The 72,089-nt window shown below is 34.3% G+C and overlaps 4 protein-coding genes across 4 annotated transcripts in view; 1 reads left to right on the top strand and 3 right to left on the bottom strand.

The window, feature by feature from the left end:
- Positions 1-2,755, bottom strand: part of LOC143619751 (ras-related protein RABE1c-like) — a 3,819-nt gene extending 1,064 nt beyond the window's left edge. The window contains exons 1-4 of the mRNA XM_077091608.1: positions 2,652-2,755; positions 354-426; positions 170-270; positions 16-81 (exon numbers count right to left, since the gene is read on the bottom strand). Of these exons, the coding sequence (XP_076947723.1) occupies positions 16-81; positions 170-270; positions 354-426; positions 2,652-2,724 (313 nt within the window). The 5' untranslated portion in view covers positions 2,725-2,755. The remainder of the gene's footprint in view (positions 1-15; positions 82-169; positions 271-353; positions 427-2,651) is intronic.
- Positions 2,756-39,725: 36,970 nt separating this feature from the next.
- LOC143619803 (putative protein kinase At2g41970) lies at positions 39,726-41,604 on the top strand. The gene is made up of 7 exons (XM_077091649.1): positions 39,726-39,831; positions 39,910-40,160; positions 40,246-40,372; positions 40,460-40,718; positions 40,823-40,955; positions 41,058-41,144; positions 41,220-41,604. The coding sequence occupies exons 1-7, from the start codon at positions 39,726-39,728 to the stop codon at positions 41,343-41,345; spliced, it is 1,089 nt and encodes a 362-aa protein (XP_076947764.1). The 3' UTR covers positions 41,346-41,604.
- Positions 41,605-41,709: 105 nt separating this feature from the next.
- LOC143619826 (carbon catabolite repressor protein 4 homolog 1-like) lies at positions 41,710-44,709 on the bottom strand. The gene is made up of 9 exons (XM_077091666.1): positions 44,513-44,709; positions 43,611-44,346; positions 43,285-43,542; positions 43,105-43,191; positions 42,949-43,002; positions 42,759-42,850; positions 42,558-42,672; positions 42,338-42,473; positions 41,710-42,256 (listed from the first exon to the last, which is right to left on the bottom strand). Exons 1-9 carry the CDS (start codon positions 44,668-44,670, stop codon positions 42,111-42,113), a joined length of 1,782 nt encoding a protein of 593 aa, XP_076947781.1. The 5' UTR covers positions 44,671-44,709; the 3' UTR covers positions 41,710-42,110.
- Positions 44,710-63,277: 18,568 nt separating this feature from the next.
- LOC143619825 (putative UDP-N-acetylglucosamine--peptide N-acetylglucosaminyltransferase SPINDLY) lies at positions 63,278-68,763 on the bottom strand. Its single transcript, XM_077091664.1, has 17 exons — positions 68,245-68,763; positions 68,012-68,173; positions 67,769-67,944; positions 67,602-67,677; positions 67,370-67,498; positions 67,094-67,213; positions 66,935-67,003; positions 66,774-66,855; positions 66,370-66,464; positions 65,562-65,626; positions 65,265-65,463; positions 64,980-65,174; positions 64,806-64,900; positions 64,584-64,719; positions 64,287-64,504; positions 64,063-64,190; positions 63,278-63,997 (listed from the first exon to the last, which is right to left on the bottom strand). Exons 1-17 carry the CDS (start codon positions 68,653-68,655, stop codon positions 63,606-63,608), a joined length of 2,748 nt encoding a protein of 915 aa, XP_076947779.1. The 5' UTR covers positions 68,656-68,763; the 3' UTR covers positions 63,278-63,605.
- Positions 68,764-72,089: the final 3,326 nt, after the last annotated feature.

Raw genomic sequence — 72,089 nt, 5'->3', positions numbered from 1 at the left:
GGGAGGAAAACTTACTGTTGAAAGATGATTCATCTGTCACATCATACACCAGCAAAATGCCCATAGCTCCCCTGTAGTAAGCTGGAGTTTGGAGGGTAAAAGTGTAAATTACATGGCATTATGATAAGAAACAAAAAAAAACAACTAAAAAGAACATTTAGAACTTTACCGGTTGTGATTGTTCGGAACCGTTCCTGACCAGCTGTATCCCAGATTTGGAGTTTGATCCGTTTGCCATCAAGTTCAATGGTTCTTATCTTAAAATCAATACTGTATCACAAGCTTAGTATATAAAATGTTACAAAAAATACATCAACTGTTCGTGTAGTGTAGTAGTTATGAAGTTAACTCACCCAATGGTAGTGATAAAACTAGTAGTGAAAGAACCATCAGAAAAACGCAAAAGAAGGCAACTCTTCCCGACACCTGCCAATGAAGGAAAGAAATGGAAATATTCGCATGTGATTAATGATATCTAAGCTCAGGTGTTTGTGTTATCATGCAGACTCACATCAAAGCTACAAAAATTTGTTCCAAAATATGAAGAATAACTGAGTAAGAACCCAATATTTTCAGAAATCAGATGGTAGAATTCAGTCCAAATGAAGCATGTTATAGAATTTATGTATAAAATAGGCATGGAAAAGATATCAGGGAATTATGGCAATATTAAAGAAACTCTAGTACAAATTGCTATAATAAAATATGGACTCCATTTATTAGAGGTTGAAATTATTCTTGCATTCCATATGTAGTTAGGATTGTTTGTAATTTTGTATCAAGTACATGGGATGGTTGGTAACTTGGTATTATAGTTATGAAATAAATGGTGTGGTCCACATACTTTATGGATAATGTTGGGGTGTGTAAAAGAAAAAAAGACAGAAGTTTGTCAACAAACACAATCTTTATTATAGTGGGGTCTTTGATCTACATTTTATAAGAAAATAATGAAAAAAATATAAAGAAAATAAATCCTTCATCAGGATACATAATTGCAAGAAAAGGAAAGGATAAGTGAGATAAAGACAGATTAAAAAATTATAAGAAAATAATGTTTAGAAATTATGAAATTTACCAATTAGAGATCTCAACTATTATTCACCATCAACAATCATCAACAGTTGAATGTTACCACCTTGATGAACAGAATGTCAACATCTCAACTGTTATTGTTTGAATGTTTGTTGATGGTAAACAATTTTAACAAAATTGGAAGAAAAAAATAGTGCTACTAATATGATTATCTGTAATTATGTATGACTAATAAATCAATTTTCCAAGTGTGTCACTTAAAGATACGTTGCCATTTTATTTACTTGCTTCCTATGATATGCCAAGCAGTATCAGAGCCAAAAGAATCTTCGGGCATCGTACTTACATTAATTTACAGCTCCATAAAGACCATAACCTACCGGCTTTCATGACAAACCATAACAACCTTACCCCCTTTATGCATTATTTCTTCATAACAGTTATTTCAGCTAAGGTATTCTAGCCAGTTCTATAAAAAGAGAAGAAAAACCTTTTTAATATGCAAACCCAAGAAATATTTAAAATATCCCTTGCGGTAAGTTATGAGTAAAGAAACTAGCTTTTTCCATTGTAGTTATGGAGACAACCAAAATACTAAATATACAATTTGAAAAGCATGTATTATGCTTTCGGGTAAACTGTATTTGTTTGTTTTGTAGAACTAACATGGACAATTCAAGTAACTATCATCAATGCAGCAATTATTTGGTTGTTATTAGCTTCATTGCTTAGGTGCATTAGTTAGAATAACGTTACTGTTTTCTTAATCTAATATATCCAAGATTCCGCAATTTATAAAGTCATACTATATAAGTATATATTAATGTTATCAATCAAATCTATCGTCATAATTAGAGAACTTTATGACTATTTAGTTTGAGTTTCATGGCCAATAGTGTAATGTCTCGTCCTCTATTGTAGTTCTCTCCTCAACCCCTCTATTACATCTCTCGAACACATTACACATCCGTGGGCTTTAAACTGTTAGTTCACACAACATCATATTAGACGTGTTCCAACCAATTTAAAAGTTCAATGAGAGTATCAATAGACTTAATCTGAACTTTAATTTCACATAAAGTGCATTTTTAACATGGAAACTATCACCCATATCCTTGCATAAATACTATTGTACATGTTCAAGACAACTGCGTCGAGCCAAACCAACAATGTTGTATTTATTATAACACATCCTACGGCCTGTGTCTCTACATCTCTCGAAGAAAGCAGCACCATTAGCAAGAAACTGTCTGAAATGCATTCTCTCACACGCACACATCAAACCTGACTTTTATTTGTCAAACTCAGCGTCTTCTTTCTAGATGGAAAACTAAGTTTATGACAGACAGATTGCCAGCCACAAACACGACATCAAACAACTGCTTTTGACCCAACAACTCAACAAGCTGAGTGTACAGGTAATGAAAACGCTAGAGAACACTACATTAGCATATTGCACAAACAACAATTCAATGATCAAGACATTAAACAATCCAGAGACAAACACCATGTTATAAAATAAAAATTGCACCAATTTAACCTAGATCTATACAAAAACCACCAGAGTCATAAGCTAATAGCATGCAAATTGCAGGGGTTAATTAAGAGAAACTTACCGCTATCACCGATCAAAAGAAGCTTAATAAGGTAATCATAATCTGCACGTGCCCTGACAGGTGGAGCGGCCATCGTATAATAATCAAATTAAAGTCAAACAAAAGTGCAAACACTTATATCTGTTGACCAATCAAATCAAATTCAGAAATTAGAAACGAAATATGAATTAAATTAAAAGCAGAATACGCACCGAATCAGAAATCGATCAGCGATCCGCCTAAAGTTTGAGGTAGGGAGTGATATGAGTGAGGCAGTATGATATTTACAGGTGGCTCCGGTCAATGAAGGAAAAATATAATAAAATAAAATGGGGGGATGATGAATGGAGAAGGTGTTTGTTTCCTTCCGGGGTTGACGTGGGACACCTGTCGGTTTTTTTATTTAACGGAAACAAACCAGGTGACTGACTGTAATGTCACCCAACACCATATAAAAGTAAATTCTGTATTATAAAAATTTAAGTTATTCTACTACTAATTTCCACATATTTACATAGCATGTTTGGGGCTGAGTTTAAAAAATGTTTATTGGCTTATTAATGTTTTTAAAATACTAATAAACTAAAACCTGTTTGACAATCACAAAAAAGTTTCCCATTTTAGCTTTTTGAAAGGGTTAAAAAACAGTTTTTCAAAAGCCCAAAATCCTGACTTTTCAAAATGAAACTTCAAAAAAGCCAATAAGCTAATAAGCATTTTTTAAACTCAAACCCAAGCATGCCCTCAAACACAAAAACACACATAGTGTGTTATGATTAAACAATTTAACCCGACACGAGTAACACGCCTGGTGTTTTATCGGTTATAGTCAATGTTTTGAAACACCAAACTCGTCATTCATCCATTTATTTTAGGTTTACTGGTAAGGCTGGTTAGATCATTTCAAACCATATTGTGTAATAATCGATTAGATTTATAAAAAGTGAACGTAAAATATAAAAACAAAAGTTTCATTTAATTTCTATTCTTAATTTATGGACTGATGTCAATAAAAGAGTTTAAAAATATAAAGATTTTTTTTTTCTGAAATGTTGCATGCCTATAAAAGCACAGGGATAGATTAAAATAAAAAGTTACTTGATTTGTGAAAACTCTATAAACCAATTCTCAACCACATGTTTTTAATTAGAGTTTGAATTATGTGGTTCACAATTAAAGTTAATAAAAAATTATAAATATAAATATAACATTTTCTCTCTCTTGAAAACATATAAAAAAATTAGTAAAAAAATGTTAAAAAATAGCAAAACAAATTTTTTTTATGTTCTGATGTTTTGTATTAAATGTTACAACATATATTACGTATGCAAAAAAAAACAAAACAAAACGATGTTACATAGGGTTTTCACGGGTTTTCATAACTCAAATGGGTTTTCATTCTATACTTCCCCTATAGGTTAAGGTTAAAATGAAAACTCACTTAAGTTGTGAAAACTCTAGAAACTCATTCTCAACCACATGTTTTTAATTAAAGTTTAAATCTTGTGGTCCTCAATTAAAGTGAATAAAAATTGTAAATACAAATATAATTTTCTCTCTCCTGAAAACATATATAAAAATTAGTAAAAAAATGTTAAAAAATAGCAAAACAATTTTTTTTTATGTTCCGATGTTTTGTATTAAATGTTACAACATATATTACGTGTGCAAAAAAAATGTTAACAAATAGCAAAACAATTTTTTTTTATGTTCCGATGTTTTGTATTAAATGTTACAACATATATTACGTGTACAAAAAAAACAACACAATGTTACATAGGGTTTTCACAACTCAAATGTGTTTTCATTCTATACTTCCCCTATATATATATATACACACACACACATATAGGAAAAAGTTAACATACAAATAAAATTAACGTGCTAAACGTGAGAATCAAACAGAGCAATTATATATACAAATAGAGTAATTATGTAATTACATCATAGAGTAATTATGTAATTACTCTATGATGTAATTACATAATTACTCTATTTGTATATATAATTACTCTACTTGATTCTCATGTTTAGTACGTTAATTTCATTTGTATTTGATCCAAACCCTATATATATATATATATATATATATATATATATATATATATATATATAGGCAAAGTATAAAATGAAAACCCATTTGAGCTGTGAAAACCCTATGTAACATCGTTTTTTTTTGTTACATGTAATATATGTTGTAACATTTAATACAAAACATCGAAACGTTAAAAAAATGTTTTGCTATTTTTTAACATTTTTTTACTAATTTTTATATATGTTTTCAGGAGAGAGAAAAAGTTATATTTATATTTACATTTTTTATTCACTTTAATTGTGGACCACAAGATTTAAACTTTAATTAAAAACATGTGGTTGAGAATGAGTTTCTAAAGTTTTCACAACTCAAGTGGGTTTTCATTTTAACCTTACCATATATATATATATATATATGTATATATATATATGTATATATATATAGGATCAAGATCATGTGAGAACTTTTTGGGAATTGAGAACTATGAGAATCATTTTGGACCACAAAAAAACCCAAAAATAAAAAATTATTAAAAAAATAAAAAAAGTAAAAAAATCAAAGTTCTTATTTATCATCCCGATTTCTAAAAAAAAATTCTCGGTTTAGCTAAATTATACATATACATATATGTACACACATGTTTTTTTCCTATACACATATGTATAATTTAAGGTAAATGATAATGTACATATGTGTATATTACATAACTAGAGATTAAATGAAAGTATACATATGTGTATAGGTATAATACCAATTAAAAAGAAAAAAATCGGTTTTTTTTTATTATACATATGTATAATATGTACACACATGTTTTTTCCTGTACACATATGTATAATTTAAGGTAAATGATAATGTACATATGTGTATAATACGTAACTAGAGATTAAATGAAAGTATACATATGTGTATAGGTATAATACGAATTAAAAAGAAAAAAATTCGGTTTTTTTTTAATGAAACCGGAATGAAATATAAGAATTTTTGTTTTTTTACTTTTTTAAAAATATCAGTTTTGTTTGTTTTATAATTTTTTTAATATTTTTTTAGAGGGTTTTTTTAGTGGTCCAAAATGGTTCTCAAAGTTCTCAATTTACCAATGATTCTCTTAGGATCCTTACCCTGTATAAATATATATACATGGCAACCTTCGATTACCTCACATAAGGTACTGTAGCTAACATGTACAATCTGTAAAGCTGGTTGTACAAACTATTTTATCTGTAAGTTTGGTAGGCCATGGTTTTTCATCCACGTGTTCTCATGATCTTTTAACTGCTTCAGTCATGATTTTTTTGCAGACGAACGACGTATTTTTGTTTTGTTTATATTGTTTTAGTTTGATTGTGCTTTCTGATTTGAATCTTTATATTGTGTTTATTTCATTTTCAAGTGTATCCTTCTTTTTCTAAGAAGTTAGTTATTTCTTTGATTTTGTCTTTTAATTTGTGCTTTTTGTTTTATATTTTGATTTTTGAAGCGCGTGTCAGGTGCTTGATGAAATGCTTAACTGAATTAACATTCTTAATTGTTTCCAACTCATGTCGAATGTTTCATTAAATAGTTGGGTGAATCTTTCACTGCATTCTTAATCGTTTCAACTTTTGACCTCATATATCTTTTGTTTGTGGTAGCCTTTCATGAGGAATTATGCTAATGCTTTACCACCTTCATGCTTTAAAGCCCTATCAAAAGTAGCGTGATAAGAAAGACAGTATTTTGCCTAAAAATGGCACATGAATTGTTGATTTGGGTTTCTTTATAGTATAAGTGGCTATATTGCAACCATCACAACATTTGAAGATTGAACGAAAGAGTTCAGTAATGAGAATTTTAATTTGTTACAACTTACATATGCATTAAGAACTATGAATTGCTAAACTGCTAATACTTCGTGATATATGAATTTTATTCATTTACTAAGTGTTTCAACTTACAGGGTGTACAAATTTAAACCAACGTACTTTAGTGCATTATTACGTTTTGACCTCTTTCATATTTGTTTACTAAATAGTCATGCCATTGCAGTGAACCCTTCCATTTGTTCCACAAATTTATTTGCTTTGCTGTTTAATTTTCTTACTTATTGGGTCAATAGGCGTTGCTTACTTAATTCATTTGGGAATGTATTTAGCCTATATATTGACTACCACAAGTCATAATTACTACCTCCACGTGTAAGTTGTTCTTTCTTCGATCTAGGCTCTTACATATTTCCTTACCATAAGGTGTACAATCATGGAGCTCTCCTACGTGATGCGAAACTATTCCTACAAGGGTTCGTTGGTTTTTTTTCTTTACTTTAACTGGCATAATGTCAAAACACTTTCATATAAATGTAATCTTAACCTTCTTTTTGCTATTTAAAGGGTTAGTTTGTGGTCAACTAAACGAATACTAATTTTGATAAAAGGGCGGATGCATGCATGCATGCTTATGAAAGAGATATCCTACTCAAACTGAATATCCCAACCAGGCTGTTATGTGATCACTTTTATTTTTTTCCTTTTTATGAGAGCAGAAGTATTGGTTGTACTTTTTTTTTCTTATTTGGTTTTTGCTAGGGATGTGATCCTCCTACACCATCCCCATATGCCTATACGGCTCGTATAGGCCTATACGATCGTATAGGCTACGCATTACTGACAAGGGGACAGAAAAAACAGCTTTTTTCAAGCTATACGACCGTATAGCCCTATACGAGCCGTATAGATGTTAAATGACTCGTATTGCTATCTGACACACCATAAAACCTATACGGTCGTATAGGGCTATACGACCGTATAGAAAACTTTTGCAGAAAAAGTCAGCCTGCCTTTGGCCCCTGTTAACCGCTGCTGGAAAATGCCTATACGAGCCGTATAGTGCTATACGACCTGTATTCTCAAAGCTTAAAACATGAAATAATTTTAAACGAATGTTCACGGGGTACAACTACAAATTATTTAGCCGAGTATATTATGTAAATGCTAATAGACAATTTATTCTATTCTAAAATATCATATTTAACCAAGTATGTTATGTACTTAATACATTAAAATGTAAAATATTAACGTATTAACATTTAAAATTGTGTCAAAAAAATTGTCTGTACGGCCGTATAACCCTATACGACCGTATAGCCCTATACGGGCCGTATTGGTCTATACGATCGTATAGGGCTATACGAGGCACTACAGACAATGAACGACAAGCTCCGACACAAACTGATATGATTCAGGTGCTATACGACCGTATAGTCCTATACGAGCCGTATAGAAAAAATAATAGTGTGTGAGGATCCAATGTGGTGTGGGAGGATCCTAAGCCTTTTGCTATATGGAATTTACTTTAATAAAAGAAAAGGGGGGAAATTGACCCGTTTATTAGGTTTGAACAGGTTTTTTGAAAACCGGGCGACATAATTTAATCTAGTCAAACCGCATGGACAGGCCGGCCCAATTCGATTTTAAAGGCATTGGTTATAGTCCTTAGAGTTAAGTGTCAATTTAGTATCCACAGTTTATCAATTTAAGCAACTTTAGTATCATTTTTGAATTTATTCCAAATAGGCTACTTCACATTTCTAAAACTTGTAATTTTAGTACTTTTTTCAAATCCTATCTATTTTTTCTCTGTTAAGTCAGGGACACTTTGATAACTTTGTTATTTTCTTTATTTTCTTATAATCAAATTCCTCCTTTTATAGAAAATATGCATCATCTTCATCCACCCATTTTCCAATTGTAATTCACATGTCCACCCCTGATCTCCTTTCACCAATTTTAACAAAAAAACCTAGCCTACCATCATCCACCACTGCCACCGGCAGCCGACCATCGCACACCCTCTCTCTCTCTACTATATGATACTAGATGAACTAGGGGCGAGCAGGAAATCGAATTAACCGAATTAAACGAAAAAACCTAATCGAAGCATTAAACGACGGTTAATTTTTTGTTTTTATGAAAACCGAATTTTTGGTTTCGGTTCGGTTTTCCATTTTTAAAAAACCGAACCGAACTGATGTGTGTTTTTACTTAAATATTAATACAACTATATGTGATTTTTTTAGATGTTATGACCGGAAACAAAACACCAAAAGGATCTACCATTGATGGTGACGAAGATTATAAAAATGATGAAGATTGGGAGTAAACTTTGAAGATGATAAGATGAAGAATGAAAATTGAAACTAAACTTTTAGTGTTTTTTAATTAATAACTTTGTTAAATTTTGAACTCTAGTACTCTTGCAATTTTGTATTCGTTTGGTTCCACGTAACAAATGCCTATTTTTATTTTTTGAATCTAATATGCATTTTCATTTTTTTGGAATTTTTTTTGCAATGTCTACACACACCCAAAAAAACTGATTATAACCAAACTGAAACCAAAAACCGATCGGTTTGTGTATTTGAAAAACTGACTTGTCAGTTTCGGTTTCACCTAAACACCTAACTGAACCGAATCGTGCTCAGCCTTAGGATGAACGGAGGGGTGGCGCTCGGCAGTGTGAATTTGTAGCATCCTAATTTTTCATGATATTTGAAAATATACATATAAGAATATTATCACCAAAGTGAAATACTTTTAACAAGTCACTATAGTATAACGTTTACAAGATGGTTTGAGAAACGAGAAATGTATTTGATAATTGCTTATATAACTTTAAATTTCAAAGGTGTTTATAAACAGTTTAGAATCTAGAGGATTGATTTTGTTGAATTGTTGAAAATGCTAAACTAAAGGGTGATTTTGGAAAGTTAGCAAATAAAAAGAATGGAGATTCATCTGGAAAGGTTGACGACACCTCTTATGTTCAAGGGAAGAAAGAGTGCGGCCATGAGGGCCGAATCTCACTGCTAAAATATCGAAATGGAAGATTAAAACATCGTTTCTGCTATGCTTGCTTAATCCCCAAGGCTTTGGTAAGTATCTCTTATGTTTTGGTCATGAAATTCGTGAGTTAGGATTGCATATGAGTATTGGATTGAAACCTGCAATTTTGGGTTTATGATGCCTGATTTTCATATCATTAACCCTAAACTATAATCTAGAATGATCAATTGTAGTTATTGAGTTTTAGATTAAGTTGCATATTGAGGTTTGATTACGAGAATGACATATTAATATGGCGGGGATGAAAATAATGTGTGGTTGCTGAGTAAATCTGAGTAGAACTTGTGAATCTAAAATAAATGTGAATTATACTTTTATGCCCGCAAGATGTTTGATAAACCTAGCGAGAATCGATGATGATATGTGTGTCATTTGAGCCAAAACAAGGTACACCTCAGTACATATTTACCAATTAAGCAAATAAACGCCTTTTGCGTAACAAACGAACGATTAATCGAACGGGTCGGGTTATGACCCAGATATCTCGAGGGGCTATCTATAAGTGATATACGATCTATACAAGCTAAAATATTAGAAATATGGTCTTAGTTTGATAGCAAACAAGTTAAACGAAAACATGCTCGTTTAACTACCCGCTATAGACTTAAACGCGAAAGATAATTACAAACCAAGCATTGTACCATCCGTTAAGCCGAAAAAGACTTACCAAACACTTATTTGAAATGTTTTAAGCGATCCGTGAAAATATTTTTGATTTTTACAAACATATACTATGTTTTTATAATTTTACACAAAACTAGCCGAAAAACACTCGTTTTCGCGCTGTTTAACGCACCCGATAAGTTTTTCGCGCCAAAAACCGAACCCGAACTAAATTTGGATTGGGCTTTTCGTATTTGGGCTTGAGAAACCAGATCATTGGACCAAAACAGCCCAACATGGGCCCATAAGGAATCCCGGCCGCAGCCGCCACCCCACCCCCAATTTTTATAAAACTTATTCCACAAGCTTGATTATTCATTTTAGTTGATAAGAAGTTTAGGTCCAAGCAGCTCTAAACCTTATTTTCTAGAAATCCTTCAAACCCTAAGGTAAGAAGCTTAAATAAGTAGCTTTTGTACTTGTTTAACCTTGATTAATACCATAAAAACATGTCTTGATTACTAAAAATCATTCCTAATCATGTAAATATCCCAAAAATGGTCTATAAACATTTTTTGATCATACACATGGTAAGGAACCTGTTTTGATAGTTTTTTTGGCCATAAACACGGATTAAAGGGTTGAAACGACGTTTTTACGGTTCAAAAGTTCGTTTTTGTGCACTAGCCGAAACCCTAAGTTAAGGGCTGTTATGTTGATGAAAAATTGCTTGGTTTGTGATATAGGACTTGTATCTAGCTTTCATAGAAGCACAAGAACCTGAAAACTTGATTAGAAAGTCGGAAATGAGCCAAACCCGCTAAGGTAATGCCGAAACACTCGCTTACGGGCTATTTAGGTTAAGGTTGTGATGTGCATATTATTAGCCCTTGAAATTTTGAAGGGACATCAGGGACCATGTAAATGAGTCCCTTTTCAAATTTGGTAATTTTTCGACCATCCGAGAATATTTGGCGAATTTATTACCAAATTGGGACGTTTATTTGGGAAAAATAGCTAAAATACTTCAAAAATTATGAAAGTTTTCTGGGAACTCAGATTTGATGTATTTTGATCACATATGAATTTTGGGATCATTTGGAGAAGTCTAAAGGTGTTTTGTGTATATGCGTTCGTGTGAATTTTTATAGTCGAATTTGGGTCGAAAAGAATATCGCATAAGCTTTTTACATTCTAGAATTGATACAGGTTGATTTGGGACATGATTTGAGCATTCAGGAATTTTTGTGAAATTTTTGGAAATTGTTTGGGGTAAACGGACGATTTTCAGGCGAAATATAGCTGATAAAATGAATTTTTATAAATTAATAAATCAGTAAATAAATTCCAAAAATATTTTTATAAAAATCTACATATTTTAATTGATAAGTGGTTAAATTTTCATAATTTAATGATTAACGGTTAATTAATTATGCTAATTTGAATATTAAACAAATTCAGTTTTTATAAAAACCGGCAAGTTTGCGACTAGCGAATCTGCGGGAATATCAAAACACCAAGAGTGATCAAAAATCAAATTTTTGGACTAATTAAGTGAAAACGAACTTTTCTATGAGAAACCTGGACAATCCGGGTGGATTGTGCACGTTTCTTCTCAAATCAAACCGAATAAACGGAAACGGGCCCCGTGGCTAATCCGGGACCCCAATATGTGATCCTTCTTTATAACTTAATCATGTTATTAACCAATACATTTACCCAAGCTTATTTTCCCATAACTGTTTTCTGAACGCGTAAACGAACAACTTGGCCTAGTTGGAAAAACGGGAATCTGAGCCAAGTTCAGTTTTAAGTATTAGACATTGAACAACATCACAACCTAAGCCTATTGCCACTTTCTGGGCGTTCCAGCTACACCCAGATTAGTTATACAGCCCAGTTTAGTATTGAGATTATATTAATACTAAAATATTAATATTATTATAATATTGATTATAGGAACTACTATAATATTAATCTAGACCGAACAAACCACGAGCTGATACAGTACTGATTCTCTACTAAACCGTGAGTTTAATGACCCCACTCTTTAAACAGTTTTACGAACTTTTGGGGTGAAAAGCATGTTTGATTTCATATACATACCTGAAACATGTATTGATGTGAATTATCTAAGTGCTAACACACGAAAGTCCCCACTAACACAGTGATTAACTTCGAGCCGGTGACTTGTGAATAATACTATTGGTTTGACAAACCTAAACGGAGCCGGCATGTATTGCTGAGACTTTACCCCGTTTGCACATGACCATAATTATACAACACGCTATGTAGTGTTAGACACAGCTGCTTGGGGCATGTTGTGGGCGGAAAGGGGCCACAGTGGTTGATTGAGCGTGGGAAATGGATGCACGCAGCACATACAGTCAAGGCTTCACTGTAGCTTAGCATAATTACATCATTTACATACATACATACTTATTTCATGATTACAAGTGTTGACTTGTGAATACTCGTTACTGATTTCTTGAAACTCGTGAAACTCACCAACTCTAGTAGTTGACCCGTTTAAAACTACTTTTCAGGTTTACCTAAATCGGAATGATTTGGTGATCTGTTACTTGCCTGAGGTGTGTGGCTGATGCTATGTGAATAGAAGCAAGGGCGATAGTAGTAAGAATGTATAGTTAACGAACTAGTTTTGTTTGTATCACCTAGACGATAAAACAATGATAGAACAAAGAAATGTAATATATTGTAAATTAGTTTGTAATGTTTCTTTATAAACAATGTGTTGATACCAGAGGTGTCTGTTACATTCCCGTTTTACGCTTCCGCATTGTGCTAATCGGGGTGTGACAATATGTGATCTAATTAAATGAAAAATTAACTTGTTGTCAAGATAGGCATAGGCATGGCACAACTTGGAAGGCAATGAGTTACACGATCAACAAGACCAACAAAACAAAGTCAACGACGTACAAATAAGTCATCTATGCCTTGGATATAGGAGTTAACCAATTAATATTGCTTTGATCCAATTTAGTGCCTCCACTCTTATATTTTGTAAGATTTGTTGTGGTGAGTTTGGTTAAATTTACATTGCTGTTAGCGGTACACAGTTACGGGTCGATGATTGTTTCGGGTGCTAAAAAGTATCGCTTTTATATGAAATTTAGTTTCTACATTTCCCACACATATATGTAGGTCCTACAAAGGGTTTTAAGTCAAATGGGTTTAATCAGAGGTCAAAATAAGTTTGTAAAACCGCTTTATAATTGTTGTCCAAACCAGGTCAGCCTATCTGTGGGCGACATTTCGGGGCTTTAATCATTTTATTTTTGCGAATTTTTGGACAGAAGTTACACCACATCATAAATGATTTTGTGTAATTTTTATAGATTTTTCTGAGATCCTTTGACGAGGTTTTGCGAATTAGTTCTGTAAAATAGCAACTTTCAGCAACCAGGTCAGTCCATTGCAGATGTCTTTTGAAGCCTTTAAACATTTTATTTTGACATGATTTTTGGTAAGAAGTTACTTAACATCATAATTGATTTTCTGTAATTTTCGTAGATTTTTATGAAATCGTTTGATGAGGTTTTCTGAATTATTTGTGAATAAAATAGTGATTTTCAGCGAGATGCGTAATAGTCTCATAACGAGTCAAAACTGTACACATGACTTACCAAATGACAGCGGGTTAAAGGGGGTGAATATACAATCTTTTTAGTATTAGTTAGCATGTTATATTGAATATTATGTTGATCAATTTGCTAATCATGACTCGTTAGTTTGATGTTTTTTAATAGAATAATTATTTTGGATTCTTGGCCCGTTAGTTGATGTTTATATAAATGGTATAGGAAACGATGATGATCTTAAATCATTTTGTGTTCGATCAAAGGATTGAACTTTCAAGCGTATGAATTTGTAGACATGAACCTTGTGAAGGTAAACATTTTACAACACATGAAATATGACTCAAAACCAAGGTATGGGTCAGTGTATTATTCATCATGAGCCAAAGCATGAGTCGACGTATAAGTTTGGGTATAGCCGATATGGGCGTATACTATGCTGACCCGCGTAGCTTACGCCAGTGAACTTTTATGTTATGCCAGCTTGTACGCTGGTCATGGTTTGAGCTCAGACTTTTAGGAAACTACCAGCTCAAATTTAGTAAGTTTGTAGGTTTATGGGTTATATGTTATTAAATATTAATTTAACTGGTATGTTGCAATGCCTCAAGTGAAGCTCATAAACGAAGTCGGGAAGTTGATCAGGTGCTCGGAATTGGATATCAATACACATCTAAAGTTTAAATTCTATTTTGAGTTAAGTGCCATTTTAGTACCTATAGTTTGGCCAACTATGCAACTTTAGTACCAATGTTTTGTTTTATGCAAATGACTACCTCAGTTTCAAAAAACTTGCATTTTTAGTACCTTCGTTAACACCATCAATTTTCATCCGTTAAGTCCGGGGTATATATGTAATTTCAATATTATTTGTTTTCTTCTTTTATTTTTTCTCTCCTTGTTTTATATTCCTTACCAAAATATAATTATCAAATCTTCAAGCATTAGCCCTAATTCTCAAATCTTCTGATCGCGATTGATAAGGTGCTTCTACTGATCATCGATTCCCCAACATATGGCTGAATTGTGGGTTGTGAGACAGGAGTTTTCAAACTTCGAACCCGATGTTGAATATGGTGAGTTAAATCAAATTCTTGTTCAAGCATCTTGTTAAATCAATTTGTTGTTGTAACATGTTTTCTACTTTAAACTTTCAACAAACAACCCATACCAGTTTACACTAGAAATTCACCATGGTGGCAGGTTTAACAATGGTCCAGGAGGCAGAAGATACAATCTGGGTCATGTGACTTTATTGATAAGGTGCATTCTGAGTATTTTTCAGTGATTATTCTAAAAAATATGATAGAAAAACTAGGTTATTTAGAAGAAGATGTTGTAGGATACCATTACAGGGTCCATGGAGTAGACTTAGATGTTGGTTTAAGAACATTAGGTAGTGATAAGGATGCGATTGAAATGACTGAACATATTCAGCATACTAGAGTTATTGAGGGGTATGTTGAACATTTCAAAACACGTCCTAGGAAAAACTGAATGTTGAGAAAGCTGTTGAAGATTTGAATGTTGAGGAGGGTATTGTTGAGGAGAGTTATCAGTTTAGTAGTGATGTGGGTGTTGTTGAGGAAGCTGTTGAGGGGTCACATGATGGGGGTGATAAAGGGATGATGATTGGAGCGGTGAGGGGTCAGATGATGGTAGTGAGAAGTCTGCTGGGGGGTCAGATGATGGGGGTGATGAGAGTGAAGATTCTGATTACATAATAGATGATTACTTAGATGATGATATAGATGTAAATGATAAAGATGAATTTAGGGCTGCTGTGGACTTTGACATAAGTGATGAAGGTGAAAAAGATGATGGAGATGGAGATGAAGCTTTAGGTTTGATTGATATAGAGGAGTTTGATAGTGCTAGTGGTGATGAGACACCGTTGGAACAAGCTCTTAGGCTTAGTAGGAAGAAGAATAAAGGTATAGAAAATGTGAATTCTCCCTTTTACATTGACCAAACTTTTGATGATAAAGATTCCATAAAGTGGGTGGTCAAACAATATGCAATTAACTCAAGAAGGCAATTACATATTAAGCTAAATGATAACCGCAGATATAGGGTGATATGTTTAGTTGTGAACCAAAGCCATGTTAGGTATGAAAGTAACAAGGATGGGACAAAAATAGTTGGGACTTCCAAGGATAGATCTCTAGCATCTTCTAGTGGGACATCAAAGGGTATTTCTGTAAAATCCAAACCTAAAAAGAAGGACCAGGTTCCACTTGCCCTTGGACTTTACACATATCCAATATTATAAATAAGGGTAGTTGGACTGTTAAAACATACTTTAAGGAACACACCTGTTTGCAAACAAGAGATGTGAGCTTGTGCACAATAAATTGGTTGGCCAAGGAAATTGAACCAACCATTTGAAGTAGCAATTCCACCACTAAGCCAAGAGATCTAGCAGGAAACTTGGCAAAGAAATATCAGGTGCAGATTACCCCATATAAGATGAGCAGGGCTAAGACCATGGCTGAACGGAAGGTACTTGGAGATTTTAAGGCTCAATATGGTTATCTAAGGGATTACACTGAAGAGCTTATTAGATGTAATCCAGGTACAACAGTGAAACTAGATATTTAACTTTGTTGCAACCCTAGCAGTCCCACAAGGCAGTTGAGGAGAATATATATCTGCTTTGGTGCACTAAAGGAAGGGCTTAAGCTTGGTGGTAGAGATATACTAGGTCTTGATGGGTGCTTTATGAAAGGGCCCTTTTCGAGGCATATTTTGACAGCTGTTGGAATTGATGCAAATAATGGAATTTATTCAGTAGCATTCTCATTGATGGAGGCCGAGACAACTGCTAGTAGGACCTGGTTTTTGGAGTGTTTGGGTGAAGATCTGAATCTATACTCCAATAGTAACTTCACATTCATAAGTGACAGGCAGAAGGTTTGTTTACACACATTTAATTGTTTGCTTATTTTACATACATATGATTGTTTTCTTAATTTACATATATTTAATTGTTGTGTTTAGGGTGAGTTTAGGGGTCTTTATATAGGAAAAATCAAGCCCAAACCCTAATTTCTGTATAGAAGCTTCTAAAAGGTAGCCCACCGCGCCGCGTGGTGGGCTTTGGCCTCCCCACCGCGCGGCGCTCTGGATGAAGGGGGCCGGCCAAAACCGGACCGGTCCGGTTCGTTTCCTGATGATCCGGTTCTCTGCTTCAGCTCTTTTTCGCCCTCTTTTCACCAAAATTAAAACCCAGAACCTAAAATATAAGAAGATGTTAGTAGTATACAAATCTTAAACAAAACCGAACAAAGCTAATAAAATGTTAAATAAAATGTACAAAGGATTAATGTATATTAAACGTTATATCAAGATCTTTCATTCTTGGTTGCCATTGATTAACATCAATTTTATGTTTAATTTCTGCAAGTTTAGGGTTGAAAGTGTGGTTGAAATTTGGGGTTTGTTTTGTTGAGATCTATGGTGGTGAAAATTGTGTGGTAGAATGTGGTGGTTCATACAGTTAAGTTTCAGCCTTTCATTTAATATTGAGAGAAAGAGGGGTAATAGTTTAGGATTTTATGAAGATGATGAAAGAGGTTGATGTTGATATTTTGATTTTACATATTCAGTTTTTACATTGATGGCTAGAGGTGGGGAGATCTTTTGCGTGTGAATTTTTTGGTTAGGAAAGTATAAAGGGGGGAGAATTTGATTAAATAACAAAGTGACTAGAGTACTTTGACTTAACGGACAAAAATAGTCGGGGTTAGAAAAAAGTACAAAGATTGCAGGTTTTAGGAAGTAACCATTTGCAATAAATTCAAAAGCGGTACTAAAGTTGCGTAATTGAACAAACCACATGTACTAAAATGATACTTAACTCTAGTTCTTAGGATAATTTTATATGAATCATGCAAACCCTTGCATATACTTTATTAAAGTATATTAATGGGTTATTTGCAATCTTAATCAGATGATTTAGAAAATAAGGTGAGTATCAGAGCATGCATTTTCTTTAAGTGACTAACCCAAACAAAGAAAGTTTTTCTATGTGTCGATCCATTACATCGTTTTTAAGGAACGACGTAGCCCTTTACGAAACAATGTTTACATTTGGATAGTAGCACGACTAGCACAAACCAATACTTGGGACACTGACCAAATAAACAATTTTTGGCTGATATAGGGATCAAATGGTATAATTTACACAAAAAAAACAAAGACCATTTTATTGGAGAAAATATTTGTCTCCGGTAGATTGAAAAAGGAAAGTATTAAGGTCACAACACTTGTAACTATTTCATGCCCCATGATCAAACGACATGGACGCATTACTTTTATCTATCAACAATTGTACCTTGTCCATGCATTTTCAAGTTGTCATCGTTGTTTTCGCATGATCCAATGCGAAAGAAGATGGTTTTCCACTTAGCCATCCATCCAGGAGTGTACCCACCCCAAGAGAAAGGTGGGCAACCGCCTTCCATATTAAAAAGGAAAATTGGTTTTTATTGATCCTTACTATCCCATTTTGGTCGGTGTTAGTCCCAACTTTCATTTTAACTGGTAACGGTCCCAACTTTCATTTTGACTGGTAACGGTCCCAACTTTCACATTCGTTTCTCCCATCAGTCCGCGACTAACCGAGTACTAACTCCATTATCTCATTACTGGTGTGTCCATCCTACTTGTCAAAAACATATGACATGATAGCATACGTGGATATTAGTTTACACTTAAAACAATTTTACATTCATAATCCCCAATTCTTCAACCGTTCATTCACAATTAAAATCCTCAATTCTCTCAAGCCCTAATCACATCTCACTTTAATCAATCGAACGGCGAGCCAACCGAATACTTTAGCATTTCAAATCTTGGTTTCAGAATGCACAAATCAACCATTCTTAACTTTTGAAAGTGATTATGTAACTATTAAATAACCAATGCCAATTATACACCTACGTCCTAAACCCAATTGTCTTTTGAGTTTTGATAATTATGCATTAATATTGAATCAAAGCTTTTAATTTGAACTTTGATAGAAAGAAAAAGAACTTGATTGAGGTTGATGAGGTGGATAAAACCCAAAGCTTTATCAAGTTGTTGACCGAATGTGGATTTATTCATTTGCAGTCCAGACCACTCGTCAGCGGTACTGATTCCGGTCATCACCTGCTTGATTCCAGCAAGAATTGAAAATTAGTAATTAAGGTTACCCATCACTATACATTTCATCTTTAGGGCTTGTTCGTCGCTCTATCAATTGGAATGAGATGTGATTAGGGCTTGAGTGGATTGGGGATTTTGATTGTGAATGAACGGTTGGAGAATAGGGGATTATGAATGTAAAATTGTTAAGTATAAACTGATATCCGCGTCGGATGCCATGTCATATTCTTTTGATAAGTAAGATGGACACGTTAGCAATGAGATAACGGAATTAGTACTTGGTTAGTGACAGACTGATGGAAGAAACAAATGTGAAAGTTGGACCCGTTGCCAACCAAAATAAAAGTTAGGACCAGCGCCGACCAAAATGAGATAGTTATGACTAATAAAAACCAAGTTTCCTATTAAAAATAATGTTCCTTTAAAATCTTTGATCACCCCCATGAATTTTGGCACAATGAAATTTGAAATAGGCCTCTAAGAAAAACCAAATTAAATTTCCAGATATAAATTTAATATAACTAATTAATCTCAATTAAACACTAATATAGTTTATATAAATGATCAATTAAGTCCAATGTTTCTATATTTTAAACTTTTAAGCTCATTTTTAAGAAATTAGGCTCAATTTTCAAATGTTCATTGATTTAATTAAGTACATTTTTTTATTTTGAACGTAATAATAATGGTAATAATAATAAAGGGCCAAAGTGATGGAATTACAAACGGGCAGTTAGCAAAACTTCACAAGCCATGAACAGCCCCTGTGACCACTTCATTTTCGTTGACGATCATCATTCTGGCAGCGTCTTCGGATTTCTAATCACTTGCGGCTTGACTTAGTGACCTCTCACCCCTCCAGCAAGCTGAAATGGCTTTTTAGATTGTGTTATGGCTAAAATTTATATAACTAAAACTCGTAGAAAACAACAGTAATTATATTGTATTTTCATTTTGAATTCATAATGATATTTTACGTACTTTTTTCAGTTATATGAAATTTAGTTTAATTTTCCTCTTTTTAGTAGGAGCTTACCAGATCTGAACCAAGCAGGACTAAAAAAAACTATTATACAGCAATAGTTAACCAACCTCAAAAATACGCTATGAATTTTTGAGTCCGCCATTTAGAAATGAGATGTGCTTGCTACTTATTATTCATATTTTTCAACCGTCCATGCACTTCAAATTTGTTCACATGTTTCCCATAATATATAACTAATCTATTGAAACAAAACATATTTTTCACATGATTTTCAAATATATCATCTACATGGGATGCCAACTAATCAGTTTTCATTTATAGATATTCACTTAATTAACAAATATTTCAATTATCATTCCTTTAATTTAATAAATTTTTATGTTAAATGATATGACAATTAATGCGTTAATTACTATTTAATATTTATTAATTACATCAATTAAATCAATTATGACTTTCTTAAAATTATATTATTAATAATTTTCAATTACCTCAATTAAATTATTACCTAAGGAAGAATGATTGGTTTCAACAGCTTGATTAATTAACTGAAAATTTTGTACAGAGATATTACGGATTTACAGGTCAAAAGTGTCTGGTACAAGTTGACTACATTTGGGCATAAAAATTGGAGCATAGTTGAAAAGAAATTATAGCAGTTTGATATATTTTAGGTCAAGGTTGCAAAAGTCGCTAGGCGGACCCTAGGCGGCCGTCTGGGGAGTTGGGTGTATTCGGAGTCCTCGGAGAGTACTCGGAAATGGTGAATATAAAGAAAATTAATTTTTGGATATTAAATATATGTCAAATATCATAAATATGTTAATAGTTATAACAAAATAAGTGAATATCGATATAAATAAGAGAATATATATTTTTAAATACTAAATTATTCTAATTTGCTAATCATTAACTAAAAAATGATATTTTTTTTATAATATTATAGAATAATGAATTATTTTTTCTTTTTTAAGTCAAAATTGGCCCAAGTTAACTGACTAAATGTTATTTTGGCTGGGGTTGACCACATTTGATCAATTCTCAGTAACTAGGCGGAGACTCTCCTCGGTGCCATACCTTGTAGCGAGTACTCGGCCTTGAAGACCTAATTTTACAACATTAATTTGGGTTCAAGGATACGGTTTCTTATCAAACAATTCATAATATTTCACAAATAATTTGCCCTTATACTATTTTTTATAGTTATCTCAAAGTTTCTTTTTGACTTTTTTTGATAAAGTTGTGATTAACCCGTAATGGACAAAACCAATCCGCTCATAGTCGGTTAATGACATAACCAACGGTGTTGTAAGTAAGGTCGTTTCTCTATATGTGAGTGAGCAAGCTTGACCAATTTCAACTAATAGATGGTCATGGTTATTTTATATGTGTGTGCGTGTAAGATTCAACCTCTTGCTTTGCATAACTCTTAAAAACAAACTCAAAAGCTACAATATTACATAAAAGTTTATATATATAAACAAAGATAAAATTATTATTCATGTCATCTTGGTTTTTATGTTAATTTAAACAGGCGGATCAGACTCATATAGTTCAGGTCAATGGTTTTTTAGTAAAATTAGTTTGGCTTGAAACAGGTTCTGAATGGAAAGGGTTCGGTTCGAAACGGGTTGTTTTCAAAGAATATCAAATTGATTCGCTCTAAGCATCGTGTCAAAAAAGGTTGATATTTGAATAAATTCGGGTCGAATCATGTTGTTTTAAATCATAATATTTTCTAACTTAAAAATAAAATTCATTATTAATGTATTCTTAGTTTTATATCAATTTAAACAGGCTGGTCGGGTTCGTGTTTAGTTCAAAACAAGTTAAGGTCAATGTATTTTTTGAGTAAAATAAGTTCATATTTTTTTAGTAAAATAAGTTCAGGTTAAAATAAGTTGTTTTAAAAGAGTATCAAATTAGTTCGGGTCAAAACAGACAGGTAAAAAAGAGTTATGATTCGAATGAGTTTGAGTCGAAACAGGTTATTTTAAAGAATAGTATTTTCTAACTTAAAAGTCAAATTCATTATTCATGTAGTTTTAATTAGTTATATGTTAATTTGAATGAGCAGTTCGAGTTCATATTTGGTTCAAAATAAGTTTATTGAAACAACTGGTATTTTCAAACCCGGTGAAAACTTTTTCCATTGAATTATTTCTTTCATAAATAATTTATATTCTAATCCTTCGTTGCTATTAAAACTAGTGTAATGTATAATTTCTTTTATAAGAAATTGTTACACCTTACTAAATTATTTGGCATTATTAATTTTTTTAAATAATTATAATTGTTTCATATGCTATGGCATATACTTCATGTTTGATTTCACTTATAACTTGTATCAAATATGTAAACATTTCCATTGACATTATATCATTTTTCAGCTCGTGTATACACGGGTATTTAACTAGTTTAACGGAAAATCTATGAATTTAGAAAGTTTGTGTTGTTATGATGGCGTGGTGCAGCAGGTATCCTGGAAGCTTCCGGATCGACTATTCTTGCAATATCTCGAAACTCACCGATCCTTCTCTTCCGTGGAATACTCCAGAAACTAATCCCCAATGCTATCTATCTATCTATCTATCTATATAAACCCCCAACAATCCCCTTATTCACCCACACATTGAAATCGATCACACAGTCGCAGCATTAATCAGTAGTAATATTACTCGCGTACATTAACCGCTAAAATGGGGATATCGAAGCCACAAAGAACCACTTTCTTAATGCTAACAACAACGATGGCGTTGATGATGATTGGGTTAACTCCCACAAAAACAGACGCTCTAGTCCCTTACATTAACAGGCCTCTATGGGACATGATGACCGAAGACCCGTTCAAGATCCTCGAACAAAACCCACTCAGCATCGCAAAGGACCTCGGGGCATCTCCCTGGACGTCCCCGGGATGAAGAGAGAGGACATCAAGATCGAGGTCGAAAACAACCGCCTGTTGCGAGTCAGCGGGGGAAGCAGGTGAAGGTGAGGGGTGACATTAAGTGGCACCGGGCGGAGAGGACGAGTGGCAAGTTCTGGAGGCAGTTCAGGCTGCCGGCGAACGCAAGATAATGGCGCACCTTGAAGACGGTGTGTTGAAGATCAAGGTGCCCAAGTTGGCTCAGGTGAAGAAGCAATCCAAGATTATTGATATTCATATGATGGGCCAAGGGCCCTCTGCTGCTGCTGTTGCTGCTGCTGGTGAGGATATTAAACCAACCAACGCTGCTGCTTGCTACTTGAATCTCACCATGCATAACATCTGATGTTTGTTGGTAATTGTAATAAACTTCGGGTTTTTTTTTTGGTTGTTTTTGATGATGTGTCTTGCAATCTTGCGTTTGCATTATAAAACGTGGTGATAATAATATACAGCATTTACAATTAAGATGTGTAAATGTGTTATTTACCATTAGTTATTAGACCTACCGTGGTGGCCGCGTTTTGGACCCAAGCTCCCCCCCCCCCCCCCCAGGACAGCATTTTTGGTGAGTTATTTTCCAAGCGTTTTATACATAACGTTAATATGGCACAAGTTTTAAAAAAAAAGGACAGTTGGTTCAACGGTAATATTAAAATTAAGAAAAAGCATTTTATTTATTATATAAATCACCAACTTCACCATCTTTCACTTTCTCATCCACTTTCGTTTTTACTCTGACAAATAATCCGTTAACAATTCTATGCTCAATTTCGGTCAATACTCCTGGCAACCCGCCTCATATAATCCCAATCCAAATAATCCACAACCGAACATTATCCAACCTCTCAATATATGTACTCGGTCGGTGTTAATTACGACCCGAGCATGAGGCCATACAGCTTCGTTTCGTTTTTCCATTACCGAGCACGATGGCCGGTTTCCAAAATCCGAGCGCGATGGTTGGTTTTGAACAAGATGAAGAATAGATGATGCCGGAGACACAACTTGAGCCAGATATCGTGCCGAGTCAAGCCAGTGTGAAAAGGGTGGAGGCTCACGTAAGCAAAATCACACAAAGAACACCCCCCCCCCCCGGCCGAAACTAGCTCGGGCTAAAAAGGAAACTATAGCTTGGACAACGGACGAATGTGAATACCTTGCACGGGCGTTGTTAGCAATATCGGGAGATCCCGATTGTTGTAACTGTTTAATATTATTGTTTTTTTTTATTGAAAAATAATATTAAATTTGTAGTAATAATTATTTAACTATTTTTTGTAGCCAACTATCAAGCGTCCGACGCTTTTTGAAAAAAATATTAGAAATCTTCAAAGAAATTAAATTGGAGGAGACTCACATCGGAGAAAATATTCAATAATCTCAAAATGGACCGACATAAACTCGAGATGTCAACCTTTTCATTTGGTTTATGGTTGGAATAGAGAAGCGTGGGTTAGTGATGTGGAGATCATTGAAAAGTCATTGATGAAGTATCAAAGCAGGTCGGGAAGCTTCAACTACATGAGTTGTTGGAATCGTCTGAAGTTTCACCCTAAGTGATGCCCGTAACCTCCGCTGCTTCCAGAAGTTAGAGGCCATCAAAAAGGTCTAAGACCTAGTCTTCGGTTGATCCGGAGACACCAAGGTCCGAGGCTCGTAACTTCAACTTAAACAATGATGATGTTGAGCATGTCGTTGAGGATGTCTTCGAGATTCCTCAGTCAGGTAGTAGAAGAAGCAAGGGAAAGGGGAAGAAAGGGGTCGGATAATCGTCGGTGAGTGCTGGTGTCGATATGGCAAGACAGTTCGTAGAAATGAACCATCAACTCCAAGATATGCGCGACCTTGGTTATGAATGTCTTCAAGTCAATAAAAAGGTCGTCAATGTTATTTTAGTGAGGCAAATTGGCACCGACCTCGAGGTTTTAAGGAGAGATCTCCCCGAATCCAACCCGAGAATCCAGTGCCTAGCTGAAAAGAGAAGAAATTGTAACATCCGTATTTTAAGAATATTAAATAAAAGAAGTTTTTATTTATTGTGTGTCGTCATTTAATTATGTTAAATAATTATGAGACGGAATGGTAGGCTTAGGATTTATGTATGGACTTGATAATGGTTACGTGCCTAAGGTTCATAGGCTTGAAGTATTTAAACACATAAACCTTTCTAAACCCTAAACATTCTCATTTCCTTCATCTTTAACCTCCAGACACACTTTCTGTACACACACAAACTCTCTCTTCTTACCTCATTTCATTCAATATCCAAGTTAAGCAAGATTGGTTTCTTTTACTCGAGCAACATCAAGGAACAAAGAAAACCCGTCTAGATTCATGTGGGGTCCAAGATCCAAACCTAACCAAGATTAAAGATTAGGTTTTTAAGGTCGATTTGTGTTAAGATTTAAAGACTAAGATGCATCGGGTCTTGTTGAGCAAGAAAAGTGTAAACTTTAGTAAGAAAGTTACTTGGGTTAGACGGTATGAACAAGTGATGTTCGGGTCATATCGAGTAAGGAAATGGAGCTGTTATAACCCGAAACTTGTCCTAACGTTAAAACACGTGAAACGAGACGTGAAAAGTGGCAAAATGAAGGTCCCGAATCAAGCCGAAACCGAAACGAGCCAAATGGATTCGTTCGACTCGAATGGAGCCCATAAGACTCAAATAGTTTGATCCGAGTCGAGCAGAAGGTTGATTCGAGCCAAGGGGACCCGACTCGACTAAAATAAGTTTCTTGGGTTCGTTTCGACTAAAAAGGACCCGATTCGACTCGTTTGAACTTGGATCAGAATTTGAAAAAGGACATTTTCTAATGAAGTTTTTGGTAAAGGCCTAATAGTGAAAATAAAATTTTCCAAGCTGACCTGGCAGCTCGACCCCAGCCAGGGGCTCTACCCTTTGGACCCTGCTAGGGGCTGCCACCCCTAAGACCTCGTTGCCAGGGGCGTTGCCCCCGGACCCCCGTTCGTTAAGGGTTTCATGAACTTAGAAATATGATATAGTTAGAACTAGACAATTGATACCGGTAACTTGTTAAACAGTTAGCCATGCTCAATTGAAGAGAAGTATCACTATTAACTCCGAGAGGAACCGACTTTAGGTGAGTTCTATCCCCTTTCTCTGTTATGTTTTCGGGGCTGTGTGCATACTCCTATGTGTTTAGTAAATACACTTATACCCTAAGTGGTAATTGTATTCCACATGACTGTTTATGAATGATGTTAAATAATATAAAAATTGTTACGAGTAATATATATATATATATATATATATATATATATATATATAAGATAATTAAAGTATGTATAGTTGTAAGGAACGAGAAGTAGGGTACCGGACCCTGATAATATCCGAGATATAAAGGGCGCCGGACCCTAATAATATCCGAGGTATGAAGGGCGCCAGACCTTAATAATATTCGAGGTATGAAGGGTGTCAGGCCCTAATAATATGCGAGGAATGTGGGACACGTACCAGACCCTAATAATATCCGAGGTACATAGGATACCGGACTCTAATAATATCCAATGTATGTAGAGCGAAATGCTCTTTAAAACGTAGAGATATTATGAAAGCAATGTAAGTATAAAGGAAGAAAGTATAAAATATGAAAGAATGAATGAACGTATGTATGTAAGTATGTATGAATGAAAGATGAACATGTTAAGCATATGATTCGTATCTCCGGATGCGAATTTGTAAGTATATAAATGTTATATGTTGCCTGATTAACTAGAACTCACTCAACGTAGCTAATTTTTAATATGCACGCATCGAAAGAAGGAAGAATCATGTGTCGTTCTATGTTATTGTTGAGACTATTTATGATGTTTTAAAGACATGTATTTTATGATTTGTAAGAAATAGTTGAACTTTATATTTCAGCAAAAGTTTTAAATTAACTCTGATATTAGAACTGTGTTTATGAGTAAATTCAACACCGAATGTAGGGCTGTCGGGATCGGGGATTTACATAAATGAAATTCACAAAAAACACGACCTTGAGTAGTTTTATTTGTTTTAAGTAATTTTATGTTTTTTTCTATTTTAGTTCCTATTTTTAATTTTAATGTAGTTATTTTTATTAAATTTATTTTTTTATTAAATTTTAATTATTAAAAAAAACAAAAAGTGGAAAAACTTGATGGCCCGCCACATGGCACAGGGAAGAGGCATTTTGACTACATCCCATTTTTGCCAAAAGTGGAAAAGTTGAATGGGTGTCATATGATGCAAAATATCCAATGGAGGAGCATTATGACTACACATGGTTTAAGTAAACTTGTAGTTATGAAAACGGTTATTTAAGTTAAAATAACGTCGTAAATCTTTAACTAGTAGACGAGAACAAACGCTTAATACTTATAAAATAAGTTATAAAAGACATAAAATAAAAGTTTTTTCCAGTGGATATTGGGATGGAAACAGATGTAGTCATAATGCTCCTCCATTGGATATTTTGCATCATATGACACCCATTAAACTTTTATGAAAACGGTTATTTAAGTTAAAATAACGTCGTAAATCTTTAACTAGTAGACGAGAACAAATGCTTAATACTTATAAAATAAGTTATAAAAGACATAAAATAAAAGTTTTTCCGGTGGATATTTGGATTGAAACAGACGTAGGGACTTAACCTGATAACGCTCGGAAAAACATAGGGCCTCGACTAGTTCAAATTTCGTGTTAAGGGTGCAAGTTACTCCCGCCCCTAAACTATAGAGACGCAATCTGCAATTAGCTCTATTATAAATATAGAAAAACTCTAGTTAAGTTCTAATGAGGCCCTTGTGCCTAATATTGAGACTTGGTGAAATATCAAGCGTAAAGGCAAACTTTCATCATGGGTGGACCCAGGGGGGGGGGGGGGAGCTCCTAATTTTTGTGTTATGAATATGTGAAAATCGCAAGCACCCCCAAAAAAATTTTGCAATCCCTCCATTGAACTTTTGAAATCATTGTTAAAAAGGAACAAATGTTATCAGAATTTTATTTTCTTTTGGACTGAGTTACAAGGAGGGTGCAGTCTGCGAAGAAGGTGATGAGGCCTTTGTTGGCAATTCTGGACCCTATTCAAAAGTTGGTGAATATGAAATGATCTAAGTTGACAAGTCGGTCAAGTTGGTTTGGTTTTCTAATTGTAATATGATTAATATGGTAATTTCTTTGTCACCAAGTTAGGGTTAAATTATAAATTATAGGGTTCGGTTAGAGGCTTTAGATGTGTGATTAATAGAGAATTATTGTAATGAGTTTTTGAGACAGCTTTCTCCTACAATAATAACGTGTTTGATTGATCTTGTGCCGTGAGCCTTTTGGTGTATTTTAGTGTATTTTAGGTTAATTTTGGGGAGGGGGGTGTTTATCTTTTTAACAGAATGCACTTAAAAAAAATTGCGAGAAGCAATGACACGTGCACTAAGAATGCTTTTCCTTTTCAATTCCTACTTCATTTTTTTTTCTTTTGAATATGAAATATAATAACAAAATATTAAACTAATTTTCCCATTCATTTATTTATCTATGCTTTCTTAATTCTTAGTGTGATTAATAATTTAGTTTATAAATGCTTAGATTTTTATTTTATAAATTCATATTCTTTTTTGTGTCAGTTAAACACTTATTATTATACTTTAATCCCAAAAAAATGCATACACTACGAGCCTCTGGTTAAAAATTTCTTGTTTCACTGCAAGTTATGCATTTGTAATGATGTTTGGCGTAATATTGTTAATTATATAAAATTTAGTTTGATAATCTTTTTTTAATATGGCATGACCCGAACCCGATTGAAAAATATATATATTATATCAATAGCCAAAAAACACTTAAAAATTTCTTGCCCCCTATGAAAAACAAAATTTTATGGTTCCATGGGTCCACCAATACTAATCACTTGATCTCATTCGTGCTCAATTAAATTTGTTAATCCTTTTATGAAAGGATCTATTGTGATCTTATTTTATTTAAAGGTGATCATCTTATTATTTACATCTGTTGCTACAACGAGTATACCAACAATGAAGGTACGACGGTCCAAGAGTATGGTACTAACAGGGCTTCCTAACCTGCTAAGATCAAATAAAACACGGCTGGTTAGTCTCACCGCATGAGAGGGTCTCCTACGGTCAACCTCCGGCATGAGAATTAGTGATTTGATACGATAATGAGGTAATAAGAGAGTATGAATAAGGAGTAAGTATACAGGTATGCACGGAGAGTAGAGAGAAATAGGGTGAATGAGAATGAATGTTATCGTTGAGTGAAGTGTTCCTTTTATAGGCATCCGGAAGCTTCTTCGGGGAAGCTTAAGCTTCCTCGGGGAAGCTTGAGCTTGTTAAAAGGAAAGGTTCAACTCCACTTTTAGCTCATGCAGACAAGTAATACCATGTTTATGTAACTTGTATTCGTATTCTGCTTTTGTCCTGCCATGTCAACATCCTTGCTTGGCATTTTTCAGCTTTATGTCACATCAGAGGTGACTTTTCTGAGGTTTACTGTAGCGAGGAGCTACCCAAAGGTGACTTTTCTGAGGTTTACTGTAGCGAGGAGCCACCCTAGTTAACCTAGGAGTCTTGGTGGGAAGCTTCGAGCTTCATGGCCTGGCAGCATATGCTTGTTGCTTCTTAACTCCTAGGTTTCCCTGGTTCATGAGTGGGTAAGGGTACCTACGTCATCATCCCCTAGTCAGAAGTATTCGGATGGAAATGATGAATGCTTGTGGCTTAACTCTTTTTTCTTCATGATGTTCCCCGTGGGTGTTTAATGCTTTTGGGCTCAGCGGCATACCTCTTCATAGACCATTGCATATACCCGTTTTGCTGCTTTGAACTTGTTTGTTGAAGCCCAAGAGCTGGTGTGTCCTTACTGTGTGGTCTGGAAGCTAGACGCTTGTGGTCAAAAGCTTTCGCATTTGAAACTTAGGATTGGAAGCTAGAAGCTTCTCGTACCGACCTCTCAAGTTTTATGTTTATTTTATTTCATTTTTGTGGCTGCTTCTGACTAATTTGTTTCTGATAACCACCATTTGTAACTTCCCCACTTTTTTCGCCTTCAAACCCTTAAGATCATATCGTGTTCTCCGAAAGTTTCTTCCATATTTTTCCCTTTAAAAGGTACGAACCTTTCTTTCTCTAATCTTCTTTCCATCATAGTTTCTGAAGCATACATGGCTACCCAGTTTTCCAAACTTACCCAAGCATAACTCAATCGTTTTTGTTTGGAGTATGGAATAGGTCTCGAGTTTAAGCCGGAATTGCCCAAACCCATAACCCTTATTTCCCGTTGTCCCCCAGGCAAGGTTGCCCTTTATACCCGTTATTTTGACCAATACAACCTTCGATTCCCATCCTCCAAGTTCTTTTTCAACGTTTTAGAGTACCATAGCGTCTGTCTTGGTCAGCTCTATTGGTGTTGCTAGGATTCTGCATTTTGAGATCGTATATCGCTCTCTCGGTTATGAGCCTACTTTTCCCATGTATCGACAGTTTTTTCAACTCGCCAAGAATGGAAACTGGTTTACCGTCGAGAAAACTCATTGCAAACCCAGCCTCATCTCAAGCACGATTGGTCTTACGTCTTCCTGGAAATATAAGTTCTTTTATGTCTCAGTCTCTATCTTACCTTTTTCTCCTGTTTGGCGGAAGCATGAGCTTGGTTTGAACCCTTCCGAGCTTAAGGTTGAGGACCTTGATGCTAATTTTCTGAAGAATTTTCAAGTCGTATCCTTTAGGCTTCGGACCTTTCTTGAAAAGTTTCTCGTTTATTTGGGTCTTAGCACCAAGTGGCCTAGTCCTCATACCGAGTCCAAGATTTTCAGCGATGAAGGGTATGTTATATCTTACTTAGGCTTTTTATTTTATCTTATTTTGACCTTGTCTTCTCTTTGTTTTGCAGAAATGAGCGCTTTAGATTTCCTTGATCTCGAAGATTTTTCATCTGCTACCTTTGTTTCTATCGAACTTGTTGTTGATCATCCAAAGTAAAATGACTCGGTGAAGATAAAACTTTTATAGTGATAGTATAATAGCCTCGCGGGCTTAGGACTTGTTTAAAGCAAAATGTTTCATTTTATTTTATTTTAAGGATTTTATTAGAATAATAATAATAATAAAAATAATATTAATAATAATAATGGTAATAACGCATTTGGTAAAAATGAATTTTCTTTTAGAAAAATAACTTGATTATTCTTCATATAATGAAATATTTTGAAAATATATGAATATATGTATTTATTAATTGACAATTTTAAAATAATCAAGCTTTGAAATTTAAAGTAAAAGATGTTTATAAAATAAACAGGAAAAAGTATGCATGGAAAACTTACTTATTTAAAATTTAGGCATGATTGATGAGTTGGAAAAGATTAAGCATTAATGCCAGAAAACAAATAAAGTTTTAAGCGGACAAGGAACGCAAGGTAAGGTACTGCATGGTGGAAACGAATTAGGTTTTTTTTCAGAATTGAATGGTTTGGTAACAGGTCGTGGAGATAAATGTGTGGTGTTGAGTATGTATAGTTACTTGCAAAGAGTTGATGAGGTGGCAGAATTTATCACCATAAGGAGTATTTCGACATCGCGATAGCGGAGTGGTGGAATTGCATGTGTTGCACAAAAGGGTGGGTTCTCATGTAAGTATCTTTGTTGAGTTAGGTTTGAGTGTCCAAGAGTTGTGTTTGGTATGGATTGATTCGGGCATAACTTTTGGGGTTTGAATATATTGTTGTGGTTAGTGATGAATCTTGGGTTATCACAGTCAGGATCACGATGGTTAATTGCCTGATTGTAAGGCTCCGTTCCCCGTAACCCTACTTTGGTGTTGGATTTACTCATAAACACGGTTCTAAAATCAGAGTTAATTAAAATTTTTCGCGGAATTCTTAACACTTCATAAATTACATCACAAAAAATCAAATCTTGTCTTAACAAAAGTTAACTTGTCTTAAAACATATCATAATAATTCATAACATTCTTTCCAAGATGCCAGTCTTCCAGTCCCTAGCGTGTGTCATCCTCAAGCCAGCTCCTTTAACCTATTTACCTGCGTGCATACTAAAAGTCAGCAACGCTGAGTGAGTTCTAGTTAAGCAGGTAACATACAATCATTCTCATTCTTACTCATTTATATAAACATATATCCGAAGACACATATTACATTCGTTCTTACATTCTTACTTTCATACATACATACTTTTACTTACTTCAGTTCTTTTATACGTACATATCGTGCTATATTTTAAAGAGCCTTTCGCCCTATAACCTTCGCAAATATTATTAGGGTCTGCAACCCTTTCATTCTTCGCATATATTATTAGGGTATGCAACCCTTTATTTTTCGCATATATTATTAGGGTCTGCAACCCTTTCATTCTTCGCATATATTATTAGGGTATGCAACCCTTTCATTCTTCGCATATATTATTAGGGTATGCAACCCTTTATTCTTCACATATATTATTAGGGTATGCAACCCTTTCATTCTCTGCATACATTATTAGGGTATGCAACCCTTTATTCTTCGCATATATTATTAGGGTATGCAACCCTTTCTTTCTTCACATATATTATTAGGGTATGCAACCCTTTCATTCTTCGCATATATTATTAAGGTATGCAACCCTTTTATCCATTAAACTATACATATCATACATACCATTTATACATTATACACATCATACATATCATTCCTTTATTAGTTATATTTATTCTCATACACCTCTTCGCACATACGTTTAACTCTTTCTATACCAATCAGTTATATTTATAAACATTCATATGGCATACACTTACCACTTAAGGTAAGTGTATTAACTAATCACATTGAGTATGCACACAGCCCCGAAAACATAACACAGAAATGGGGCTAGAAACTCACCTGTATTCTACTACGTTCACCGTTAATAGTAATTCCCTTCCTTAGCTGTGCACGGCTAACTGTACAATACATTACACGTGCTAGTATCTCTTATATATATGCTAATGAAACCCTCAACTAACGGGGGTCATGGAATCTCGCATGGAAGAATTTCTCTTCTCATGGAATTTTGCTTTCATGGAATTTCTCTTCTCATGGAATTTCGCTTATCATGGAATAGGGAATTTCTCTTCTCATGGAATTTCTCTTCTCATGTAATTTTTCTTCTCATGGAATTTCGCTTCTCATGGGAATTTCTCTTTTCATGGAAAAACCCATTTACTAAAAGTTCATTACTTTATCTCTTATCATGGCCCGATCCATCATCCTACCAAGTTTCATGCAAAATCCGAACACGAAAAGTAACATCTTTAATAAAAACGCACCTTTGAGGTTTATGTTCGAAATCACTCGAAGAGACCAAAACCATATCAAAACAAACTCCGACTTGAGTGATTCAAGTCGGAATCCGAGTTCTACAAGCGCCGCCAGCTGCCTCCGCCGGAATCAGCCGCCACCGTCGCCGGAAAACTTCATTTCCCAATGTTACGGGTTTGCTAATAAAAACCGTGCTTCCCGACTTCTGATCGGAGATCCGTCCGGTGAAAATATTCGTTTATATCTTATGAACACTTAACTAAAATTTGAGACCGATCCGACGGCTAGATCTCCGGAAATCACCAGATCTTTCTGGGTTGCTCTCTCAAAAACGGGATTTTGGTGAAGAATGAGGTTGGAGGTGATAAGGTAGTAAAATAAGATGATGGCTCTATTTATAGGAAATGGGTAGGGTTCCATGTTTAACTTTTAACCTAATAACACTTTTCTCCCTCGTACTTTAGATAACTACGTGTAACCTTTATAATACATTCAACCTCGATCCTTTTAAATATCTCATGAAACTTGGGATGTTACACTGATGATCTGGGTTGCCATTTTGTGGGTTGAGTTTCGAGGGCAACGTCGAGGAATAACGAGAAGACATGCTACGAAGCGTGAAGAATTCGTGTAACATGGAGCGTAAAAATGAAATCCGTATAACAACCAAAAGAAACATTACATTAAAGATTCCTAGAATCGAAATCCATCTATATAATCCAAAAAATTAAATAAAGACATAAAATCGCATGAAACAAAATTTGAAATCAAAATTGAAATGCTCATGAGTCGGCATGAGATTTCGCATTTCAATCTCGTAAATCTTTGAGTAACATATGGAAAATATATCAAATTTTGAATTTCATATATGGATTTAATACAAACTTAATATATGTAGTGAAATCAAATTGAAAATCGAGTGTTCATGTATCACCATAACCGTTCGAATTTTCAATTAAAGTCATAGTAATTAATGAATTATATGAGGAAAATGAATTGCAAATCGATTGTTCATGCATCACCATGACTTTTTGTATTTTCAATCAAAGCATAAGAAATAATGAATAGATAATAATAAAGAAAACGAATTGAAAATCGACTATTCATGCATCACCATTTCACCATGAATTTTCGTATTTTCAATTTTAAACCATAACAGTAAATGAATATATAAATAAAGAAAACAAATTGAAACTCGACTATTCATGTATCACCATAACCTTTCGAATTGTCAAATTTTAAACCATAACAGTAAATAAATATATAAATAAAGAAACGAATTGAAACTCGACTATTCATGTATCACCATAACCTTTCGAATTTTCAAATTATAATAATAATAATAATAATAATAATAATAATAATAATAATAAAATTTATAAATAATGAAACGGGTTGAAACTCGATAATTCATGTAATAGCACGACTTTTAGAAATTTCAATTTTAAACGAATATATAAATACAGAAACGAATTGAAACTCGAGAATAACCTAATGACTTTTCAAAACCACAATATAAACAATTGAGTTTTTGGAATCACGCATTGCATGAACCATCATAACTTGTATGTTCCAACAAAAATCAGAAATGCGAAATCAAATCAGACTTAAAGTTTGGTATTCATGTATCACCACGACTTGACAGACTTTCAGTTAAAATACACAAAACCAAATGCGTAACCAAATCGAACCGAAAACTGGGTATTAGTGTATCACCACGACTTGTCAGACTTTTAGTTGGTATAACATTAAAGGTCAGAGTCACACGTCGCATGAACCGCCATGGCTTGTCTGACATCCTTAGGAGTGTAACCATATTCTTTTCACAAAGAGAACATGGTCACGTTTGAAAGCTTAAAGTTGTGATCCGTATGGCGTTTGGTGTGGTACGTTTTGGCCTAATAGTTTTCATGCCCTTTCCGAACTCTCCAGGTAAGAAATCGAGTCCCGCATCTGATTGGGATTTGTACGCATTGCTTATCCTTAGGTTTCAATAACCTTTGTGTCAAGAGTTCAGAAAACAAGCACGTCCCCCTTCCAGTTACTACATACCCGCCACATAAAACCAACTTTAAGAAGAAGAAATATCAAAAACCGAAAATCAATTATTGCAAATGTTTTAAAACCTTCGTTTTAGGCATAAACCTTGGACTTGTGTGTGTGCTTTTGTAAATGAGGTATAGTTGAATCAACAACAACAAAGTAACATAACATGTGCATTGAACAATCACATAGGGCCCACATAATTTCTAATCATGCAACCATAAACAAATAAACAAATAAGCTATAACTAACAAGGGCACTGCGTCTAATGTCCTATCTTATAGTCATGGTTCTGATACCAATCTGTAACACCCTGGCTTAAGTGGAAACACCCGAGTGTAATGTATAGAATGTTCAAACACACGTGACACTATTAAGTGATCATAATATTATTAATTCATTTAAAACTTCAAGTACACAAGTTTAAGACAAACAAAATACATTCAATAAAAGAAAAACAGAAGCAACTTGTCTACTATTTTTGTAACATAATTCTAGTGTCTTCTTTGCTTCAATCTCTAATAATTGTAGCATGTGTATAAAATAAAAGGTCAGCTAACAAGTAGTTGGTAAGAGTCACACAGTTTGATATAAATACGTAAAGAAGTTATACAATTCTATGAACATGTGTAACAACGCAAGCAAGGTCCTTTCCAGTTTGTAACAACCAACGTACTCAGATAAACGCACAACGCAAGCAAGGTCCTTTCCAATTGAGAACAACCAACGTACTCGGATCGGGGGTCCCTTTTCCACTCATAACATGATGGTCTTGAGTGCAAGGGAGGCGTATGATCATACTTATTGAAATCACCACTTGAAATCAACGCAAGTAAGCAAATTAACACACAAGTCCATAATACGAATTGTAGTTTGAATAAAGAATAATTAAGTAAACGTTTGAATACGATATGCATGCTACCCCCAAAATGTAAAAGCGTTAAAAAGGGGTTGTGAGAAACTCACCTTAGAAATTGAAGCGGAAATAAAGATAAAACCGAAAAGCGTCAAAGGAACCGAAACGAACGATCCACACGAACTATAAATAAAGATAGATACGAATTTAAATACTAACTATTGGGATTATTAAAATTAATTATTTAGTTTTAAAGATGACGCATTATATATTTTATTATTATAAGGAGTTTTGGATTTTAATATTGTTTTTAAAATTAACGATATTTTAACGGGTTAATATTATTTTAATTACTAACTTAACGCTAAGTTTGAATATTATAACGTTACAGAATTTTGGTGTTAACGGTGTGTTTTATCTTGAAAACGAAAATGTTAACGAATTTTAAAGGAACGAAATATACATATATATATATATATACATGTTTAACGAGTTTAAACGAAACTTGACGGGTTTTGAAAGATTGGTTTTTGGGTGAAAATGATAAATATAATTCTATATTTGATGTTATATAATTTAAAATGATTTTATTTGATTTAAAATTATTTATAAAAATATATATAGTTTAAAATAAGTAATTTAAAAGGTTTGAAAAAAATAAATAAATAATGTTGAATTGACCCGGTTCGAAACCGGGTCTCCATGGTCACAACAAGTAGACACAACCACTGTACCAACTCATTCTTGTTGGTTTATGTATGAAATATATATATATATATATATATATATATATATATATATATATATATAATAGCAATGATTTGGGGGTTTTAATGTACGGCTAAAAACTATAGCAATGCATATAACAATTACCTTGTATTGTTACGAATTAACGGAGAACCGTGGTTGGCCAGAGTCGGATTTAAACAAATTGATTATAGATTATAGAGAGTGTTTTAGTGTAGATTGATGATTGGGACGAGTTTAGATGAGGGTTTAGGTCCTATTTATACTATTAATTGGAGCGTATTATCGTTTAATGTGTGTTAATGAAATTGACCAAAAATCCGACAAGTGTTACGGCGGTTATGGTTTGAATACGCGATATCCGGAGAATTAAAACAAGTTTTAATGTTATTAAGTCGTATACGTTAAGGCCAAACATTGTTACGTGATTTAATCGAGTTAAAACTATTTAAATTGTTGGTCCAGAGGTCGCCGGAGCCGGATTTCGGCTGCCGGAAAAACGGTGGGGTAATGGACGAGGGGCTGGGTTTATATTATTTTAATACTATTTTAAATAATTTATACAATGGCCCTCATAGTTTTAAATTGTTTTAAAACAGAATTCAAAGCATATTTACATATTGAACCTTTAGCTTTTAAATGTTTTATAAATGGAATAAAAGTTAATATTCTTGGATTATTTCCAAGTTATACCTGCATAGTTTGGAACTCATTTAAATAAAAACTTTAAATAATCGTAAATCATCGAGAATAATATATCATTGATAAACGATGAATAAGAATACATTGAAACGACAAAATGGGTTAGTTTAACGAATACAAATACAAATAAAAATTTGAAGAATGCATGCAACGCAACTTGTGATACATATATTAATAAAAAAAAACCGAAAATTTAAAATGGGTTGAATTTTCGGGTTTGAAACGTAACGAATGTTACATCATGGCTAGGAAGCCTTAAGAAGAATATGCCATCTAAGAATATGTCATGCAACCATCTAAGAATATGTCATGCCAGGTAGCATGACACTTGGTTGTATGTAAGCATAAGGCATGGAGCATGTGGCTCCTACTAACGATGCGGAGACCATGCTTCTTGCCAAAGGCAAAGACATCAGAGCTTCTGCCAAGGAAGTACTTGTTGGTGGAAGTATTGCAGCATGTGAGCTTTGGAACAGCTGCTCCATGGTATACTCTCTTGTTCCCATGGGAGTTATGGGTGAAGTTGTTAAGCTTACTCTTTTCCAGGGAGAGTACATGTTTTCATCTTCTCCACTTGGTGAGCTACCCGGTCTTTGAATGTTTCTTCCTGATGGGGAAGGTGTACTCATGCTTGGAGGACTATGCATCGGGGAGAGTGTGATATCAAGCTATTCGGTGTAATCTAGCCTTATCCTCACCCCCTTTACTTGTTCTTCTTGAGCGTAATTGTTCATTAACTCCTTAAGCTAAATGAAGTTTCGTTTAACATCTTCCAGAGTCATAATCATCTTCTCTACGGGGAGTAAAAAGTCATGCCTTGGAGAGAATATCCCACTTCTGGATGAGGGTGGTGTATGAAACTGGAAAGCTTGTGATGATGGTGTGACTGATGGTCTGTCCGTTTTTGGGAAACTACGGCCGATATCATCCTCCGACGAGGAGTTATCATGAGGCCGATCATCGTTCGCCGAAAAACTCTTGTTATGAGTACTCTTTTCAGCCATACAAGGAGAGTACTTGAAAACAAGAGGACGGAGACAACCGAAATTTTCGTTCTAAGTAGCGCGGCCCCATGGTGGGCGTCACTTGTTGCTACAACGGCAATAGCGACAATGAATGTACGGCGGTCCAAGCGTGTGGCACTAACAGAGCTTACTAGGATCAAAGAAAACACGACCGGTTAGTCTCACCGCGGGATGGGGTCTCCTACGATCAACCTCCGGCATGAGAATCAGTGATTTGATAAATAAGGTGATTAGAGAGTATGAATAAAGAGTAAGTAGAGAAATATGGTGTATGAGAATGAATGTTACCATTAAGTGAAGTGTTCCTTTTATAGGTATCCGAAAGCTTCTTTGAGGAAGCTTAAGCTTCTTAAAGAGAGGGTCAACTCCTTTTTTACCGTTGCTTTATGACAGGTTTCGGCTTTATGTCACATCAAAGGTGACTTTTCTAAGGTTTACTATAGCGAGAAGCTTCCCTAGTCAACCTAGGAGTCTTGGTGGGGAAGCTTCGAGCTTCCTGGCCTGACAGCTTATGCTTGCTGCTTCTTAACCCTTAGGTTTCCTTGGTTCATGAGTAAGTAAGGGTGCCCGTGTCATCATCTTATTATCATTTAACTAATTAATTAAGTGACATGTTTAAGTTTATTTTTCTAAACTTTCAATGTTAAACAGATGCGACTGCAACACTCCTTCCACTAAATGCAGTAGCCGAAACAAAACATAGTTTCGATTAAACCAGATAAACTTGACCAATTTAATGCTATATATTCTTCAAATACACAATTTATTTTAATGCATTTTGTAATCATTAAGATAGGTTTTTTTTAATTTCACTCCGCTTTTGGCGGGTAATAAAAATACTCGAACCAGAAACCAGAAGATAGATATTTGATCATATCATCCTCTCTCTGTTTTTAGGTTCTGCAATTCGCAATCCGGCGAGTGTGAGGAGAGAGAAACAGGAAAAGAACCCATCAAGCTTTTCTTGCTTTCTTTCTCTTCCAGCCCACCTGCCTGCAATTCGTTGGATTCAATTCAATTCTATTTGGCTTCAATTTGTGTTATGGGATATCTTATTTCCATCTTTTCTTTCCAATTCGGTTATGCACACAAGGTGCTTGATCAAATGCCTCACCCGGGTTTGCCCTCTTTTTTTATCAAGATTATTAATTCATATGTTTGGTTGCAGAAATCTGATTGGGTGACACATTGATAAAAAAGATACAATCTTGCAATCTTTCTGTGGCTGCGAAAATGCGGTGCTGTTGTCCCAAGGGAATACCGGGCAAATCTGCCGATGGCGGTGCCAACGCAAACAATCATAAAACAGCGCCGCCTCGAGGACCCCTTTATGGTGGAGGTAAGATATCCATTATGGGTGTATGTATACTTGATCAATGCATAATTGCCATGAAACATAGTTATGATGATGATGTAGGCAGTATGCGAGAGCCGAGGATGGGTGGGGCCGCGAATGGGGCTCCTAAGGATACCTCGTCAATTGATGCACAGTCGTTCACGTTAGAGGAGCTAAACAAGATGACGAATAATTTTGGTTCGGAATCTTCGATTGGGGAAGGCACTTATTGTCGGGTGTTTTATGGAAAGCTAAACACGGGTGAGGAAGTAGTCATAAAGATGCTTGATACTAGTTCTTTATCAGGTTCTGAATCTGATTTCATAGATAAGGTGAAATCATCATCACTTTTTTTAAATTAGTGTGTTAATGTGTATCATTTTGTAGTTTATATTGTTTAATTTTGTATATATGCAGTTAGCCATGATTTCAAGACTTAAGAATGATTATTTTTCTCAACTGCGTGGTTATTGCTTGGAGAATAAAAACAGAATCTTGGTGTATCAATATGCAACCATGGGTTGTTTGCATGAGTTATTTCACGGTAAGCACATTGCAAACATGCTTTTGTACATGATATATTCAAATTTGATGATGATGATAATAATAAACATGGATTTATGTTAATTAGGGAGAAAGGGCGGTGATGGTGTTTTAAACTGGGCGCAGAGAGTTAAAATTGCTTACGGTGCTGCAAGAGGTCTTGAATATTTACATGAAAAGGCTCAACCACCAATAGTTCATTGTGATATAAGGTCAACCAATGTTCTTGTGTTTGATGATTATGAAACAAAAATAGCTGATTTCAGCTTGAGCAGTTTGTCTTCTGACAACGCAGCTCGCCTGCATTCAACAAGAGTGTTAGGGACTTTTGGTTACCATGCTCCTGAGTAAGTTTTACTGTTAAATAGTATCGGCTTTTCGGTTAATAATGTTGTGGTATATGACTATATACTGATTATTTTCATCAAAACATTCATATGTTTTTACTCAGATATGCTATGACAGGACAGATAACTCAAAAGAGTGATGTCTACAGTTTTGGGGTCATTCTTTTAGAACTTTTAACAGGAAGGAAACCTGTGGATCACACATTGCCAAAAGGACAACAATCTCTTGTTACATGGGTGCGTCTTGCATGCTACCCCCCCCCCCCCCTCCCACCCCCCAAAACACACACGCGTGTGTATACTGGTTATTATGCAACTAACTTTTAACTCTGCTAACAGGCAACTCCAAGACTGAGTGAAGATAAAGTAAAGCAGTGTGCTGATCCCAGATTAAACAATGATTATCCACCAAAGGCGCTTGCTAAGGTCCATATTATATTAAGTTCTCCATTTTATTCAAAGATTTAGATTAAACGACTAAAATGTGCTTATGATGATCAGATGGCAGCAGTTGCAGCACTGTGTGTCCAATACGAGCCAGATTTTCGGCCAAGTATGACAATAGTGGTGAAGGCATTGCAGCCCCTTTTGAACTCAAAACCCGCAGCCTCTGATTCTGAGTCTTGACCCAAGTCAAAAGTCAACGTTTGATCATCAAGCACGACAGCTGTCCCCAAAGAACTACTATTAGATGGTAGATCATACCAAAATTGTCGGTTATACAAGATACGCTTGTACATATTCTTTTTACAAAGTGTACTCCCTGTCACTCCCTAGACAAGCACAATCGCTTGAGTAGAAGTGTATTTCAATTGAAATTTCTTTTGGGTGTAATTAAAGATCATGGGGTAATCAAGAAACATAAAAACAGTCGCAGCATTGTTATCAAGCAATCTTAACTTTAATCCTTATAACAAAATCACAAAGTTTGCTGTATAAGTGTTATAAATCAATATCGTTAACAATTTGTAAAAGCAAGAACCACTATGAAACAAGGGGAATAAAAAAAACAATGTGTCACTAAAACTTTTGTATTCAATCCAATCCAGGCTGTATGTAACTAATTTAAACAATAACAAACAAAAACTGACACATCTTTAATTCCTCTATTTCCCCCACCATGAGAAAACTTCAAACTCATGGGTCATGACTAAGTCAAACTGCTGAAATTGTATTTCTATTAAAAAAAAAAAAGATCGATAGCATGATACAGAGTAGTAGATCTTTGCACAAATTCCCTACAAAATCTACTTTTTTCACACGTTCACTTACATTGGTTTCCCTTCACTTCTATCACCATTATTCAACCTGATCTGCAAATATTTAGATTAATACATGATTCTAGATTATTTTAATAATAACTATACGCATAAGTCACTTGCCTAAAATGCGCTAGCGTCTAGTGCGTGGCTTGCAACAAAACTCAGCTAAAAGTGCAATGTGGTCAGATGACCACTCGGGCGAAGGAAGTGCTGTATCTTTCCTCAAACTATCCTCATCCAAAAGCTCCAGCAATGACTCCACAGTCAAACTATCAGCTGAAAACAAAAAAAGTATTTTGATTTTGAATAATCAGTTGTGGTAAAATACAGAAGGTAAATTACAGAATAAACATATACCAGAATAGAATATGTAATCAAGAGTGCCAATGAAGTCACGTGTGCAATTTGTAAACAAGGGCTCGTTTGTATTTGGGTCCACTCTCTTCTTCTGTTGCTCGTAACCAATTCTAGCAAAAGACGAGTACGCGCTTACCTGAAATATATCAAACTAAAGTTTAAAAAAGTGCAAATTTTCATAAATAAATGGTCAACCAATAGTCAAAGGTGCATAGATTACCAAGGGGAGAGTGTGAGTCAGTTTGGTGGCGGGTCGCAGGATTCCAAGAGGGTCTACAGCTAAATCCGGATGCATTGGGTCAACTTTTCCGATTGCTAGAAGTGCGTGTGGAGCACTGCAGATGTTTAAATTTGTAGGCTTTGTTAGGAAGAATAAAGTAATATCGTTCTTTTTATTTCAAATAAATGGTGCACCACTCACCTTCCTGGAACCGAATTGAAGTCACCACACACTAACATTGGAATATCTGCACTAGCTGCTATCTTTTCCAATCCTTTTAACAATGTGTGAACCTTCACCATTTGCCAATTAAAAAGAATAATGATAATACTAATAATAGCAATGATGATAAGAGATTTTTTTTTCTGTTTGTTTAGTTAGAAGGTCAAACCTGCCACAGTTTCACGTCCTTTAGGTCATGCTGCACATTGACGTGAGTATTTGCCTACACTCCAAACATTTTACTTTTATTATACAAACACAACAATCAAATCCGACATATTAGTTAACGTTAAACTATTGTAACTTATGAGTCGTAATATCTTACCACACAAACAAGTTGTCGTTTCCCAAGATTATCAACACCTTGGTTACTGAACTTTGCTTCTAGAACAACAATTAAGGCGACATTATCCTAAACACCACAAGGTTATCATCATAAATGACACATTGAACCAAATAAAACAAATATATTGAAACAAAGAATGAGTTAAAGATCTAAAGCTACCTTGACCAACCGATTTAAAGCTGTTTTCTTCTGGGCATTAGGAACCAAAGCATCAGTTAAAGATTGTGCAGCTTTATTAAACTCAACCTCATATTTTTTCACATGCGAAAATCTATCTCTGCGGAAAAACGTAGCACATCCATCAATTGTGTGATTACTACCATTGAAAACCTCAGTAGTTCGCCTCTTGAATAGAGCTTGATATCCATGTTTGTCCAGCTCAGGTGCAAAGAATTCTTCAAAATGGTCACTTTGAACCTGAAATCAAACAAAACTCAATGTCAGAATCAAACCTAGTACAGCCATACAACAAAAGTCAAACCCACCTCTTGAAGACAAACAATGTCTGCAAGGTAACCAACGATTTCTCTCAACAAATTCTGCCTGCGATAAGGCCAAGAGAGGGCCCACGAAGGGCAATAACCATACAAATCACTAGTGGCATACGAATCACATAACACGTTATATGAAAGAACGGTAAAAGTGCCCGATGATGAATCCAAATGGCCTGCCACATCAGCATTAGTGACTGAAATCAACCGTCTTGGACTCGGTGACGGAGCAGGAATCACACGAGACGTCAATATAGTGTTTGCGTGTCCAACAGGCAACTTCGTCTCTGAATCCACCACAACACATTCAAACTTAAGAACATGTCCGATATCATCTGCTGTTGGTGTGTATGTTTTAGAACGCCCGACTTCAAACCAAGTTTCGCCACCGTTTCTTTGTGTAACTGCTGCAGGATATAATGGCGTTGTACCATTAACAACATTATTATTATTACCAACACCATTATTATTATTATTCATCCCAGATGTTGTATTATTAAACCGTCCATAAATATCCTCCTCTTCATTTCCATTCTCATTCACAGCACTCGCAGCACGCTCGTGTAAAACCCGATGGTGTTGCCACGCATCAGAAAAACATTTGGGAGTGCAGTGGTAGCTTTTAGCAACGGGTATTTTGGCCTTAACACACCCTAAACACTGCAAAGTTGCTTGCTCAGATGGATGTACACTACAAATAGCAACCTTTTTATCACTCTGTATGCGATACCTGCAACAAAGGTTTAAACTTTAACAATATACCTACAAACTCATCATCTGTATTCACTGATCATACAAAGTTATAGCTTCACAAACTAATACTTAATCTTGAAACATAATGATACTAATTAGTAAACAATATGGGTTGCAGCAGTAAGTAATGAGTAATAACTAACCACTTATATCTCAAAAAATGTCTTTCAACTAGTGAAGACTCAGGAACATCATCAGTGGAAACAGTCTTATCGGGATGTCGAACAAGCACATACGGCGAAAGCTCGCAGCCCACAATCGGAATATCTGACGGGAGGTGCACTCTCAGCACACTCAGCATGCTTTTATTAATCACAACAACAACAACAAACCCTAATTCCAACAAACCCTAATAATTTATTTAAAGATGACAACAGTAAAATCAAGATGACGAATTCAGGCAGGATTACGTGGCGGACACCTGGCGAATCCGCCATTACGTAACGTTAACACGCGCCAGCTTTTGATTATTATTATAATTATTATTATTTACGAAATCAAAAACCCTAATTTGAATCAACCCAGATTCGAAGATCGATTAAGAAGCTTCCGGAACAGAGGATTGGTGGAATTGAAGAAGAAATTGAATGATTTGATTAGATTTGAAGAAGATGAAGATGAAGATGAAGATGAAGATGAATTAGGGTTTGAAATGGGATTTGATTGGGGCGTGTTGTGTTGTATTGGGGTTTTACAAATACACAGATAAGAAGACGACCTAATTTTGTAATTTTATTATTATTATTATTATTATTGCTATTATTATTTTACATTTTCCAATATTGGTTTAATAATTTTGATGAAATGAATATATAATTAAATAGTGCATTATTGATTATTCAACTTTTGTTTTATGATGATTGATTTTATAAGTTTTATATTATATGCTTTTTTATTGGATGATTATAGCTGGTAAAGTTAAAGAGCAATTATTATCAATAATTATGTACACGTGATAATGAAATATTTATTAGCTTGTCATGGAGGTGGTATATAAGATTGCAAAATTGAAAAACCCAATTACACGAAAGTCTTTTGAGTATTAAAACCAAATTTAAGGTTGTAAAAGTATATTAAATATCAGATTTGCTATATAGAGTTGTATAAAATTAAATTGCTAGACATCTATAAGTCTTTCATCATGTTTTCAAGTCTATAATTAAAAACAATACATTTCCATTAAAGATTTTTATGAAATTGACTCGGTTTTTCAATTAGTAGTTGTGACATTAATGTTTAAAATACTTCTTTGTTAAGTCATTACCTTCTATATTTTCAGATAATCATCTATCTATACTATTAAAATAATAGGGTTTTTGAACAAATGACATCTACCTATTGGTTTATCGCTATAGTTTTCATTCATACTAAGGCTTCTTAAATTTTCTTGGTAACTAAATAATTCAAAATTAAATATTATTATTCAAAAGTAGCAATTCAATTCATATACTAATGATAACGATTATGATATTAAATAAAATAGTAACTCCAATTTACATATGTAAAGTTGAATACTATTTAACTCTATACATTTTGTTCATATACATTCAACACACAATGCTGGTGGGTTAGGCACTTTACATTAACGATTTTATAATCCTCTATGCTATTTGAAGTTGTCGTTATTCTTCGTACCAAGTAGACTAAGGTATATTATTTACGTTTTCCGGGTAATGTTTATAACATCCATATTTTAACAATTACATTATGAACATTCAATAAAAAAAACCACAATTGTGACTTAACTTAATACTCTCTGTTGTCCCGTTTTTCTAATTGTAACGTTTTGAGTATTAAAATCCTTCATTAAATCAACAAAATTAGACAGTATGCTATATACGTTTTTTTCTGTCAACATTTATGGTGTTCCTCATTTTCATATAGTAAATTTATTATATTATATTACAGATGTCTTCAAAATCAAAGAAGCGCAATTTTGTTCAATCAACCTCTTCCAATAAAATGAGTAATTCAAATGGTTAGTCATTTTAATATTCTTTATTTACCCTTCAAATGTTATATAATAATGTTTTTTTATATAAAAGTGCAGTGTCAACGCCAAGAGAACCACTGAGTAGCATTTCGAACGGTAACAAATTATTTATAACGGTTTAATACAGTAGCGTATATTTAAATTTATTTTGCTATGTTATTAGCTTCAAGTTAAAGCTTACATCAAATGATACAATATATTATAAACGTGAACAAGTATTACATGCTCGAAGGCTAAAACATTTTGCGACGGGCACGCGGCGAGAAGTCAGTTGGTTTTGGTTCGATTGTTATGGACAAAGTTTTGGGGCAAAAGTTTCATCACCAAAGTTGATGGGCCAAAAAGTAAATATATGAAACTAAGTTGAGGGGTCAAAAAAATATAAGTGTAAAAACCTTTATGCCAAAAGTCTAATAAACCAAAGTTTGTAATAAAAGTTGAGAGGCTAAAAAGGTACTTGTTTGAAACTCTTATTACAAAATTATAAAAAAAATAAAACTTTAGTGTTTACCTTTTAAATGCATATATAATACTTGTGCAATGGTTAGTTGTGCATTATGTAGGAAGATTTAAAAATTGATAAATAGTAAATGTGTGAGTGTAGAAAATAATAATTTTTTATATGTATGTATGTATGTATGTATAGTCAAATAACAATTGATTTTTATGTACTATCAATTATACAAAATGTAACATATATAATTTGTAAAAAATAAGTAAACTAACATAGTGAGATATGTTGTAATCATCCTTTTCAATGCTGTTTGACAACATATTTTAAATACATTTTAACACTTAATGTCGAAATTCAATTTTGATTGTTTTTGTTAGCTTGTAATAAATAAAGGGAATATCTCATAAAATAATAATCAAGTTTCAAAAGTGTTCCAATTAAGTCACTCATGTAATTTTTTCTCAACTCGAGTCACTAAATCTTCAAATCGAGTCTCACCGGTTTTTTTGTGCGTCAAGAAAGAAATGGAGGGTTAAATGTGGGGGGCGGAATTTGCAATATATGTATTTAAATTTAAATTTTTTTAAAAAAACCTTAATTATATTAAAATTTAAAAATAAAAAATAAGATCCATGTCACCACTCAACATTAACATAAAAAAAAAGATAAAAAGATTTCCTATGTGAAACAAAGAAGAAAAGAGCTAAAAAAACGTATTAAAACCTTTAATTTAATAAAATATAAAAGTTGAGTAACTTAATTTGAACACTTTAAAAAGTTGAGTGACTTAATTGGAACACTTTTGAAGCTTGATTACTATTCTATGAGACTGTCTCATAAATAAAAGTGTAACATAAGATGTAATAATGCCACCAACCAAAATCCAATTAAATTATTATGTTTATTTTAATTGAATGTGATGAATATTAACTATTAAAATTTTAAAGTATATTGTTTAGATATTTCTATTGAAGTTATGAATTTTTAAAAATAGATTAATTTCTATAGATATTAACACCGCACTAGTTTAGTTTCCTCAGTACAATTGATAACATTTTTTTGGTCCATTATAAATACTTAGCCAATTCGCCTAACTCCAATTATATAATAATTTTTATATAACATGTACGTATTTTTTGACATGATGCTTTTTAAGGACGACCGACATGATTAGTTTCAGTTATCTTTTTGACAATATAATTTCTTATGTTAAGTCCTTAGATTCTATATTATGTGTGTGTTGTATTTATTACAACATTTATTTGTGAAATATATATGTTTTTATAGATTTTTTCATGTTTATATAATTTTACATTACATTTATTTGTGTATTTAAGTTACGCATTTGATAAATATCACGTTGTGTGACATCCCTCGATTTCGGGTCAAATTGTATTTATTTTGTATTTGTTTTTATGTTGTAAACCGACCCGATTTATATCCCGAACATTTCAAATATATAAAATATTGGATTTTATGTTACTAAAACATTCCCGCTTGTCTAATTTGAAAAACCCCTTTTACGGATTCGAAAACAGACTTAAAACGCTCAAGATACATCAAAAACGAACTTTCGGACGCGAACCGATGTGCAGACCAGCAGCAGACCAGCCCCATCTTTTTTTTTGTTGTTTTGTGACTTGTCTTGACCCCTCTTGCATGCAAACCTTGATATCACACCCCATGCTTGACCCTTTCAACCCACCCTATATATACACCCATATCCCCTTCATTAATCCTTGCTCATTCATCTCTTTCTCTTCCAATTCTCAAGCATTCAAAGGTGTTCTTCATATTTTTTTGGAAGGTTGACTTTCCAAAGTCAAACTGACCATAGTCTTACATTATAATCAACTTGTTAACACTTATTTATACTTGAAGATTGTTATACAATATATATATAATAGCACCCTTTGTACCTTCGGTGGGCATTTCTCCGGTCTCGGTCGGTTAAGTGTTCGGCCCATAAGACAAAGCTACATGGAGGACTCGTAGTAGTCCTTGATTATATATATTTTCCGCATCTAACCATCAAACTTGTTATACTTTTTTAACTTCTGCTTATCTTAGTTCTATTTTACATTTTGAGTTCCATGGTTATGGGTTTGTAGAGACTAGCCTCGGTTATTCCGTAAATAGCTCCAAACCGGAAGCCGAACTCTTGTTTACTAGTTTGTTTAAATAGTTGTATAAACATGTTTTATGTAAGATTTGAGTTTCTAAAAACCATTTTAATTAGTTCCATGGTTATGGGTTTGTAGAATCTAACCTCGGTCTTATCCCGAAACAAGATCCGAACCGGAAACCGAACTTTCTTTTTAAGACTTTGTTGTTGACTTTTTGTATGTAAGACTTTGGTATTATTATTTATAAATTATGTTACTAGTTCTATGATGTTTGGACATGTGGTAACCATTCTTGGCCTTATTCCAAGATAAAAACCGAACCAAACCGAACTAAACCAAGTCTAGTCGCTTAAAACACACAAGTGTGTTTTTAACCATTACAGCTTATATATTTCTTTAAAAATACTTTATAAACTGATTTTAGTTATTTTCACAAAGTACTCGGAATGTTGAATCCAACTTGATCCTATAACAAAATTTGGACCGACTAAACCGAACACTCGTTTAACGGACGTTGTTAGTTCTAAAACAATAGAACTACATACTTGGTTAAGTATCTTTAAGATTTATTGAGTTATCTCATACATTTATTATTTTGGGAAAGTTGACTTTGGGTTTGGTCAAGTCACCAAGACCCGAACCGACCACCCGAACACTCTTTAAAACCCGTTTTAGTATCTATATTATAAAGGGACTTGCTTTCTTGCATTTTTACCCACCTTATTACTTAACATAGGTTGAGTAAAATTAAGGGCTAGATACTTTAACCCGGTTTCGAGCAACTTACAGTTTTAAAGGACTATTATTATAATTTCTTAAATATTTACATTTTAAACCTTAAACTTTAAATTGTTTACATTTCTTATCATTTATTTTCGTTTAAAGACTTCCAAGACAACTTTTCTAATACAAGACTTCTTCTCCTTTAGGCTTCGTTTGTTAAACTCATCGTTCCGGTTAATCTCCAAATCATCAAATCTTTCAAGTTTATTACTTGAACGTGAGTACTTTCATCCCCCGTTTTCACTATTTTGGGGGTGACATTGCAAACTTATTCAAATCCAAATGATTTATACTTGAGTCTTAAACCACAAACTTTATTGTATACTTTACTTAAATAAATGCTCGATTTGGTGTTATATGCTTATATGCTTAAGGCTTAAGTGCTAATGTGTTTACCGCTTTTGGATGGTTGATTCATAAATCCGAGTATATCTGGCATCCCCTTATAGAAAGGTGTCGTTAATGTATTCTTATTAACGATTTCATACAAAATCCGAGTATATTTGGCATCCCCTTATAGAAAGGTGTCGTTAATGTATTCTTATCAACGATTTTCATTTATCTAAATTGTTGCTATTATTTATTGTTTTGTATACAAGTTGTGGAATTTCTTATTATATATCTGTTGTTCAAAAACTATGAAATTGCTCACCAACCTTTGTGTTGACAAAATCTATTTATGTAATGTTACAGGTTTGACTTTAGGTTGACTCGAGGACTTGAAGAAAAAACATTATCGAGACTATTAGGATATTAGCAAAACGAACAATATATTATTGACTATGATTTGAATTCGGTTATTGTATGAACAAGTTATGTGACTCTTTGTGTTTTTATGAATTTAAATGAGTTGATTAAATACTGTCACTTAATAGTGTCGTGTGCGATGAACAATCGGTTGCGCCCCGACGTTTCCGTCATGGTCGAGGTGTGACAGATTGGTATCAGAGCCCATCGACTATAAGATAGGTGGTTAGACGTAACGACCTAGTATAGTTTAGGCTTTAGGGTCCTTATACGTGATGCTTATACGTGTTTACCCTACTTGATTGTTTATTGCACTTATTTATTTATAAACTTGATTAAAATTCATTTTTAAATCATAAATGTACACATACACACACTTTCATAGTAGTCTAAGATATCTTTACCTTAAAACGCAAAATATTAGTTTTTTTTTATATTATGTTTTATGGATCACAAGCTTAACTTGGATTCCATTGTTTAAAATCTCCTTAAAGATTGGCTCTATAATATTCGTTGCGATGACCATAGGGACTGAACACTTGGAAACGGCCTTTTGACAAAAAGATTCCAAGAATCGAAGGTGATATACTTAACTGGGAAGGTCGAGTTTAAGTGTTCTTTTCTAGGCCAAACAACTTACGTTATATGAGACGACAACTTTAAGTAGTCGAATGCAAGCGTTCCGGTTGCCTCCATATTTTGGTGTTGAAAACATGAAAGCCACGGTGATACGTGGACTAGTGTTTTTGACATCTCGTTGTATCTCCGTTTTATTATATGTTATTATCGCAATTTGAGTCAACGACATAAAAGACGCGGTGATACGTGCATATGTTCGACCCCATATATATATTACATTTATATACAAATTTTATTGTCGGGTTATCAAATCATGGTGGTTCATGTACGACTTTCCCGACCATATGTAAATTTCTATACTTCAAAACCTCCCAATTTTTAAACTCCAAAACTTTGAAACATATACTTATACACATTTTATCATTTGGTTTATGTACAAACTTAAAAAAATAATAATAAAAAAAAATTCTTACTAACATCTCATCCTCACTAACTCTAGAAATTCACAATCAAAAATTGAAATTTTTTATTTTATCTTTATACACCCTCATATTTATTTCCAATTACTTCAAACTCATTCTATTTTCTTTATAAATTCTTTTTTTAGAATGCCTCCACTACGACGTCAACCACGAAAGAACTCCAACCGGCGTATGGCATCTTTCGTCGTCAAGCAAATGGCCGCTGTGATTCCCGAACTACTAACCCAACTTCAAGCTACCCAACCTCCTCCCGTTGCACCTTCCGGTGTTGCACCCGTTGAATCCAAACCCGCATCCTATACTTATAAACAATTTACCGGTGCTAACCCAACCAAATTCGTCGGCACGAACTGTGCAACTACCTTGTTGCAACGGTTTAAGAAAATGAAGAGTGTGTTCCGACACAGCGAATGCCCTGAAGCGAAGAAAACTAATTTCGCTTCAAGCACGTTTGAGGAAACTGCTCTTACATGGTGGGGTAGTGTTATGCATCTCCAAGGGGCGGAAATTGCCATGGCGCTTCCATTGACCGAACTTAAGGAACTCATGATGAAAAAGTTTTGTTCCAAACAAGAGCTCCAAAATCTTGAAGCCGAATTTTGGGAATTGAAACAAGAAAGTGGTGATAATGCCGCTTACTCGCTCCGTTTTCATGAATTGAGCACCCTTGTACCTCATTTGGTTACCCCGCTTGAACGTAAAATCGACAAGTACATCGGGGGTTTACCCATGCTAATTCGGGACTCAGTCATGAGTAGCACACCCGAGAACCTTGAGGATGCAATTACTCTAGTCGGTGCGCTATCGGAGAACCATGTTAAGGCGGGTACCCTAACCATCAAGAAGAAAAGTGATAAAAGCAAAACCGAACCCGCACCTCAAGCCAAAGTTGACCCACCACCTCAAGCCATCAACTACTCAAACTCTTCCCGCCACAACAACAAAAAGAAACCCAAACAAAACCACGGAAACTATGCCGTTACCCAACCGCAACCGCAACAACAACCCCAAGCTCCCCCACAAAATCGAAAACCCTATACCGGTACTTTTCCACTATGCAACAATTGTCAACTTCATCACCCATCTCACTTACCTTGTCGCCATTGCACCATTTGTAACCGTTTTGGCCATCTAAATAACACATGTCGTTCCGTACAACGTACTCAACCCAACCAACCAAGAACCACTCCACAAAACACCCAAAACCGCTTTGCACCTTACCCACAAAACCCTCCTCAACAACCCCGAGCTTGCTTTAACTGTGGTGACCCAAATCATTTCTGCAACAAGTGCCCACAACTCACTTTTGCAAACCAAGCCCAAACCGTAACCATACCCTGCTATCAAACCCAAGCCTACCAAGTCCAAACCTACCAACCTCAACTTCCCCAACTCAATGCACCACTCATCCAACCCATGCAAGCCATCCAAGTACCTCCTCCTCCACCACCTCATGCACCTCAAAGAAATCCCGGTAACCAAGGACGAGCTTTTATGATGAATGTTAATCAAGCTCAAGTGGCAAATGATGTTGTGAATGGTATGTTTCTAGTGAACGAGCATTTGGCTTCTATATTATTTGATACGGGTGCCGATAGAAGTTTTATTTCATTAAAGTTTGAATCTACTCTTGCCGTACCTCGCACTAAGCTTTCTCATCCCTGTTCTGTCGAAGTCGCCAATGAAATTCTATCACCATAAACTCGGTCCTTCGTAATTGTTCTCTCACTCTTTGCAAGCGTAAATTCTCCATCGATCTCATTCCGATGCAAATGGGAAGTTTCGATGTCATAGTAGGCATGGATTGGTTATCTTTGCACCGTGCCGAAGTCGTTTGTTATGATAAATTCATTCGGATTCCGCTTGTCAACAGTAAAACTTTCAAGGTCTGCGGCAAAATGTTTACTAAAAGGCTCAATCTCATGTCATGTTCTCAATCGCAAAAATACTTACGCCAAAAGTATGTTCCGTTCCTAGCCCAAGCGGTGGTAAAAGACCACAAGGAAAGAAAAATCCAAGATATCTCCATTGTTTGTGTTTTCCTCGACGTCTTTCCAGATGATGTTACCGGTCTTCCACCCATTCGTCCGGTTGAATTTCGAATCGATCTTGTACCTTTTTTTGAATGGAAAATTGAATTTTAATAATCCCAACTTTCTGTCATTGGCCGACAATAATCCCAACTTAGTTTATTCCCACCAGTGGTCCCAAATTTAAAAAAGTTGGCTCTCAATGGTCCCCCGTTAAAAAAAAAACTAACGGCATTAAGTTTTTTCCGAATTTCAAGCTAATATTCAGGGTTTTTGATCGGAAGGAGGATACGAGTCGATTAACGTAAAAATTAGCTCGAAACGATACTTAAAATAACTTAATTTTTGTTAATTTGAAGTTCAAACACCAGATTTGAAGCACCAATCAAGCCATTTGAAGAATCATTTCGAGCTAATTTTTACGTTAATCGACTCGTATCCTCCTTCCGATCAAAATCCCTCAAAGATGAGCTTGAAATTCGGAAAAAACTTAACACCGTTAGGTTTTTTTAACGGTGGTACCATCGAGAGCCAACTTTTTAAAAATTGGGACCACTGGTGGGAATAAACTAAGTTGGATTATTATCGGCCAATAACAGAAAGTTAGGATTATTAAAATCCAATTTTCCTTTATGCATTTATTGCAACTGGATACTTTGATTAATTTTGGAAGACAGACAAACCAAGAGAGACATTACATATTACAACTAAAAGATCATCTCTAACCCTAAATGAACAGATCAACCCCCTTCCCACGCTCATTGGTCCTTCAAACCCTAACCATTATTCATCTTCAAGTTCAATGAATTACGATATATTGTTTTATCCATATGATTTGTCAACCGTCATTCATCTACAAGTTCAATTGATGTTATACGAAGAAGTGCGAAGTTGTGTGATTGTTATTTGGCTTGATCCTCCGATGTGTTAAAGAGCTACTGTTATTATACCGAACTTTTGAAAAAAAAATAATGCACATAAATAAAATGCAAGAAAAATGGCTACTGTTATTATATATTTCATGGTTGTTTTTCATCTTCTGTCATATATTTAGTTACCTTTTAATTGTAATAATATGTAATGTCTCTTTTGGTTTGTCTATCTATCCAAAACTAATCAAAGTATATAGTTGTAATAAATTCAATAAAAATGTACTAAAGTTGCATAACTAAACAAACCACATGTATGAAAATGACACTTAGCTTAAAAGAGAAAATAATAACATAATCAAAATTATGTCTAGGACCATTTCTAACGACCTATCTTACAACCTTTGGCTCTGATACCATTCTGTCACACCCCAACCTAAGACGAAAATGCCGGGGCGTGATCCGATTGCTCACAGCTCGAAGATACTATCATATATAAAATGTGACAATATCTAATTAATTATTTTATTCAAATAATACACACATTATCCAATTATAACAAACAATTTACAAATATGAATATAAGCTCAAATAATGTTTATCTTGATTATATCCTAAGGTCTTGTCTACATGTCCAAATTTCAATCTTCAACACAAGCAACCTGCATATGCGTAAAAAATGGAGTTTTGTCATCATAAAGTTAAGTGAGAATATCACCAGTTTTGACACAACAATATGAATAAGCATAACGTGATAGGTGCGGTAAATATAATCAAACCATAAACAAGTATGTAGACCGTTGCCAAGCAAATCGGGCGTTGGTCAATAGCAAGAGCACCCACTATATAAATGAATGAATAGTAATCCCAATATACAAATGAATGAATAGTAACACAAGTAAGCAAGTAGCACTTATGTTTGATTAAGTCACTCACAATTACACATATACATTTGTTTGAATATATATATATAGTATGAAATACGGATAGGTACGCATATATCCCCAAAACGTTTAGAAAAGTTGGTAAAATAGGGGAATAATAAACTCACCTTAGATTAATGACAATGTAAATACGAATAAGCGAGTCGTCCACTACATGTCAAACGATATAACCAATTCAAAATATGAGATTTTAGGATATGATAAAATGAATAGAAACGAAATCGTTTCCTCTGGAATCAATCCAAACGGACTTTTAGAATTTAAGTTATGTTTGTTTTAAGATTTAAGCGAGCTGAATTGACCAGAATCCAAACAGCGAGTCGGAAGTCGGGTTTTGGTCAGTTTCTTTAAAATTTCGTTATGAGAATAAAAGTCTTCTGGACCGAATGTTGAATCCGACCAGAAGTATGAGAAAACGGTAAGTCAAACTAGTTGACTATTTTGCCCTTCAACGAGCTTTAAACGAATTGACCAGTCAATACCCTTCAACCACCAAAATTGATTGAAGGTTATTGACTAGGGAATGTTAATGAATGACTTCTATGTTTACAACTTACCCGGAAAGTGAAAGAAGCAACCACAACGAAGAGTCAAAGGTCGGTACATAAGCAAAGTCAACCGATTAAGCGTGTATCTTCAAAAATAATGCAAAAACCGAAGAATATGGAGTATGGAAGAGCTAGGTGACGGATGGGATTTGTGTATTAGGGTTTATGGATGATTTGTGGTAGAGAAATAATGATATGTTTATATATGATTCACTAAATCGAACTAAATATGGTAACTTACTCGTTTAAGAACCGAATGGGCCTTTAATGATTAATTCAATATTATAACCATTAAATTTTGTTCTTGATCAAGGGTTAAGGGGCACTGACATGTATCTAAGCTATATTAGTTTTCTTGGGTCTTAAAACACTCGATTATGTCCTAAAATAAGCGATTTCGGGTCAAAAACGAACTAGGAAACAATTAAAGCAAAACGATCTGACCAGTAAGGCCATAGCGCCGCGCGGAGGCCACCCCCCATGGTGGTCGCGCAGCGCTCCGGCCCACAATGGGTGAGTTTAAATTTTTGACAAATATAGTCCCTTAACTTCCTAAAATGTTCACTTTTTAATTATTTTAAAGTTTAAACATATAATAAGTAAATTTAAGAACTTAAAGGGTATAAAATGTATATTAGAAACTTAATTACTTATAAATATTTGCTTTTGATTAATATTAAAGATTTAAAAACGTTTTGTTCGGGTTAAACATAAACGAATATGGGTTTGGTAAAATCTGAAATGTTACAGTCTCCCCTACTTTAGGGAATTTCTTCCTGAAATTAAGGAAAACCAAAACATCATTGTTTTGAAAACAATTTAAACTTTTAAGGAAAATATCATAACATAGAACTTCCAATAACCGAAGCAACGCTTCAAATGACAATCCGATAAGGGCACTTATATATAGGATGTACCAGCGGCGTATCCACCATGTCCTTATTATCTCATCATTTGTACCGTTACCCAAGCTATCTTTGGTTCTAAATCATGACACACAATTGTACGTATTATGATTCCCATGCGAGGACTTGAATAATTATGTTCCGAGCCGTAATTACTCTTATCATCAGATGGTCCGCATAACTCGTTTCATCATGTGGGTTATAAAACATTTAAAACCATCATTTTGAAAGAAACAAATGTTTTGATAACTTTAAATATAAATTCAAGGGATACTTATTTAATGTTCAGATTTGATTAATAAAACCAGGTGATTTCTATTATATCTTTTGATTAGGAAAGTTACAAATTTTGGAGATTGAAATGAATTTCTTGAAGCAGACATTTGAAATGAATTATGATGATCAAGAGTAAGTTAAGAGTAGAATATGAAGCTAATCATGATAGATAAAGGAACTTGATTCATGAGATGATATGCGCAAAAGTTTAATTTATAGCAATTCTTAAGATAGTTAATAACATGTGGAATCTGTAAAGATCGTATTCATTAGGAACAAAATTCTTAAGATCGAGAGTATAAATTTATTTGGTGAGTCGAGTTTAGTTAGTTGAGAACTTATGAGATTTAAAGAGAAGTTAATATAAAGTTATAGCCTCTCAAGTTTGTGATTTTGAGATGAGATTAATTCGATTAAGATATTCTAAAATATTATAATAGTTAATAATTTAAATGTTAATGATAATGCGAAAATGTACGTATTAAAATAAATCGTTAATAGATTAAACTGGAAGCGGATATTCCTGAATCACCAAGATAGTCCTATTCCAAGTAAATCTTTAAAATTAGATAAATTATAATGTAGGCAATTGAAGATATTAAAAGATTAAATTTGGGAATTCGTGAATTTTTTTCCTTTTTCACAAAATCGTTATAATTATTAGGAAATATGTAAATTGAATTATCGATAATGGAAATTTAAGTAAATAACAAAATTTTAAATTAATTGCGATAACAAAAATAAGATGTGAAACATTTAATAAACATGAGATAAATGCGAGGCTAGATATGCATTAATCACCATGACTATTCTAACAACTACGAATTTATCATTTAAAACGTTTAAAGTTTTCAAAATGTATCAAAATCAAAGTAGGGAGTTGAAATATTTATGAACCAACGTTTAGTTTCAAATAACGAACTTAATCAATAAATAAAGTGAGTGATGAGTTTTTTAATGGAGATTTATCAAAAAGTCAATTTTAATGGTAAAAATTTAATTAATGAAAAATTTAATTTAATAATGAGAATTAAATTTGGATGATGAAAAATTTAGTTTAATATCGATAAAATTTGCAATATTTGAATTTTAATAATAAAGACTTATGGAAAGTAAGTGGTGAAAAGTAAAATGAGGAAAAACAAGAGATAATAAAATATTTATAATTTAAAGTTGAGGATAAGGATTAAATGCATTTAGAAATTTATAGTTTGAGAATATGGATATAAATAAGAAAAGATAATTTAAATAATATTTTAACGGATATAAGTTAGTATAAAATTCTTGTTTGGTCTAATTTTTAGTTTTGTCGAGATTGGCGGTCGTTTAGTTAACGAAATACAGTAGCAAACTCCTTGTAGATTCTAGTAGTTGAACAGCAATTACGAGAAATAGGTGAACGACGTTGATTTTGACGATGAGATTGAGAAGACATTCTGCGAGGATCAACAATGAAAATGTGTAAGATGACAGGTGAGTTGTGGGAATGAGTTGTTGTGAAATAATGGGGATGCGTATGCATATGTATATGTATATGTATATGTATGTCTATGAATTAGTGCTAGTGAAGACTCGAGGGCGAGTCGGGATTTAAAATAATATGTATAAGTTTGAAGCATTTAAGTAAATAATGTTTTATAAAATTTTCCAAGAATAAAATAACCAAACATATCAAACGAGTTAACCTCCCATGAGCTTTCCATGGCAATTTGAATAGCCCAACTAAATAAAGCAACATAAAGTTTGTGAATTGGCCTCCCATGAGCGTTCCATGGCAATTTGTTGGCCCAATTCAAATAACGAGAAATACACAATTGAGTTTTTCAGCCGCGTCTACATGGCGTTTAATTGACCAACTAATTAACGAATTATCAAATCAATGGAGTTGTTCGGACCATGAGCGTTACATGGCATTTAACCGACCCAACTAAATATCGAATTAATGAATCAAATAAATTTAAAATAAATAAAAACACAATTTGGAAGTATAACCGTTTAGCCAGTTATGTTTACCACGCTACCGTTTAGCCGAATACGGGTACCACTTAAAGTTATGGTTGTACGACATTTGTCATACCCCCATTCTTCAAGGTGAAGGAGCAAAACAAAACACGGGAATTCCTAAGGAATTTCCCACAATACAAGATAATCTACCAAAATAAAATATTTAGAAAAATATTTTGAATATGAGGCATGGCCTCGGAATTTGTGTGTGTGTGCAATAAATAAATAAGATAAATACGATTTAAATAATTAATCTAAGCAAGCTGTGAACAATTTATTAAATAGCACATACTGCAGTTCAGATAAGCACGTATAGGGTTCCGAACATATGTCTAGGACCATTTCTAACGACCTATCTTACAACCTTCGGCTCTGATACCATTCTGTCACACCCCAACCTAAGGCGAAAATGCCGGGGCGTGATCCGATTGCTCACAGCTCAAAGATACTATCATATATAAAATGTGACAATATCTAATTAATTATTTTATTCAAATATACACACATTATCCAATTATAACAAACAATTTACAAATATGAATATAAGCTCAAATAATGTTTATCTTGATTATATCCTAAGGTCTTGTCTACATGTCCAAAATTCAATCTTTAATACAAGCAACCTGCATATGCGTAGAAAATGGAGTTTTGTCAGCATAAAGTTAAGTGAGAATATCACCAGTTTTGACACAACAATATAAATAAACATAACGTGATAAGTGCGGTAAATATAATCAAACCATAAACAAGTATGTAGAACGTTGCCCAGAGAATCAGGCGTTGGTCAATAGCAGGACTGCATGAGCACCCACTATATGAATGAATGAATAGTAATCCCAATATACGAATGAATGAATAGTAACACAAGTAAGCAAGTAGCACGTATGTTTGATTAAGTCACTCACAATTACACGTATGCATTTGTTTGAATATATATATATATATATATATTGTATGAAATACGGATAGGTACGCATATATCCCCAAAACGTTTAGAAAAGTTGGTAAAATAGGGAAATGATAAACTCACCTTAGATTAATGACAAACGAATGTAAATACGAATAAGCGAGTTAATCAATAAGCGAGTCGTCCACTACACGTCAAACGATATAAGCAATTCAAAATCTGAGATTTTAGGATATGATAACTTGAATAGAAACGAAATCGTTTCCGCTGAAATCAATCCAAATGGACGTTTAGAATTTAAGTTATGTTTGTTTTAAGATTTAAGCGAGCTGATACTGACCAGAATCCGAACAGTGAGTCGGAAGTCGGGTTTTGGTCAATGGCCTTAAAATTTCGTTACGAGAATAAAAGTCTTCTGGACCGAACGTTGAATCTGACTAGAAGTATGAGAAAACGGTAAGTCAAACTAGTTGACTATTTTGCCCTTTAACGAGTTTTAAACGAATTAACCAGTCAATATCCTTCAACCACTGAAATTTATTGAAGTTTATTGACTAGGGAATGTTAATGAACGACTTATATGTTTACAACTTACCCGGAAAGTGAAAGAATCAACCACAACAAAGAGTCAAAGGTCGGTACATAAGCAAAGTCAACCGATTAAGCGTGTATCTTCAACAATAATGCAAAAACCGAAGAATACGGAGTATGGAAGAGCTAGGTGACGGATGGGATTTGTGTATTAGGGTTTATGGATGATTTGTGGCAGAGAAATAATGATATGTTTATATATAATTCACTAAATCGAACTAAATATGGTAACTTACTCGTTTAAGAACCGAATGAGCCTTTAATGATTAATTCAATATTATAACCAGTAAATTTTGTTCTTGATCAAGGGTTAAGGGGCATGGACATGTATCTAAGCTATATTAGTTTTCTTGGGTCTTAAAACACTCGATTATGTCCTAAAATAAGCGATTTTGGGCCAAAAACGAACTAGGAAACAATTAAAGCAAAACGATCTGACCAGTAAGGCCATAGCGCCGCGCGGAGGCCACCCCCCATGGTGGTCGCGCAGCGCTCCGGCCCACAATGGGTGAGTTTAAATTTTTGACAAATATAGTCCCTTAACTTCCTAAAATGTTCACTTTTTAATTATTTTAAAGTTTAAACATAGAATAAGTAAATTTAAGAACTTAAAGGGTATAAAATGTATATTAGAAACTTAAGTACTTATAAATATTTGATTTTGATAAATATTAAAGATTTAAAAACGTTTTGTTCGGGTTAAACATAAACGAATACGGGTTTGGTAAAATCTGAAATGTTACAGTCCATTAGTGTCCTCGGTGTTCGTTTATCCATTAGTGTCCGTTACCGAACAATGAACGGACATGAACTTTCATTCGGAAGGGTATTCGTGAACTGTCCGTTTGTTCGACAAAAGCTTAGATACGAACAATGACAAGGTCTCGTCTTGTTGTGTCCGCTCACAACCCTAGTCATATCCTCTGGCTATTCACACTGCACGTGTTTTAAGACCAAGAAATCGCCGTTGCTAATTGCGGCAACCCCTTGTGAAACAATTGTAAGAATTGCCTTTGCATGCATTGATAAAACTCATAAAATAAATTTTCAAAAACCACTAATAATCATCGTTTTTTGAGATGAGACTTTGTGGCGTTGATCTTTACCAACTTAGCAAGGCGATGATAGAACAGAACAAAGAAGATTATTCGATGTAAACAAATTATCTTGGTTGCTCACTCTTAAAATTGAGTTACAAATCTAACTGATCTCACATAAAAAGAAAATTAATTTTAACCAAGTAAAAAACAAAAGAAACATATCCTTCCAAATGTTTCTTATAAATTAAATAATTGAATCCACAAACTTCTCACTTTACAGGAGATGGTAAGAAACTTGGTTTCTGGACCGATGTTTGGGCTGGTAGCTCAAGTTTAAAGGAAGTTTGTCCGAACTTATTTAAACTTGAAAAATTCAAGTTCTGTAAAGTTAGTGATTGGTTTTGGTGACAAGGGGGTAATTTTAGTTGGACATGGGATTGGTATAGAAATCTGAGGGCGGAACAAGAAAGATTTGAATGGGAAAAATGCTTACAGTTGATGAGCTCGGCTTCCTGGAAAGGGGGCCCGGACTCTTGGAGATGGATTGGTAATACAGACGGGGTTTTTTCGGTTAGTTCTATAAAGAAGATATTGGTTAAGAATAAAAACATAAGCAATAACTACATCATAAATGGAGTAAATTGGTCCCTTCTAAATGCAATATCCAAGCGTGGAGAGCGGAAATGAATCGAATTCCGACTAAGATGGCACTTGTTAAGAGGAATATCCAGGTGGAGGATGATCGGTGCCCTCTATGCGACGTAAGCTTTGAGTCGGCGGATCGCATTACTACCGGTTGCTTAGTGGCGTCGGTAGTGTGGAAGCATATAAGTCAATGGTGCAAAGTCCCTCCTATCTTCGGTTTTACGGTAAGAGATATATTAGATCTATGTAAGTCTATGGAGCTTGGCGATGTGGAAAAGGAGGTTTTTCACAGGATTGTTATAGTCGCTTGCTGGAGAATTTGGAAAGCAAGAAATGAGAAGGTCTTTGAAGATAAAGAGATTAAAGAGCTGATTGGAGATATTAAGTTGAGTGGGTATTTTTGGTACAAGTTTAGATCAAAAAATAGGCAATTAAATTAGTCTAAGTGGTGTAAATTCTTGTTCATGTAGTATCCCTCGTTAGTTTTTTTAGGTGACTCCTCTCCGCTTGTGGAGGTGGTAGCTCGTGGTGTTGGTTTTTTTGGATTATAAAATTTACAGTTTCGAAAAAAAAACATGCACATATTACTATTCAATGAGTAAATGTACATAATGTCAGTATCTAAAGCATTTCAAAACAACAAAGTCAACCATATAGTAATGTTGCACATAAGTTGTGTCTATCCCTTTAAAATAGCATCTTAGAGATGGGCATAAAACCGAGTTCCGGGCCTAACCCGGTGTGCCCTACCTGGAACCAGACTTCGTCTTACCCAACCAGCGGGTAAGAACCAGGTTTTGGTTTCTGAAAGAAACTGTACTTGGACCCAAGAACCAGTTCCAACTCTACCCGGTCAAAAACCAGACCCGACCTGGTCAATACCCAATAAAAACCCAGTCAAAACCCAGACCATACCCGAAACCGGTTCCTACTTGACCCGGTTTTTAACTTTTGTTGACCAAACCCGAAATCTGGTTCCCAAAAAAACCCGGTGTGCCAACCTCTCTTGTGTTTTTTTTTCTTTTTAAAATTGTGTAAACTCATTTGTATTCAATAAGTGAAATAAAACAATACCACCATTTGTATCAATTTCCCGAGCAAAAAGCCCCCAGAAACACAACATAATTCATCAACAACCATCCTGTTTCACTGTTCTAACTTTCTACATTTAAGTAAATGACAAACCAGCCAGCCAACAATACTCAAAATATGACACAAATAGCTTACGGCCTACAAGGCAACACAGATTACAGAACAGTCTACACTACTATAAAAATTGTGTATCTCAACATATACGCCTTTCTAACCCTACATCACTTTGACTGACCCAAGCTTGATGACTGATTTGGCCGACTCCCACTTTCTTCACTAGTTAATAAATGCGGAGGCCCTAAATTGAACCCGTTTTCCTTAACTGACCCAAACGGGTCATCTTTAGAGAGTAAAGAAGTAAATTGCGGGGTATAATTCTGAAGTGTTTCCATTTGCTTTAAAGATGGAACTTTACCTTTACAGTATTTGCGCCACATGTCACGATAAGAGGACTCCAATCCGGTAATAAATTTGGATCCGTTACATAAAGGGGATTTGGACATCTGGCTTCTTAGATTCATTCTGAGATTTGAAAGTGATGTAATATCAGAAGCCAATTGTATTGCCAGCTTAAAATACTCATCTTCACTTTTTGCAACCAGTCGTTCTAATCCTGAAATTTAAAGTTATATAATTAATAATACACAATATTAAAATAATTAATAAAGAAAATCTTACCAACTGCAGTTAGAAGACTGACACCAACATTATGTGCGTGAACCGAACCACCCATGGTGACACATGGCACTCCCATGTAAAGAGATTCGCATGTGGTTGTAGTTCCTGCATATGGAAAGGTATCCAAGCTACAAGAATACACACAAAAATATAATAAAAATAAGCCTAATAGTATTATATCTTCAAACGTCTAAACTTAAAAATTAATAAAATGAAGAGTTTACCTAATGTCCATAAGAGAATATGCTTGCATATGATCATGATTGAGTAAAATCAAAGGCACGAGATCCACGCGAAGTGATTCCAAACCTAACTGCTCCAATGTTGATAGGAATTTCTGTCTTACACTTTCACAGCAGAAAGGTTTACACTTCACAATAAGCCTAGAGTTTGGAACTGCACATAAAATTTTCGCCCAAACTTGCAGTACTTTTGGTGTTATCTGATACAGAGAAAATGTTCAAAAGTTAAAAAAAAGTTCGTTAAAAATAAGATATTACAAAACTACTCTTCTTCCTTACCTTTGCTAAATTGTTGAAACTACCAAATGTCACAAAGCCATTAGAAAGAGCAGGTGCAGGTGATGTAGGCCCTGCCTCGGGAGACGGTGTATAGCAAAGAAAGCATTCTGGTAGACGAACAAGATCCTCAACATGCCTGTAAACAATGCAATACTTCCATTGAGTTCAATATATATATTAATAGTATATTATTTTCTTGAGAATATATCTAAAAAACTGTACTTCTGCTTTGTATCAGGAGGGTCAGCCAAGGCGTCGGTAATTCGGTAGTCAATAGTAGGCAAACCAGTGGTATTCGGGTATCCAATCCACGTCACCTTAAGTGTATAAAGCCAAAATAATATAAGCAGCATGTTGAATTCAAAGTAAATAATAATAAATTTATTAATTGATAACCTGAAGTGGTGCAGGGCGGCAAGCCATCATTCCCAGCTTATTATTAGCGGTATGACCGGTAAGTTCCACCAAAATATCAACTTTATCTTCTCGAACCATGCTTGCAACCTTCTTCTCATCAACTCCATAAATATCTCTCCATACGCCTCCTCTTTTCAAAACTATATCTCTGAACTTAAATGTTTTTGCATCTGCCTGCGACATTTACAAATAGCATATATATATACACATAGTGAATAGAATGAAATATTAGACGTGTAAATGGCGTGTAGACGGACACTTTACCTTAACAACCGCCGAGTAAACAACCACCTTATAGTTAACATAGTCATGATAGAAAAGAGGTGCTTCGATGAAATAAGATACAGAATGTGTAAAATAATCAGGAGACACATATCCAATAACAAGTGGTCTTTCTGGATCTTTTGAATTGTCCCACGAAGTATACTGAGGATGTAATCTCATAAACCGACAGCCCCAGTCCCTGTAATAAGTCATATAAGTTGTATGCATATATAAGTATGTAATGTCAAACTAACAATATACAAAGTATATGCAACATGTGTAATAGCTAAAAGAAACCTGTGAGCTTCAAATAATTTAGAATCTGTTCCCTCGTTAATGTAGTTCATTGCGAGTAATCGGTTCTGCAACGAAGTCAATGCGCAAAAAATAAGAAAAATGTTAAATAAGCTCAGTCATGAGGTAAAGATTTATTAATTCTCTTCAACTGTTAGTTTGATTCAGATGTAATCACCTTATGTATGCACCGAACTATAAGTTCGCATATCAGTATTCACCAATTACCAAATTACAAGCTCCTCATTTTTTGTAAGCAAAAATTACCTAAGAAGCTGACTTATATCCGAGAATACGTGTGCAACAAAACAATTATTTTACTTTGTCATAACTGTTAAAAATAAATATCATTTTTATGAGACATGCATTAGTTAGCTTCATTTATGTAAATTTATGATTTAACAAGATTATTTACCATTTATCATGCGGCATTACCAAACAATTTCACTGTCTAAAAATAGTTAACAAGGATTAAATCAAGACGTTGAATATAAAACGACTAATAAACAATATTTTCCTATTTCCGTTAGCACCAGTTCTATGCAAAACATCTAAACCACTTGAGCTCTCACCCGTTAGCACCTTTTCATTCAGTTTTAACAAACACTACTTGCATTTCATATGGTTAGTAGTTAGTGCTGTCTATTAACATCAAACAGTAATGAATCATGACTACACATTATGTCTCCATTTTGAGAGGCAAACAAAATGTGATTCCCATTAAGGTATCATGTTTTCTCCTTTTTAAGGCAATCCACGTGATTATCTAGTAACTATAAACTAGAGAAGAATTAAATGCATATAATAATACCTGGCCTGCGTTGCGAGAATCTGGGTCTATCTTAAGACACTGCTCATATGCTTCAATTGCCAAAGTTATACTCCCAGCATCTCTGTACAAAACCCCTACACGTAACAATTTGCAACAAATAATCAATAACATGATATGCATAGAATGAAAGGAAAAAAAACAAGAAAAATACTATAAATAAACTGTAAGATGGCAGCTAGTAAACTTTTACTTTAGAGCTGAACCTTGTCGAACAAAATCAAGGTGGCATATAGATAATAGAACTTGCTACAAGTCTAAAACTTTATAGATTCTACAGTATCCAAATATGCAGTGATTTGCACACCTAATAAACGCTCAAAAGGACAACTACAATCTGCTAAAAACGTTAATGATTACAGTGTATGATTATGTTAGAAACAAACCTAAGTTATTGTAAGCTTCTGCATAAGTAGGGTTTGCCACAATTGCTTTCTCGATCATGCTAGCAGCAGCATCCATTTTACCCTATACATGTTTATTTATAATGCAATAAGTAACCGTAAAACTACATCGTCCTGTTAAATTCTGATAGATTCATTTATACCTGCACTGTGTAGACTACTCCAAGGTTGTTCAACGACTGAGAGAAATTAGGTTTAATTGACAAAGCCAACTTCAAAAGAAAACCAACAAAAATATATTAGAATAAGGTCTACATCTATTAATCATGAAACACAAATACTTGCAATGTGAAATGAATAACCTGATAACACTCCACAGCTTTATCAAGGTTGTCTCGGTCCTTATAAATAACTCCAAGATTATTGCATGCCTCCGCACAATGGGGATTAAAGTGGAAAGCAAGTTCATAGAACACAATTGCCTGCAAACAGAAGTGATAGCTTACTACAATTCATAGAAATTAACACAATGGCGCTACATATGACTAAAAGTATACCATACAAAAGATAATGAAAATTGATTAACAATACAATGATTAATGAAGCAAAAAGAACACAAAGATATCCATCAACTTTACCATTTCAAACTTAAGCATTTCCCCATATGCAACCCCAAGATTGTACATAGCATCTGCATAATGCCAGTTATAGTATAAAGCTTTTTTGTAATATGCCACACCTTGGTTAATATCTCCCTCCAATTTTACCTGAAAATATGTGAGTATTATAGAATAACCAATTAACCATAAAAAAAAATGAATAGAACCATTAAATGTAACCAAGAAAACAATGGGTACAAAATTGTTTTACCTTTGTACCTAAATCTGTCAAAGCAATTGCCATGTTATTCTTAGCAATCTCAAAGTTGGGTGACACAGCCAAACACCTGAAAAAATACAAGAAAACCATTCAAAGAATATTAGCAAATATAAAATAATGGATGCCTCAATGGTAAACAATAAATAAACATTCATAACCTCTCATAGCAAGCAATAGCCGATTCCAAATCTCCACGGTTTTTATAAATCACACCCATGTTACAATATGCTTCAGCATACATAGGCCTTTCCAATGCAGCCTTCTCATAGCAATTAAGTGCTGTGTCATATTGCATCATTTCAGAATATACAACTCCAAGATTGTAATATGCAGGCTGCCAAAATAAACAATAAGAATACACTAAACAGAATGAAACCTTAAACCAAAGCAGATGAGCTTACAGCATAATGAGGGTCAATCTTGATAGCATCATAATAGTTCTGAATTCCCTCTTGTGTGTTACCAGCAAGCTTTAAACTAGTTCCAATATCTGTAAGTACAATTGCCAGACATTCTGCTGCTGGTTTATATGATGGATCTGCTCCCAGAGCCTTACGGTATGACTGCATATGACATCAAAAATTGTATAATGCTTTCTTAATTAATAATAGTATTAAGTACAACACAGCAATACCTCAGCAGCCTCCACCAATCGGCCTTCATCTTTATACAAAATACCACAATGAGTAAGTGCACAAGGATTTTCTGGATCTAACTTAACAGCTTCAGAAAAGCTCTCAAATGCCTGCTTTCCCTTATTTTGCATCTGCAAGCAAATTCCTTTGCCAATATGAGCCTCAACAATCCCACTATCTTTCTCTACTATACTTTCATATATACCCAAAGCTTCCACAAATTTGTTTCTAGACCGTAAAACATTAGCATAACCAAGTGCATCTTTCTCCTCACAACTGTTTGTTATTGGACTGGTACATTTTGTCAAATTGCTGGCAGTTAATGACGGTTCAACTGCTTTTAGAAAACCATTATCTTTAACTTGACCCTTCTCTTTCTCTCCATCAACATCCTTCTCTGTCAATGTCATCTTGTACACCTAAAAGCTCAGATTCCAAAACCAACTGCAACAAATTGAAAATTTGATGATAATGTGGATTAGTGTATCAGTCTATTTCCACAAAACCCTAACAGAGCCCATAACAGATAAATAAACGTAACAAAGACCCATAGACTTAGAAAACCTAGCCTCAAACATAACGGATCAATGATTTAGCTTTCCTTACAGTAACATAAAGTTAAATCATCAAATGAAGAAAACCTAAAACTAGAAAAACATGATTCGAATTCATATCCACCGTCTAATTATTACAAGAACACCAGACAACAAAATGCAAACCTCAAAAACCTAAATACGTATTAAAAAACGAAGGTTTAAGAAAAGCATTTCCCGGCAACGGAATCTTTTATTTTTCTTTTAGGGGTAGCATTGCCCGCTTGCCTTCTGTTTCGATGTAATAAAAAAACTTATATAATTAGTTTAAAAGTCAATAAATGTGGATTAGCCCTGCCTAATGGTCTATTTGTACAAAATAAAAATTAAAAAAAAAAGTATCCAGTTATGCCCCTAAAAAGGTGTACTGATCCACTTCAAAACCCTAACAGAGCACATGGCAGATACATCAGAGTAAACCTAGCCTCAAACAAAACGGATCAAGGATTTAGCTTTACTCCAGTAACGCAAAATCAAATGAAGAAAACCTAAATTAACTTGATTCGAATTGAAAACCGCTATCTAATTATAACAAACACACTACACAACAAAATGCGAAACTCAAAAACCTAAATACGAATTCAAAACGGAGTCGTTTTGAATAATAATAGCATTACCGATGCTTACTAGTGTTAGGGTTCGTTGACTGACAGAGAGGGTTTAGAGGGGTTTTTTGTGCCTGACGATACGGAGAGTTGAGAGTGTTGGTTCCGCCGCAATCTCCGGCACGGTGGTAGGATGACGGTGAGTGAACGGAGCGCCACCGCGGCGGTGGTGGTGGTTTGTAGTCAAATGTTGAAGGTGTTGTGTTCCGTCTATGATTTTGCCCGCGTTCCACTGCAACCCTTGCCTGGCCCCAATAATAATTATTAATTATTATTATATTTTACAAGATACAAAACTAGTCCTTGGATTATTCACGATACATATTTTCAGGTCATGTAGTCTGTTTGTTTTATTTTCAAGCTCTCAAGAGTCCAGACGATCGAGGCATTTAAAGGTTAAGGGGACTAGGTAGCTCGGTAACACTGCCGCCACACTATCGGCTTCAGCAATCGGGTTAGGATTCGGTTTGGTGAAATTAATTGAGATGGAGGATAGTGAATATTAGTGCATGCAGCATACCCTCATTGGTTGGTGAAGTCTTCATAAATTTTTATGTGTCCTTACATAAAAATAAAAATAAATAGGTGTGTTTGAAGATGAGACTGAGGCAGAACCGGAAATGACTAAGACTGAAGAATGTACACAAAGGATTCAAATTGGTTTTTAGTTTGATCTAGGTTAAACAAGATTACAAAAATGTGAAATTAATCAAAAACTATAGTAACCCAATTTTCAAATTTACTTCAACTACAAATTTCTTGTTATTGTTTGGTTTACAAGTGTTTAGTTTATAAATTTTGAATGTTAATTATACATATACCTCAAACAATGATATGTTTTTACGGATGAAAATAATATGTACCTATCATTGGCTTATTATCTAGTCTATACCTAATAAATAAGTAACTTGTTGCTACTAAATGTTGCAATTTAGTGAGTGCAGCCTACTTTTTTTATGCTTCTCTTATTTCATCTTTCACCCCTTTGTGATATATAAATTTATAACTTACAAAACGAAATAAAATTTTCTTTATTGAATATTTCCTTCATTTGCCTCGTGTCATACACGAATTTCTAATTTAGTCATATGATAAAAAGTTTTATCAGCTAATACTTACAAGATTTGTTTGTCGTTCATTTGGATGGTGCAAGGAATCACTCTAAAAGTCTATGACAAGCTAACAAACACTGGTTTAAGATCGTAAGAGTGTTAATTTGCTTAATAACCCATTATGAGCACACTTGTATTATTTGAAGCTCTTTAAAAGAAGATGATAAAAGAAATGAGTGTTTATAAGGTTTTAATGTATAACTTTTTTCTCAAAAGTATAGTGCTTATTATTTAAATCATACTTGAAAAACTCAAAATTCAGTTCGAATCAAATTTGAATTATGGTTTTAAATACTTGGATCGGGTCCTTATGCGAACCCAAATAACTTAAAAACCAACACAAATAAACGCCTAGACTCGAAACCATTAGGAGAGGGAAAAAATGGATAAGAACAACGTTTTATATCTTTTTTATAATAACTAAAGTATCCCAATTATAAACTTAAGCAATTAAATATCTACCGGAAACTAAAATAATTGTAAAACCATCAACTTTATTTTCTTTTGCTCGAAATGGTATGAATTTGTTGGTTTCATATATCATCATCATCATCGTACTCAGTATATCCCACCAATAGCAATGCTATGGTAGGGTCTGAGGAGGGTAAGATGTAGACAACCTTACCTCTACCCCATAGGGATAGAGAGGCTGCTTCCGATGAGACCCCCGACTCGATAGTAGTTTTGCATCAAGCCTTGGACATAAGGCACATAGCACTCAATCATCGGGACACCGGCTGATTGATGCATGTGCCCTTTTCTTTCGGCTATCAACGCCACCACATGATGCCTGATTAACCTTCCCCACTTTTAACGTTATTTTCACGAGATTAGTAAAATAACGTCAAAATTAGTGCAATTTTACTTTTGCCCACCCGAGAGTTCACACATATATACATTATATGCGTGCACAGCCAGCAGGCCATTTGTTGGTTTTATATCTCTTTCACTATTCCTTTTTCTAAAAGCAAAAAAATCATTCAATATCGTTTAAGATGTGATTTTTAGTTTAAAGTTATATGCAAAAGAAAGTAGTGTTTTCTATTTTTTATTTATTATTTTTTATTTTAAATAAAGGAAAAGTAAATTAAAGTCTACACGAAATGGTTTGGCTAATCGTCGTCTCTTTGAAAATGACTGTGAGAACATATTTTTAACGACTTTTAGTGTAAACTGGTTGTCGGGAGACTCTGAAATGCTTACGAATTACTACCCGCATACAACCCACCTTATTATCTGAGTTCGAATCCTATAACAAACAATGGTGTTCTCTCTATTAGTGACTTACACTTGCTAGAATTGAACCAAGTCCCCCTGAAAATTCCTACAAAATTATTGTCGCATGCATGGTTAGAACTTTGTTACACATAATTAAGACAAACATGAGCGGAAATAGAGAGTATTGATCAGTGTAAGGTTACACAATATAGGGTGAAGTATTCAAATAAAATTACAATGTAAGCATGAAAAATAAAGTGTAAAGAATAAAATGGATTACATGTCATAAAATCTAAGAAAATAAAGCACATGAACA

This window comes from Bidens hawaiensis, unplaced genomic scaffold, assembly GCF_021521415.1.
Source record: "Bidens hawaiensis isolate Kalapana, Puna unplaced genomic scaffold, B.hawaiensis_p1.1 tig00002507_1, whole genome shotgun sequence".
In the NCBI taxonomy this organism is placed as follows: domain Eukaryota; kingdom Viridiplantae; phylum Streptophyta; class Magnoliopsida; order Asterales; family Asteraceae; genus Bidens; species Bidens hawaiensis.
The sequence above is the reverse complement of the archived record's forward strand: the minus strand, read 5'-3'. Positions and strand labels throughout refer to the sequence as shown.

Coding starts and splice junctions, on each gene's coding strand:
- LOC143619826 (XM_077091666.1), bottom strand. CDS start 44,670: ATGCTGAGTGTGCTGAGAGTGCACCTCCCGTCAGATATTCCGATTGTG. Junction 43,192..43,284: donor CTTTAAATCGGTTGGTCAAG/GTAGCTTTAGAT, acceptor TGTGGTGTTTAG/GATAATGTCGCCTTAATTGT. Junction 42,474..42,557: donor TGACTCACACTCTCCCCTTG/GTAATCTATGCA, acceptor GATATATTTCAG/GTAAGCGCGTACTCGTCTTT.
- LOC143619803 (XM_077091649.1), top strand. CDS start 39,726: ATGCGGTGCTGTTGTCCCAAGGGAATACCGGGCAAATCTGCCGATGGC. Junction 40,719..40,822: donor TTTGGTTACCATGCTCCTGA/GTAAGTTTTACT, acceptor GTTTTTACTCAG/ATATGCTATGACAGGACAGA. Junction 40,956..41,057: donor AACAATCTCTTGTTACATGG/GTGCGTCTTGCA, acceptor CTCTGCTAACAG/GCAACTCCAAGACTGAGTGA.
- LOC143619825 (XM_077091664.1), bottom strand. CDS start 68,655: ATGACATTGACAGAGAAGGATGTTGATGGAGAGAAAGAGAAGGGTCAA. Junction 65,175..65,264: donor TTTACTCGGCGGTTGTTAAG/GTAAAGTGTCCG, acceptor TAAATGTCGCAG/GCAGATGCAAAAACATTTAA. Junction 64,505..64,583: donor GTTTCAACAATTTAGCAAAG/GTAAGGAAGAAG, acceptor TCTCTGTATCAG/ATAACACCAAAAGTACTGCA.